This window comes from Mytilus trossulus, chromosome 9 (genome assembly GCF_036588685.1).
Source record: "Mytilus trossulus isolate FHL-02 chromosome 9, PNRI_Mtr1.1.1.hap1, whole genome shotgun sequence".
Lineage (NCBI taxonomy): Eukaryota > Metazoa > Mollusca > Bivalvia > Mytilida > Mytilidae > Mytilus > Mytilus trossulus.
This window is the reverse complement of record NC_086381.1, coordinates 61,552,667-61,624,755: the sequence shown is the minus strand read 5'-3', so window position 1 is coordinate 61,624,755 and position 72,089 is coordinate 61,552,667. Positions and strand designations below refer to the sequence as shown.

Sequence of the window (72,089 nt, the reverse complement as noted above, 5' to 3'; positions counted from 1 at the left end):
GAAACTGCTTATATGAATTTAACCAAACTTGTCCACAATCATCATTAGGGTATCTAGTTTAAAAAATGTGTTCAATTAACATGCCTGAGAACCAAGATGGCCGACATGGCTAAAAATAGTACATATGGTAAAATGCAGTTTTTGGCTTGAATATCAGAAACCAAAGCATTTAAAGCAAATCTGACGAAGATACAAATGTTCTATATGTCAAGGTCTATCTGCCCTGAAATTTTCAGACCAATCAGGCAACCTGTTGTTAGATTGCTGCCCCTGAATTGTTAATTTTAAGAAAATTGTGCAGCTTTTGGTTATTATCTTGAATATTGTTAGAGGTAGTGATACACTGTAAACAGCAATAATTTACAGCAAAGTAAGACCTACAAATAAGTCAACATGATCAAAATAGTCCATTGACCCCTTAAGGTGTTATTGCCCTTTATAATCAATTTTAACAATATTTATAATTTTTGAAATGTTGTAAATTTTTACACTACTGGGCCAAGTTCATTATATAGATAGAGATATCATCTGTGTCCTTTGTTTATGATATGCACATAGACCAAGGTGAGCGACAAAGGCTTTTAAGAGCCTCTAGTTTGTCTAATTTTCCAGTATTTGCCTTTTTATTTTAATTTTGACATACATGTGAGCGATACAGAATCTTAGGAGCCTCTTGTTTTGTTTTGCATAGCCTCTATAGAAAAATAGTCTGTGCTTTTGCAAAAAATGTCTGCACTTTACATTGCATTAATACAAAGTCCATTACAAAGGTTACTAGGGTAGGCATGGAAATTTATGTTAGGTAGGGAGGATAGAATCTTTAGGAAAACTTTATTTTCCCCCTAATAAAACATACTTCATATAATACTGTTAGGTAGGCATGAAAGTATAGAAATGCCAGATAGTGAGGTGAGAATCTTTAGGAAAGCATACTTTATATAATGCTTCAGGATTTAATTCAAACTGACACATGACTGAGGTATTAGTTTCTTAAAAGAGAAAAGATATTTAACATTGAGAAATAATTAAACAGACCGATATAAGATCTTTTAAGAGGGTTTTCATGGAAAAACCAGGCAGTGGATGGCACATAACATATTTTGTTTTCAAATTATTTTTTATCTATTTCATATCACAAATTCATTCTTTCTCAAACTTTTTTTTTTTTTTTTTTTTTATTAAAAGCAACAAATAAAGAGAAAAATAATACATAGAAAGCACTGAAAATTCATCGAAAAGGGGAGATAAGTTGAATAACTCTTCATTTTGTACAAAATTTTGTTGCATTGTTAGTGAACTTTACAATCTTTTTCTGAGCCATCCACTGTTGATTCAAAAATATATTTGACATTCATATCCTTTGTATGATATAAACATTGCATTGGTATCAAAAATTCAGTGGGGGGGAAAGTTATGTTGTGCCACCCATATCATAGGATTTGCCTGATATTTACTTGGACAGCCTCTTAAATATTTAATTTTGCATTTATTTTGTATTTATTGACTGCCTTTCCATAATGATTTAACACTTGATAGGCGAGTGACATTCAGACCTAAAAAATATTTTTAATGCACCTATCTAACACACAGCTATATTAATATATCATTCGAAAGGAAAACATGTGTAGATTCCATTTTTCCCCGTCGTAAAAGTGAAATATGGTGCATTTTTTTTTTTAAATTGGGGTCAAAGGTCATTCATTAAAATTTGAAAGAATAACACTTTCGTGGTATTATTGTCTTATTTGAAGCAGCTGGTAATATAATTAATTCAAATTTTACTTTACATGATACTATGATAACGTCTCTCTGATTCTTAGTTGCATATCGTTCATGGTTTGGCGATAATTGACGTTATTTTGACGTTTTTACTATACTAAAGGTAAACCGGTAATTTCTACAAAAACGACGTATAATAAAAAAATATATGACCTTTAAAGTGTTAATATTAACTATAATTGATGGTGTGCCATCCAAAATAAAAAAAATATGATGAAATATTTGTATGTTGGACGAGTAAAAGGGAGGGAAGACAGTAACAAGTAGACGTTTTTTGTCACAGCAACAGTGACAATAGTCTCCTGTTTGTTACCAGCCTAAAACAATGTCAAGATCGGAAATCACTATCTTACATGTTTAATACAACCACAAGCAAAGTTAAAGAGGATATATGAATCACATTTTTAAGTCTGTCCGTCCATCAGTCCCAAACTTGTTTGTGGCCCGTGTCGAATTAAATCAGGTCACTTATGAATGTAAACAGATATAGAGTTCATCCAAAAACCAATAATTTCAAATATAAAATGCATTGCTTTGAACTATAAAACTGATGTTAGATACACTTAGTTCAGAGATGTATTATGGGATGGCACGTGGTTCTTCATAAATTAATTTTGACATTGACATTGACATTTTAGCCGTCAAGTTTTCAAACAGTCTTTGATTCGTGCTTGTCTTGTTTGTGTCCGGTCCATATCTTTTGAACCGTTGAACCTGTTTTTTTCAAACTAAGTATGCATATACATCATATGATAGGGGATGGTCATAAACTAAAATCATGTCACTATGATATGGATGCAATTCGCGACATATATAGCTGCAAAACTAAGGTTTACCAAACTTTAGATACAGAAGTCGGTTTCACAAAAAAAACTTAAGAAAAGATTTATCTTAAGTAAACTGAACTTTTCATGACTGACGACCAACTGACCGTAGATGCAAAAGTAGAATGCGGTGATATACAAACTAAAGTGACCCTTATTTTGACATTTGGGATTATATACTTTACAAACACTTTAATTTCTTAACGTATTTTTTTTTATTACGACTGCATTTATTTTCACTCACATTTGTGCAGTCAAAAGGTTTGCAGTTAAAAATGCAAGCAATAATGTCTTACCAGTATTCAAAGCTTAGATATATATATATAGATATTTAACAACTAATATGAATTTGCGGGATATAGTTCGGCTAAACCTATATATAGTTTTTTTTTGTCATTCTGCAGGTGTTTCCGTGAATAATCGATTTCTTTTAAAATAAAAGAAATAAATCTAATCTATTACAAATAATGCAGTTTTTTGTTTGTGAATTTTAACAATATAAGACAGTCGAAATTCATATTTTAAAACTGAGCCTGTGAAGCTTTTTGCTTTACTGGAACAATTCCTGATACTTCGCTGTTACTGACATATATTAAATAAGAGAAACTATACATACACAATGAACATGGTGCATCGCCAACCATAATTACCACTGGTTATAGAACTCGTAAACAGCACACAGTTGTTACATGTCTAGAATACAACGAAGTGTCAGGTCATCGTTGACCCTCTGACATTACTCCTCTTTAATTGTTAATCCGTATTTAGAATAAGAAGCCTGATGATATCATATTATAAGCTCGGTACCTAGATAAGTATTATAAAAAGGACACTATGATCTCTGTATACCAGAGACTAAATGCTTTGAGATAAACAACTATTATAATAGCTTATCGTATGGCCTAAAGCAAGAAGCAATAGCCAACACTGTATAATAAGCCATAAACGTTCTAAAACAATTTTAATTATATACCCAAAAACTACATAAAACTCACCGGTGACGCTCAAACCAAGTAAACATTCGAAGAATATTTAAAAAACACGTAATCCTATTTAAAATACGGCTTAAGTAATATGTACGCCTGAGGTAGAACATTTATTGTATTTCAAATATCTACGAAGAATTCAAAATTTGTCAACTGAATGAATAGATATCCCTATATATTAAAGTATTTATAGCATGTGGACCGAATAGAGAGGCATTGTTGTCAAACGATGTCCGGTGAAAAATTAAAAATAAAATAAATGAAATAAAAAAAAAAAATCATTTAAAAACTTAATTCTACAGTAACTTATTTAATTTGTGACATGTTAAATATTTAGATTGTCTGATCACTCTATATATAAACATGTTCATAGAAAAGAAGTTGCGGAAATTGAAAAAGCGGGTTCGGAGTATAGAAGACATCTTTTAGGACAACCCGGTACAAAAGGAAAGCGTCTATAGTTACCAGCAGTAATTTAGAACCGATCTATTTCGCTTAACTTTTGAGAGTAGCTGTGCAAAGGATTATCAATTTCGGTTGCAATTCAAAAGGGTATGTTGATTAATTTACTTATCGATTTATCTAAACAGAAATATGCCGGTCCGTGCACTATTTTAGAATACACGGTACATGAAACTGAAAGTATTTTCACGATTTTAACTTGAAAAACTAAATACTTGCATGAATCCGTAAGAAAATCAAAATATACCATAAATAAATCGGTATGTTCACAAGAAATGTGCTTTCACGGCAATAATTTTGAACAGTTCGTAATATAAATATTGCGTGGGTGATGAAAATGAAAAAAAAACAATTTACGGAGTTTGAAAACTACTTGTTCTAGGAATTTTTGAGAGTCACTTTTCTATAATAAGTCTACCGTAAGCGATGGTTAAAACGGTAGGAAAAAAAGGTTGACATATCTCACGTTCAAGTTCATTGGGAAAATATCAGATTTGACACCTTTTTGCGTACTTTTAGTTGCAAAACTAAAATGTGCATTGATCCAATTGAAAAAGAAGCATTTTTCAATAGTTATTCATTAGCTCTGCCTTTTGTAAGTGCAAATTGACTAAGAACAATAAGATATTGGTTTTCTAACAAGAAAAAAACGTTGATATCTCAGCTTCTATGGTCCTTTTAATTTTGTTTATACTTTGCGTTATATTTGTACAAAAAAAAACGAAAAAAATGCCTTCATTGCTATTCATACTCTTTTTCGAAGCGTTTAGGTCCGTTAACTTGAGGGAAATTAACAGAGAAAGCGATTTCCGAAATTTGATTGAAAAGGGGGAGTGTGTATAAGTGTATAAAATCCATAATAATGCAGTGATAACGATATGTATTAAAAAAGTAATGAACTTTTGAATAATACGAAGATCATTAATTTGGGTTTCAAGTCGAAAATATATAAGAAATGAAAAAAAAATATGAAAATTGGCAACATTTTCATAAAAAAATCAAAAAATGTCACAAAAATCATTTTTTTTCTCGCAAAAAATACTTCTTTTATTTTTGAAAAGTATTTTTTTATACATTGACATGTCATGCATGTTAAAAGTACATAATTTTTGCATTGTGACCACTGAAAATAAAGCTACGTGTTATTTTTTCACGCTTCAACACTGTTTGTCATTTTTCAATTTGGAATTATTTCCCGATTTTAGGATGACATTTGAAAAAAATAGACAGGACAGGAGTTTTGAGTAATAAAAAAAAAGGCAGGATGAGACACTTGCAAAAAAAAATAAAATTAGGATGACAATTTATGTAAAAAAAGTCAAAAACTAAAAAAAAAAAAGCAGGACCGGATAGAGTGAAAACTGGATAAAAAAGCAGGACAGAGATTACAGCTAAAAAACAATGCAGGACAAAATTTGTCATCCTAGCCCCCCCCCCCTAAAAATCAAATGGTAGCTCCCTTACTATGACAGTTGTTATAGTTATTCAGTCGTTTGAAGAGGGCTCGGTGGTCGAGTGGTCCAAGTAGTTACTACTGTAATCAAAGCCAGTCAACACTGGCGGCCGAGTTCACTTGAAACTCTTCAATCGACTTCAGAGTTAATAGATTATCACGTGAACGCACTAGAGTTGATATTCGGAACAACCATAAGTAACTCTGGGGTAAGGCCCTGACCAAGCATAAAAAATAAAATATTCTCATTGGTTTGACGTCATTCAAGAGTTTCTTGAGTTTAACCCTGGCTCGGTGAGGATTGGAACCAGGGTACGAGGGGGTTAACTCGAGTGGTTCAAGTAAAGTCGTTTTGTTGAAACCCGAGTAAGTAAAGTTAACTCGAGAGTTTCAAGTGAACTCGACCATAGAGGTTGTTAGTTCGAACCCCGCTCGTGCAGGTGCACTCGACTCCAATCTTCATTGACTGTGATTGTCAGGTTTGCTATCGAAGGTCGATGGTTTTCTCCGGACACTCTGGTTAATTTTATTATGTTATTGAGTTATAATTGCTCTTTGACCAGAAATTAATTTCTGCTTTGTTTTCATGTATTAGTTTGTGATTTGGTCAGTTTATGGGGAACCACTAGTGGTAAGTTAATGATAATTGGCATGCAGTTGTATTAGCATTGGCATATCTCATTTCCATCGAGATTATTTGACCCCGCCACCTCAGTCATGGTTTATTTACCTTAAAATTTTTGCATAGTTTTCATGTTTGAATTTGTAATTAGGTCAGTTTATGGGGAACCACTAGAAGTAAGTTAATGATAATTGGTATGCAGTCGTATAAGCACTGGTATATCTTATTTACATGTAGATTATTTGACCCCATCCCCTGAGTCATGTGACGTACCATGATTTGGTGGTAGTACACTTAAAGAAGACATTTTTGTTTAATAAACTTGAATGTGACTTTTCCCCTATGTAATACAGGTTATTTTAAGCATTCCTGTCAAGTTTTGTCATTATCAACAAACCTATGATAAATATGAAAGACGACATCTACAGCGATTCGAGCAAAGTTCTTCGACAAATTCAAACCAAGCCGCATCATGATAGAATATAGTGTGGACCTATACATGATCAAATATTTATCTCATCTGCCTTTAAACAGTTAAATACATGTATGACACAAAATATGATTTTATAAAGATAAATACCACTAATGGACCTCTCTGCCTTCTTTTTTAGAGCTCTTTTTGTCAATTTATTCAATATACCTCTCATTTCCTCAAAATTTCATCTTTTCAGGCCAATATATAAAAAATAATTGGGTAACTTTTACTCATTTATGATAGAATTATTTAAGAAATCGGTAATTAAAGTATTCAAGCAGAATGAACAATCAATATAAAAGTTTACTGCCTTTAAGGAGGTTTCAATAAGTCCTTACGTAAAAATCAAATGTATACCGCGTTCTTGAGGGACATAAAAAGCTTCTCTTTTAGTAAATAATTTGTCGTAACAGCATTAAAAAAATCATTTACTTATAAATATATTTTTATTATAGTATTTCTTAGGAAAATGTTCTATCATAGCAGAATATAAGAAATAATGAGAAAAAACTCCCCAAAACACTAAATATGGCTTATTCTGTCAACTGAATATTCATGGTAGAGTCCTATTTCAAGGACATTTTCTAATAACATTTGTTTGGAGACTTAATCCACTCAGAATATTTCATTTTTGCAATATTTCACTCAAATAGCAAGATATTTTAACACATGAGAGTACTCACAAGGTCAAAGGTGCATGTACAGCTTTCCCTCTTAGTCTTTGTAAAATTTGAACTTTTCAAAAAATTATGCAGAATTCATATTTGTTTCAAATAAAGAAATACCTGGCATGAGTAAAGTTTTATCCTGTCCTGTACTATAGAAAAATATTCATATAACATTTCATTGCATATGCATGTTAGAAAATAACCATCACTGGAAGTTAACCAATTAAATTTCTCCTCTTATTTAACCTGTGTACAAGCTTCAGTAACCACGTAAGCTCAAGTTTCCAAAACATTATATAGATACCCCAGATAATAAAAAAGAATGGTGCCCTGAAATACATAAGACATATGTTTTTGACACAGATTTTTTTTTACTGCAATAAAATGTAGGATTAACTACCTACAACTGTCAAATTCATGGGAATATTTTTTCGAAATATTTTCTTATATACAACCGGATTTTTACCATGATTGAGTGGTATTACACCTACAACGATGTAAAGTAAACTTCTTACGATACGTTAATGGTTGTATTATCATTCATTTTGACACATCTCAATTGCATGGAGATTGTTTAGCCAAGTACCTTCAGTCATGGTTCATTGACTTTGAATATTTGCAAAACTTACATGTTAAATTGTTGCTAATTTTATTTCAACATTTGCATTATCGAAATTACAACTTAAATGCGAGACATATATCTATGATAACAATTTTTTTTTTTTTGTTGTTGTTGTTGTTGTTGTTTTTTTTTTTTTTTTTGGGGGGGGGGGGGGGGGGGGTGTGATTTGCTTTGAGTCTAATAAGGACCCGGGAACAGTATACCTAATATATATGTTCCTGTAAGGACACACTGTAACTTTGATAGTACATAAATAAAATGTTGAAACAGTTATTGTTGAGGTGGTTAAAATAAGATCTGTAAGGTGTCAAATTCTATTTTCTTTCAAACACATTCCAGCCTAATGCATATTGAAATGAAACAAAAATGTAAATGGCTAAGAGTCATTTGGAAAATAGCGAGTTATACCGACTCTTTTGGCCTCAGGTTGATACAAAATAAGGTAATATTAAAAAAAAATACTATAAATCTACTTTTTTTATGCATACTTTTTAGTGTTCAGTTGTTTCTAGCCATTTTTGCAGTGATTTATTTTCTTAATTATATAATCTTTTCATTAACATATATCTTGAAATATTTTTATTAGAAAGTTTTTATCAACACTTAACATAAGTTACGGCATTCTAAGACTTGAAACTATATTAAAAATTAAAAAAGATTAAGAGAGATATAAATCTGTTGGTTTTTTCAGATGGAAGGTCACCATTTAAGATGAAATGCCAAAAGGAATTATGCGGAGCAGAGATTCCAGCTGGAGTCAAATTCTGTACAGAGTGTGGTACTGAAGTGCAGATGACAGCTCCTGATATTAAGACAACACTATGTCCATCCTGTAAAAATATTGTAACGGAAGGATTTAAATACTGTTGCAGCTGTGGAGGGAGAATTGACCCTGCTCTTTTTGTAGACATAGTTTGCTCTGGTACTACTGATAATGGAGAAAAGTGCAACACAGTTTTGACTTCTGGTACCAGCTTCTGTCCTTCTTGTGGAATATCTCATAAATCTAATATCAGCAGTAAGTGCAGACTTTGACCAATACAATATACAATATTAACTGGTTTGATTTGTATTATTATTAGACAACCAAGAACTACATAATATACATTTTGCACCTGTCCTAAGTCAGGAATCTGATGTACAGTAGTTGTCGTTTGTTTATGTAATATATACGTGTTTCTCGTTTTGTTTATATAGATTAGACCGTTGGTTTTCCCGTTTGAATGGTTTTACACTAGTAATTTTGGGGCCCTTTATAGCTTGTTGTTCGGTGTGTGCCAAGGCTCCGTGTTGAAGGACGTACTTTAACCTATAATGGTTTACTTTTTAAATTGTTATTTGGATGGAGATTTGTCTCATTGGCACTCACACCCCATCTTCCTATATCTATGTAATACTATGTGAATAAAGATTTCAAAATTGTTACATTTATAATCTGTTATTATTGGTCAAACAACTGCCCTACTGTTTTGGATTGCCAGATGTTTTCTTTCGTTGGCTCTGTTTATTTTTCAGTGAGTAAACTCTCAAGCAAAATTAATTTACAAGTTAATTACAATAATCATAGACTGAGGTGCTTTTATTTAAATGAAGTCTTCCTCACTCTTAATGTCATTATGCTGTATTCTTTTTGTAGCATTATTTTAAATCATTTATTTCAGATAATTTAGCAGGAGATGCATCATTAAAGTTAGGTTTACACATTACTCATCAGAAGGGACACACCTTTGATGAAACTAAACCTCTTGTCAAGAAAGAACGTGACAGTTCAGAATATAGTAGATCAGATTTCTGGGAAGCTCTTACTATCAAACAAGAGCTTCATGATGATAAAACTGAACCAGAGCCTCATGATGATAACAATGAACAAGAGCCTCATGATGATAAAACTGAACAAGTGTTAGAGCCTAATGATGATAAAACTGAATCAGTAAAAGGTGAGCTATGCATACTGAATCTGAATATTAAAGAACTTGTCATTTAAGTTTTCCTGGTAAAGGTTGTGGTTCTCTCAGGGGACACCTGCGTCTGTTACCAATGAAGGAGGGACGAAAGATACCAAAGGGACAGAAATACGTCCTTGAGGATTTTGCAATTTTGGTCAAAGTAATTAAAAGCACAAATAATCAATCAATCAAAATTGCTAACAAAAAAATATTGATTACTTTGATGAACTGTTTTTTAATCACCTTAATGTATGGTTGTTATATTTCAACTTTACCTAAAATCTTGGTCTAAACAGTATTCACACCTGTTTGTCCGCCTTTTTAAGCCCCACCTTTAATTGACTAGTTGAGGGACAGTATATTTTTTGTCTGTTCGTGTTGGTACCGTCGCAACGTCTGTCCATTTTTCCATCCCTACCTCTTCAGGTTAATATTTTAATCATGATAGTTGTTGATGAAGTTGAAGTATAGTCAAATTGAAACTTAGTACATGATTTTCCTTATGAATTGATCTTCTAATTTTAAAGCCAAATGAATGGTTGTTACATTGTATAATGTTTATTTGAACATTTTGACAACACAACCATATATCTTGAAGTTTATGTATTTATTACAAAAATTGGAGTTTTTTGTTAATTATTTTGCTGTTTAAACCGGATGAGAGAGTGGTGAATTTGTGATTTTCTATAATCTCTTGTAAATAATGTAAGGGATATGTGGCTTTTAATTTAAGCCCCCGCCGTAACAGAGGGCATTAAGTTTTACCCTTGTTCGTCTTCCGTCTATCCGTCCGTACGTCCCACAATTGGTTTCCCTTATTTAGCTTTAGTTTGCCTCAACCAAATTTTATAACAACTATGCACAATGCTAATTACTACAAAACACAGGTCAAGTTCGAATTTTGTTGGTGTCAATCTAGAGTTATGCCCCTTTTCAAATGGACAGATTGCTGAATTTTTCGTTTCCGTTCTCTAACTTTAGATTTTCACAACCAAATGAAATGACACACAATACTCATTAACACATAAAACAGATCGAGTTCAAATTTTGGTGGCGTCACTTTTACTGTTAAAGAGTTATGCCCCTTTACAAATAAATAAATTGCTAAATATTTCGATTCTGTTCTTTAACTGTAATTTGCTTCAACCAAATGTTATGAAACTTATACACTTTGCTTATTACCATACAACACAGATCAAGTATGAATTTTGGTTGTGTTATATTTGGGTAAAGATTACATGAAATGCAATCAAAACCCTATGTTTCTGACTTGAAATCTAAATTACCATTCTAATAATCCTATCCATTAACATTTCCAGATATTCACGTTAACTTACATAATGATGGTATACTTTTCACGAATATTACATTATTAGTGCATGTAGTGAAAGGTGCAGGAATCTAATATTTGTTCTAAAATATGAATGATGTTAAAGTAATTTTTAAAATTGGAGTTATGCCAGTTATTGTATGATTTGACTGGTTTGGCCCTTATAATAAAAATATTATTTCATGTGATCCGGAAATTTATTTCTTAATTTCCCTTCATTTTGTCCCAGGGATCTTTCTTGATCAACAAAAGTAAGATTCCATTTTTTTTAAACAAGGAATTACAGAAGAACTTAACTTGCAACTATTATCTCACTGCATAATCACCATCCTTATCAAATGTCTAAATCAATTTTTGGAAATTATTTTTATTAAACCCCGAAAACTTCAGTCCGGAATGAATTTTGTTGATCACTTGCAGACACAGTGTGACGTGGTTTTAGGTCAGAGTTAATTGCTTTGCAAGCTGTGATGTGATGATGTTATGGAATTCCATCTGATAACAGTAAAAGATTCAGAAAAGACAATTAACCTTGTATGTTTAGAAAAGAATTTTTATTACAGTTACAATAATACAATTTCTGATATAATTTGTCAGAATCACAGGTCACAGTTACATTATTCCCATTGATGTCCAATATTTTGGATATCTTTAGGAATAGGGTATTTATATCTAGCTAAATCTAACACACAAGCTGGCATTATTTCCCGTCTCTGATACACAATCCATTCACCATCTCCTATATTTTCTTCCTGTCAAGATAATCTTATGAGTACCAAACACCCAAATTATCCATAATTTTCCAAAAACGTTTGTATATCTCCTGTCTTACTCCTGAACTTTCTACTGAAAGTGGAGACTTATTTTCATCCATGACTACAAATTATGTTATACTCTTTTCAATATTGTGCACGTTTTCAAACTGATTTGAAATAATAGGCCAACCAATCATAACCAACATTGTGGTCACATGACTGAACTTGTGATCAAGGATGACATTATTGCCACAGGACTTATACTAGCGATATTTGTATTGGAGTTCTTCAACCAATCTTCATTGGGATTATTATATTAAATACAAGATGTTCCATTCCTACATGTGCAGTGGAATTCTCAATATTCAATATGAGAGATTTTCCGATTTTTCGGAAATTGACATTTCAAGTAAGCGCTTTCGGATTCAAACTGCGGTAATATAAGGTGAATCCGTTAAATACTTTAGGGATTTATTAATTAGCGATGTTATATCTGAAGAAAAGTTGAAGACTGTCCAATTTATCAATGTGACAAATGCCGATGTCAATGACAGTTCAGTTAATATCATGACGGATGCACGGCATACATGCCGAAAGAACAGTTTCAATTCCGATATAACTGCCCTGGGTTAGCAAACACACAAAGTCTTAAGTTACCAATATGTGACAAAAAGACAAGAACGAAGTTCACGAAAGCATAAATTGTACGGAACGAAAAAACTCTATGAAGATTTAGGTACAAAAAATGTGACGGTGCGTTTTCACAGTCATCGTGCGTTTTCACAGTCATCACAAGAATTCCTCGATAAGTTCTTTTTATTGAAAAAGACAAACCCGGTGTAATTGACTGCCTTGATACATGACATGCTGGGAAGGAAGTTAGAAAAGCAATCGGAAAGGTAGCTAAAGGACCAAAGAAAATTCACGGAATAGCTTGGCACACAGAATTGGCTGACAAAACTGCTGGGGTGAAGACCTATACTTATTGGGCAATGAAGAACTGTAATGGATCTGTTCAGTGATTCATTGCTTCATTGGAAAATATAGTACAATTACAAGAACAGCCATGATCGATGCCATCCAACATCAAGGTGCAGAACTGAAATCTGAAATACTTTATCACGAACAATGATTCGAAGTGGTGTGGCAGCAGTTCTTCTTGATAACGCAATAACATCTTTATATATGTACAGAAGTATATTCATTGTTTGAACACACATTATATTGAAAGCTATCATAATACACTGTTGTTATATGTACACAAAAGGATAGACTATGGTGAACAAACATATGAAATCAGGACAGGTCTCGGAATTCTGGACTGGAACGAACACGTTGACCGCCCTGTTTCGTCTGAACAGCAGACACACAACCGAACACCTGAAAGGGTTCTTAAACCTAAAACACACCCGTTTGTTTTAACACATTGGGATATTTATTGTAACTTTCTATCAGGTAAGATAGGTATAGACATTATTTGTGATCGTGGTCAGGATGGTGGTCTTGACGATGATATCATTCAGGATTCTGACGAAAGTGATAATGAAGAATCAGACACCGAAAACTAACTGTGATAATAATGTATGTGTATGCATGTTTTCAATATATAAAGATATACAGTGATATGCATATTTATTCTTATTTGTATACACCGTTCATAGCTTCGTCAACTGATTTCCCCCATCCCAGTTATGTGATTGATACACACATTTCATTTTGATTCATGCAGATCACATATAACAATACACACATAGCTCTTGATAGCCTTTTACCAAATATAAGTACCAAATACATGACATTAAAACACTTATTCTTTTATTTGTTGTTACCTCTGCTGAATGTTTACATTGAATGGGAAACATATATACAACTACAACATATAATTGTTTATTTTTATTGCAGCTACTTATTTATATTGCTACTTCCAAGTTCCAATAAAAATATCACTAACACTAATCTATTTTCAGAATGCTCAAGTTGCATTACTTTACATAATGACCTCTTATCTTTCTGGCTGTCATTGTAGTGGTCATAAATTCATAGATAAAATTGAATCACACTGCGAGTTTCACTACTACATGACTTGTTCTGAAAGTGGCGCAATTCGAGGTTTAAAATCAACTAAGAACCAGTTATGACTTGAACAAAATTGAGGGTATTGAATTCCAAATTATTTTCAATTATCTTACTAGCTGTAAAGATGTTGACAAGAAATATTCACCAGTCTCAACTGAAATTGAAATGAATAACATGAATTTATTAATTCAAAATCAAAGTTGATATTATAGCCTGTTTTAAACATGTTAAATTAATGTCGTCTTTGCAGATAATGTTGAAGATCAAAATCATAAAGAGAATAAAGAGAATAAATCTAATAACATGGAACAAGAAGATACAGTTATACTTATATCTGATGATAAAGAGAATACAGAGAGGAACTATAATAAGATGGAACAAGAAGATACAGTTATTCTTATATCTGATTCTGATTCAGCTGAAGATGGAGATCCCAATAATAATGAAATGACTGCAAAAACATCTAAACGAAAAACTGAAGAGAAAGGTGGACTGATAAAAAAGATTAAGACAGAAAAAGACCAGAATGATGACATTGCAAAGGTAGTCGGTTTATTTGTATTTTGCTGTATGAATGTTTTTGATTTTTTTTTTAGCAATATAGAGATATTGTGTCAAATTTTTTAATGACATTTAAGCCCTTGCAAATAAGATCTATTAAAATTATAGAAGAGGAGTTAGTAATAGCAAAGATAAATACCCAAATACTTTTAGGTAAGAGCTTGCTGTTCATATACATGATATATGATGACTATTTTGGAAAAGCAATTTTATTCAAAGGCTTTCAATTGTCATGACTTTTTGTGCTAATGCGGCGTAAAGCAACCAACAATCAATCAATCAATCAATTGTCATGGACTTCATTTTGCCATATTGAGACATTGAACGCATATAAGAGCAGAACGTATCTACAGCATTTAAAGATACTGTTTTTAAAGATCACAAAACCAACCTTGTCAATATGAAATACGTCTGATTTTAGATTCATTATTCATAATTCAAGATTTATCCAATCATTGGTCATTTACAGAAAATACAAAAATTTGGCAATGATTAATTGTTGACACATATATTATCAAACGCACATGATGATCGTGTACAAATGTTTGAATTACAATTCAGCTTTTTTATTTAAGTCACATGGGATTGAAGTGGACCAATATGATATTCAAGAGTCTGGAACCGGTGAAGACCCTCCTTTAGAAAACACTTAATATATGAATCTTACAGCCATAACAGATAGTACGTCTGGCTTATGACATCAATGATATAGGTCATCTGTTAACTTTTACAGAATTATTCTCAAACAACAAGGCCAAATAAAACCAAACTTGATTAAAATCTTCCTTGTAATATTTAGTTTTCAAAATGGATCCAGCCTGTCAACAAAAATGGCCTACAAAGCAAATTAAAACAAAACGAGTTATTGCCCTTATTGACTTTTTTATAATTATTTTGAAGGCAATGAAGGGAAAGTATTTTTCAATTTTGTAAAATCTGTCTGAGGTATTTGTTCTATGTTTTATATTATTGTATTTTGAATGATTCATTTATGTTTATTTGAATTATTACACAATTTATCACTTAACATATATCCTAAAATGTAATATATTAACCATTTGTACATTCCCTTTGACTTCATAAAAAAACACCATCAATGACCTGTTATGTGACCTATATATAATCATATTCAGGTCAGGAATCTGAGAAGGTTTATTATCTTTCCCGAATGAATTCTCATAGAATGCATTGCCCTCCAAGTTTTAGGACCAAATGTCAAGCCTGCGACTTTTCTCATAATGGCAAGTCATAGTGATCCTACATGCCGTCATCGGTGTGGTTGTCCTCAAATATTTTCTTTGTTGTTAAAGTTTTTAAAATTTTAATCACTTTCTTAAACTTTTCTAGATTTTTACCAAACTTGGACAGAAATTAGTTTATTATCATAAGATAAGACCTAGATGCTTCATACTTTGTATATAGATCCCTGGTATTACGAAGTTTACGTCTGTCAGATGTTCACTGTCCATGACTTCATTTTAATGGTTCAGTGACTTCTTTAAAACAAGTTATTAGTTTTTTGTTATGTTAATTTCTCTCTTATTATGAGTAATAGAATAACTATATTTGGTTTAAGCCTACCTTGCAAGGTCCTAAATGCCCGTCAGACAGTTTTCACACGTCCTTGACTTCATTCCATGGATCAGTGAACAAGATTAAGTTTTGGTTGTCACGTCCATATCTCAGATACTATAAGCAATAGGTCTCTTTTATTTGTTGTATGGAAGGACTAAGCTGTAAGGTGTATTAGTTCAATTGACAGGTGTCATCTGAAACATGACCTCATTTTAATGGTTCAGTGGTTATAGTAAAGATTTTGCGTTTTGGTCTGTTTTTCTTATACTGAATGATATAGGTCTACTTTATTTAGTGTATTGAATGATTGTAAGGTGTAAATGTATTTCCTGTTTGGTTTATATGAATTTGATCTCAAGTTTTCCCCTGATTTTGATACAAATAGTAAGATGCTTTGTATAAAAGAAGCACACATAAAAGCAGATCTCAATGAAAATATTTTAGAAATTTGAAAGTGTAATATTATTTTAACTACTTAACAAGAAGTGAAGGCATCTGTTAAAAATCACCAGAAACATTTCGCTTTTAGCTCATCTGGTCCAATGGGCTAAGCGAGCTTTTCTCTTCACTTGACCTCCGTCGTTTGTCGTCCTTTGTCTGTTAACTTGTACAAAAATCTAAAAAAAGAAAATATTTGATAAGCTAGGAGACCTGGATGCTTCTTACTTTGCATAAAGATATCTTATGTAATGAAATTTCCGTCTGCCATATTCCATTGTCCTTGACCTCATTCTCATGTATGATTCCTTAAAATTAAAACTTATTTATTACACTAAATAAAAGAATTAAGAAAATCTTTATAAATTCATAATAATTTAATGTAATACAGACGACCTCATTAGAGATGAAAACATGCAACAGTATATCGCTGTTCAAAATTCATAAATCCATTAAGAAAAAACAAACAAATCAGGTTTACAAACTAAAACTGGGGGAAACACATCAAATATAAAAAGGGGAACTACGACATAACAGAAAAACAACATTTAAATGTAACACACACAGAAACGAACTATAATGTAACACTGGCCATTTCCCTGACTTGGTACAGGATATTTGAAAATCATCGCAAATATATTATTCAAATAGACGCTCAGTCCCAGTGTTTTGATAGATTTGAAAGTTGAATACGAGGATGTTTAAAGTTGCCGTTGTATTTATTTCATTTAACAGTCAACAGTATAAGTCCTTGGTTGTTTTGAGAATCACTATCTAATCACAATTTATCTCCCAAATAAGAATTTTGATAGCTTTTTGACCTCGCTAAATACTCAGTCGGCCGGTGAGTGTAGTGATTTTCAAAATTATTTGGCAAATACTATCATCATCTCGCCATCAAAATTGTGGCCTGCTTATATGGAGCAGAAATAATCAATGAACGGTTGCTTTTTCAAGGAGAAATTTGAAATTCCTAATGAATGAACTTCACCGAGAACAACAAGTATTGTATCATTGCAATGAGACTACTGTAAACCGAGAAATTTTCGCGCCGTCTTTATTTCGCGATTTGCCAAATCAATCTAGATTCGCGTCGTTTTAAATTCGCGTTTTTCCGATGACCTGAAAAAATATTTTAAATTTTAAAACTGCGCATTTGTTTATGTACTGTTAATTAGTGAACTATATTATACTTGTATGTCGGTAGTAACTTAATCTGATATCGATCAATAAATCGTTTGGACGAGTTAATAGTTTTCATTTGTAAATATAAATAAAATCTAAATGCATTAGTTGTTTCTTAAGCTATCGTAGTGGAAAGATGTATAAATTTCTGATTAAAACTTCATCACCGAGGCCTCCCTTACTTCCGAAAACAGACAATCCGGTATTTCAAAGTGCAAATACAGAAGTTGAAAATATCTTGGTAGATAATTCACCCGTTGCTAAAGGTGGTACAAAACGTAAACGGGGAAATTACAACAATTATTCACCTGAGGTTCGTGCTAAAATGGCAAAATATGCTATTGAAAATGGTGTTCAAAATACTGCAAGGAAATTTACAACTGATCTTGGTAGTCCTGTGAACGAATCAACTATTCGGAGCATAAAGTCTTCATACATGAGACGTGGTTTACATAAACAATTTGAAAATGCAGCCGAACTTCCTAAAAAAGATCGCGGTAGACCTCTTCTCCTTGGGAAGTACGATGCAGAATTGTTGGATTACATCAAAAGTATACGAGAATTCGGTGGAATAGTCAATAATCAAATAGTTATTTCGTCTGCTAAAGGAATACTCAAATATCATGATTCTGAACTTTTAGAAACCTTAGATTTAACCAAGACTTGGTCTGAATCTGTGTTAAATCGTTTGGGATACACAAAACGGAAGGGAACGAAGGCAGCAAGGTCCCAACCAGAAGACTTCGAAAAAACAAAACAGGATTACATTGATAGAATTGAAAAATGTGTCGAGGAAAATAATATTCCAGATGATTTAATTTTCAATTGGGACCAAACTGGTGTAAATCTTATTCCCGGTGGTGACTGGACAATGGACGCTAAAGGCAGTAAGCAGGTTAATATTGTTGGCATAAACGATAAACGTCAAATCACTGCGTTGTTAACAATATCTAAGTCTGGTGTTCTTCCTCCACAAATTATTTATGCCGGGACAACTGCACAATGTCATCCAAAATATGAGTTTCCTAAGTCATGGAATATTTACCATTCGGAAAATCATTGGAGCAATACTGACACTATGTTGCATTACACAGAACATTTGCTTGTGCCGTATGTAACGGATAAACGTGATGAACTTGATTTACCCTTAAAACAGCCCGCTTTAGCGATATTTGATGTGTTTAGTGCTCATAGACATGCATCCGTTTTAGATGCTCTACACAGAGCCAACATTAAAGTAGTGTATGTTCCAGCTGGATGTACAGACCAGTTACAGCCCCTTGATTTACGTGTCAATAAAGTTTATAAAGATATTTTAAGGACAAAGTTCCAAGATTGGTATGCAGACGAAGTGGCAAAATTTCTCAAAAAAAAGAAAAAAACTGGATAAATTTGAAATTGACATGAGATTAAGCGTTATTAAACCACTGCACGCCCGCTGGGTAGTAAAAACACAAAAACAATTAGAAACAAAGAATGACCTTATTCGTAGCGCTTTTTAAGCCGCAGGGATAAAAGTTAATCAATAAATCCTTTGATCTATGTGACAGCTACAGTGTGTTAATCGACATTTAAATGATTTACAGGTGTACTTTACCTAACTGTAATGTGTGTTGTTTTTATAACAATTTTATTAGTGTCGGAATTAGACTTCAGATAATTTTAATCCATTGTCATTATTATTAACAAATATTTTATTACAAAATGTTTTTGTATATAAACTTTTAGAATCGTAGGCAAAGAAGTGTCAATTAAAAAAATGTTGGTATACATTTGTCGTCGACATATACTTTTCCCGATCATGTGCTTTAAGTAGATTTTGTTCATAGATATAGGAAGAGGTGGTATGAGTGCCAATGACTATATTTCGATATAGGTAGGAAACACATCTTTTCCAGTTAAATATTCGCGGTAGTTTTATTTTCGCGTACCAACTGCTACCGCGAAAATAGCGAAAATTAAACTACCGCGAAAATTTCCCGGTTTACATTATTCACTTTGCAATTGGTCAAATAGCTAGGTTCATGCCTTCTGATTCAAGGGAAAAATATTATTTCTTAAACAAAGAAGATGCTTAGCAACTCAATAAGAAAGTATTCCTGACTTGGAACAGCACATGCAAAATGAGCGGGGTTAAAGTAGTTTAATACTAATTCTTTCCTAAAAATATACTGAAAATGAAAATGAAATAACATATTTAACATGTGTTTTTCACATTTATTCAAGCCGCAGTAACTCATAACTGTCTTCGTTTAATATGGTCTGTTTTAGTATTAATCAAAGGCGAATTAAGCTCTCAAATCTTTGCTTAACTTTAATTTTCATTTTTATTTTGTAGTTGTCACACAGTAAAGTCCGACAGAAACCCGGCATGGATGGTAAAGGCAAATGCAACAAATGTGAAATAGAAGGCCAATGGTATGTTTATAATTTACACATATGATAAGAATAAGGAGATCTGAAAAAAAATCCATTGAGATTGTCATCACCAGGGTTCAAATGATGTGTATATAAGCATTTAAAAGATCACCCTTTAGCCATTAGCAATGATAAAAAAGCATAACTTGTATTGGACATGTCATGAACAAAGTGTTATATTCAAATGTGAAAAAGCTGGCTTATTTATAACAATAAAATATACAAATGTATCAGTTTGTTCTCTCAGTTTTAAGGTTTTAATACTTTTAATTGAAAGTAAATATAAGTTGAATTCACATGCAAATAAGAGACAAGAAAAATGACACTTTGAACATAAAAGAAAATGTAAAATAATGTCAATTGAATAACAAATGTTTTTTTTGTTTACTCACAGGTTAGAAGATTATAACAAGGGTCTGTAAGTACATACATACAATGTACAGTCCATATATACAATGTACCGTCCATACATACAGTACATACATACAGCGTACAGTCCATACATACAATGTACAGTCCATACAGTGGAGATCACTTCTAACCTCTCATTAGAATATCTGTCATAGAACTGTTCTAACCTGTCCTAGAACAGTTCTACACTAGAACTGTTCGAAGTAGAACTGTCAGAATCAGCTCTAGGTAGAACTGACTAAATCAGTTCTAGGTAGAACTGACTAAATCAGTTCTAAGTAGAACTGTCAGGATCAGTTCTAGGGTAGAACTGTCTAAATCAGTTCTAGGTAGAACTGTACAAATCAGTTCTAACCGTAGAACTGTTTGCAGAACTGACTAAATCAGTCAGGACTGTAAAACAGTTCTAAATGACGTCTCTGCAGTAAGGACACTTTAGAATTTAGATGAAATAAAATCATTTCCAATTACTTTGCTATATGATAGCAGATTTTCTATATTTTTTACGGATCAAACGTTAAATGTACAAATATCGAAGTGAATAGGAGGTTATCCAACTCATCGGAGAACATTTTTATAAGATTGCATAGGAAACATCATTGTTTATGTTTCTTCGTTCCCCGTTTTTAACTGTCTCTTCATAATTATAACTATGCTTTTAACTTATGGAATTTTAATCGTTTTTTACCTTGTTTGCCTTGGAATAACATTCATTTAAGATTCTGTTTTGACAAATGTTCAAACGAAAATTGTACAGTAGATGAATTATGGCATATTAATGAAAAAAGTGTTGTATTATGAGGGTTTGGATGGGGTTAAATGATTAGAGAATAATGCCCTTAACAAATGAAGATTAGAGAATAATGGGCCAAAAAAATAGAGATGAGAGAAATGGGTGGTCTAAAAATATAATGAATATTGAATGATTAATAAAAGAAAACGCCTTTTGCTCGGACTTTTTTTTTTTTAAATGATTAATCAGACTAGACTTCGTGAATATGGTGACCTTTGCCATTTCCTGTGTACTACTATTTAATTTTTATACGACAATTCTGGACTTATAAGATATTTTTCGCTGGAATTTACTGATTATCAAAGTCATGTGATTCTATATGGTGGAGTTGACCTGCAGTGTGTCGAATTAAACGTCTCTCAGTCATTTTGAAATTCAAATTACAGTAACACATTGCGTAGGCTGAGGATCATGACACCTTCAAAGCGACACAGGATTTAGCAAGAACAGACCTTTATAATCGTCATGGATAAGTCTGGCTAAATTGACGAGATGTTGTCAAATGTTCAAACGAAAATTGAACAGTGGATGAATTATGATGTATTAATGAAAAAAGTGTTGTATTATATAAACGTAAAAAGACATATACGTTTGCACCATCTCGTCAATTTAGCCAGAATTATCCATAACGATTATAAATGATACATACAATGTACCGTCCATATATACAGTCCATACATTCAACGTACAGTCCATACATACAATGTACAGTCCGTACATACAATGTACAGTCCGTACATACAATGTTCAGTTCATACAGTGGAGATCACTTCTAACCTCTCATTAGAACTGTCAGAATATCTGTCATAGAACTGTTCTAACCTTTCCTAGAACAGTTCTACCCTAGAACTGTTCGAAGTTCGCCTTGTTTGCATTGGATAAACATTCATTTAAGATTCTGTTTTGACAAATGTTCAAACGAAAATTGTACAGTGGATGAATTATGGGATATTAATGAAAAAAGTGTTTTAGACGTAGAATCTATACATCAGTTCTAACCGTAGAACTGACCAAATATTTGGTCAGTTCTAGCTAGAACTGTCTATAACTGTTCTAGGGTAGAACTGTCAGGATCAGTTTTAGGTAGAACTGTCCAAATCAGACCAAATCAGTTCTATCTAGATTAGTTCTAACCTAGAACTGACTAAAAGGTGTCAGGCTGACAGTTCTACGTACTGTTCTAGAACAGTTCTCCTGACAGATTTAATGAGAGGTTAGAAATGATCTCCACTGTACATACAAAGTACAGTCCATACACACAATGTACAGTCCATACATTCAATGTACAGTCTTAGTGCACTGATATAGAAATGTTTAACTTTACTGAATTGAAGTACATCTGAAAAATAGATTGAGCAAAACTCATTATTGTGTTCAGCAGGGATAAAAAAGAAAGACATTTGTTTATTTATTCATCAATAAGATATTTTACATGTTAGATAAAATGTGGATTTATTTGTGACCTGGTGTGAATTTGTATGATATTTATATGTGTATTTAGTAGAAAAGGCAATAAAGTTAACATAAATGAAAGTTTCTAGTTATGATAACACACATAAAGTACAATCAAATCATAACAGCCGACATACTTTGAATTCATAAGAAATTGTATAAGAGTAGAAGAAAAAAGGACTAAAATTGAAATTGTAGTTCCAAAGAACATTAATAATTTGATGTGATTTATGAAAATGTAAACAGAAATATTGACAAGAAAAGACCATAAAATAATAAAAAAAAGTATCTTATAGCACATATTTTTACTTTTACTTTTTACTGTTTACTTTTTGCATACTCAATTTACGGAAATTTCAAGACACTACACACTTAAGCCACCATTTAAAACCACATGTATAATTCAAAAGTGTTTACAAAAGATTGAATTAAAGATTTGCTATTAATTGATTGCGTATATAGGATGTATAACGAAAGATCAAGACCTAAATACCTGCCTCCACCACCAATGGGAATACGGGTTTTTGATAGATACAGATTGAGAACATATCCAAATCCTTATGAAAGACGACCTCTGCCACCTGCAAGAGTTCCAAAGCATTCATTTATGAGAGAAAGAGTACCACACGTAAGACCCCCTCCAGAGTACTATTATGGAGCACCACTTATACATGATATGTTAGTATTTGAGATATAAAGATAGTATCATTCTGACATTGCTTTTCGTTAAAATAGTTAAATTTAGCCTTAAAATGCTTTTGTTCCAAAATACAGATGAGAACCGTTTTCTTACACATACCAATGCAAATGTCGACAAAAATGCATAAATAGAATCTATATATTCTTAGATATACAGACACTTTAATAAAAACAACTATAGTTATTGCACTGAAAACGACATTTAGAGACTAAATTCAATTTTTCATGTCCGGGTTTTTTCGAGAGCGGTCCGGGCTTTTTCGAATGAGTTCTTTTTTTTATCAAGTGATTTTACACATTTCTAATAGCTAAAAATATTATGTGTTTACGTTTAAAAACTATAAAATAAAGGGTCAAATTAAGTACTTTCAAGGCACATGGTGTATCAACACTTGCTTTTTATAAACATACCGTTCATTTGTGTATATTAGTTTTTTCACATCTTAAAAAATGCATGTAAAGTATATATCCGTGATGTCAACAATATAATGTGACTGTTCCAAACCATATAAGTATTTGGACCTCATGGGATAACTTTTACTGAATAGCAAAATGTCGACTTGGAAGATAACTTCCAAAAATGTCTTAATAAACTGCTAAACGAGAGTTCAACTGTTTTACTAACTAACAAAAACATGTAAATATAATAAAGAGTTTAAAATTAATACTAGCAACATACAAAAACAGATACACCCATATTAAGACAATTAATTGAAAGTCAATGTGTCTCAACTTGTAACTTGTGCTGTTTTGAGTAGCCTTTGAACTATAAAATTATTACATTTCATAAACTGTAGGCAACAATGATGTTCAGCAAATTAGTATCTACAAAAAATTGTGAATTGACCCTTTAAGGAGTTATTGCTCTTTAAAGACAATTTTACACATTTGTTTCATCATGTTTGCTAACGATGATTTAAAAATCTTCTCAGTTCTTCAAAGCCTCTTGTTTATATATATATCATAATGTTAGTTTTCCCGTTTGCATGGTTTTGAACTAGTAATTTTAGGGGCCCTTTATAGCTTGTTGTTCGTTATGAGCCAATGCCCCGTGTTGATGGCCGTACCTTTGCCTATTATGGTTTACTTTTATGAATTGTTAGTTGGATTGAGACTTGTTTCATTGGCAGTCATACCACATCTTCCTATATCTATCATATGGTCCGACCATACGTGTACAGTTTATACCATATGAGTATACGCATATGGTCATATTTCTCATATGGTCCGGAACACACGCATAGATAATTCGAATTGAAACGTAATATGAGATGAGTTATATGTTTGTTTTTAAAAGAGTATAATTTCATTTATTATTTTTCTTGTATCTTGTATTATTTATTTTTTTATTTACGAAATGGAAACTGAAAATTACTAAATGCTACAACTGTGAGGAGAAGTCTGATTATGCGTTAGCTGGTGATAGCATATAATATACACATTTTTTATTTGTCTATCATTGCTAAATTATCATATTTAGGCCAATGAACTATTCATTTCATTGTTGATTTGATTTAAATAGGATGAATTAGGTGTGTGTGGTGTTTTTTTTAGTTTTTTTTTGTTAATAGGTTTATTTTATTAATTTCCGGAGTTCATTCATTAATAGTTTCTTTATTAATTTCCGGAGGTCATTTATTAATAGGTGTTTTTTATTAATTACCGGAGTTTATTTATTAATAGGTTTCTTTTATTAATTTTCTAGAGTTCACCACAAGAAATATCACTAACTGTAAAATCTAAAGTAGCATGAAATGCAGTTAGAATGAATATGAGTGGCCTGCATTATTTTCTAGACACCGTTTTGTTAAGGATCATGTAATTTCTAAATGAACACTGGCAAGTTGTTGTATAACGCTTTCCAAACAGAAAATTTGCATCAAATTGAAAAGAAGATCCATTTGATATGCTTTTGATAACTTATTGGGAATATATGATATTGTCCTTCACTTAATTACAGTTAAAACTTAGAAAAAAGACATCTTTAAAAGTCTAGAATACCTTTTTTCTTATTTAAATTTTCTGTAAAAAAAACCCGGACCATTTGTCTAAAAACCCGGACGATTTCAAAGCTGTTCTCGAAAGAACCCGTACAATAACAAACAATGGTTGTTTTGATTAAATACCAGGAAATTGTGCTTCTTTGTTGCTCAAAACATATAAAGTATTCAATATAAGATGGGTAGTAATGTTAAAAACACTTATAATTACAAAATATCCGTTAATTGAACTTATCGCATGTCTTATCACCCGAAAAAGCCCGAACTACACTCGACAAAAAAGGACCAAATCACTCTGAAAAACAAGATCCTAGCCGGACACTTTACCTGTTGTGATAGTAGTTAGTCATTGAAAGGAGAATTGATAACATTTCTTTCAAAACCACTGTATGTGTTGTGACGTGATTTTCTTATATTGTTGTTGAAAACTGAACATGGTTGTCACTTGTTACGATGTTGTGATTATGGGTTGTCTTTGTTGTTTTCTTTATTGATAACACGATGTTGTTTTGCCTTCTCTCGTTTTCTGAGTTCTTCTAAGGTAGAAGGATGTTTGGACATTTGGGGACTACATGTCGTTGTTGTGGACTTGCTTGGCAGCGAGAGTGGGACTCGCGCCTTCTTACCCTTTTTAATGAAATAAATAAGACAACTCAATTTGCTGGTTGGAACAAGGATTGTAATGTAATGTAATGTAATGTTTCTTTTTCTTTTTGATCGTAAAATATTACAGTGCATAAATCATACAGATTAACAATAAGATTATCATTTGACAATAACAAATATATTTCTATTTCAAATATTGCTCGAATTAAACTTATTATATTTATTGAATTATTTCCTATAAATTTGCTATTAATTTATTTTATTAAATTACTTTAATTAACATTATATAACTTACCTTTTTAATGAAATAAATAAGACAACTCAATTTGCTGGTTGGAACAAGGATTATAATGTAATGTACGGGCAGTAGACTTATATTTGCTTTTATAGTCACTACTCATTACCCGACATTCCTGTTCCCCAGACAAGATTGAGCCTCTTTTGTAATGATGGAATGTGTTGCCAAAACATTTATTGCTTCATAATATGCAAAATGTATTTATTTGTTTTTGAAAAGCATTTGGACTTTTATTTCTTAAATTAAATAAAATAATATTTTTGGAAGAATTTCAATTTTTGATCTTCATTATAATTGATAATTAAAGATTTGTTAAATTTTAATTAATATCTTGTGTACGCCAATCTTCGTATCTAAACTTTTTGATTGGTTATTTATACAATCTTGTGTGCCTAAATGTATTACTGAATATTCATGATGCTGTAGTATCTACACATTCTGTGAGTATGGTTATAACCTTGGCTGTAAAATCAATTCGACATACATCTGTCCGTCGACCTATCAACTTCTAAAGGCTGTTACTTAACCTTTAATCAAGATTCTTGACTTCTATTTTAAGCATGATCTTGTATCTTATCTAATGTCTGTTACTCTTATGAATCATAAATTCTTTTGATTGTAGTTTCTTTTTGTTATATTTTCTTGTGCCAATGAATTATTTGACTTTATATTCTGTTTACTTTTAACTGACTTAATAAATTTGAAACATACAATTTTTATTTTAATTAGCTCTATTTTATTTCAAATTTTAATTATTTCTAAAAGTGTCCTAAATCCTTTCATAACATATGCATTGAAGTTTAAATTTGAGTGTTGTTTTAATCTTATTTAGAGCTATCTATGATTTCCCATTTGTTAATAAAACTTTTCCAAAAACAGTTGTAAAATGAATTGGTCTTTTTAATTAATAACCAATAATTATTATAATTAACCTTTTAGTAAAATTGAGAATGGAAATGGGGAATGTGTCAAAGAGACAACAACCCGACCAAATAAAAAAACACCAGCAGAAGGTCACCAACAGGTCTTCAATGTAGCGAGAAATTCTCGCACCCGGAGGCGTCCTTCAGCTGGCCCCTAAACAAATATATACTAGTTCAGTGATAATGAACGCCATATTAATTTTCAAATTGTACACAAGAAACTAATATAAAAATAATACAAGACTAACAAAGGCCAGATGCTCCTGACTTGGGACAGGCGCAAAAATGCGGCGGGGTTAAACATGTTTGTGAGTGCATGTTACTTTGTATACATTCTTTCGTCATGTTTTTTTTTCTTCTTGAGTTTGCTTTACAGCGGCTAATATTTTAAGGGAATGTCTATTAGTTAAGGTCACTACGTTCGAAAAAATGTTGGTGTATTAAGAGTAAGGGAAGACAATTGTTTGATAGCAGTACATTTGTATTCCTATACAAGGAAGTCCACATACACTAAAATACTTATCCATTCAATTTCAGTTATAACATGTAATTTATCAGTTTTGTGTGCTCTTACGAGTACCTCCAGTTGGATTTCTGCTAGAAAATATCCAAAATAGAATCATTCTATTCTTTTCAGAAAAAACTACTGAGTATGCTTTGATAAAATTGTATTTGATTTTGATAAGTCTTAGCTAGAATTGCAAGTTATTTTTTCTGGGTAAAAATTGATTGAAATTCAATCAAAACCCTATTGTCGCTGGTTTCAGAGCACTAACAACATAGTGCAGTGTCGGGGAACATTCGTCAAATTCAATCATTGCTTATTCCAAAAAAATAAAAATAATGATATATATCTAGATATTCAGGTTGCAAAATGATCTAATCTAGATATTTAAGTTGCAAAATTATATGATCTATATGTGTATATATGCCCATACTTCTCAAGAAAAGAAAACCATTTTGTAAAGATGTAAACGGTGTACAAATCAATTTTTAAAGTTATTTTGACTATGATAGCAATATAATTTAATTTTGGATGTAATACATCATTTGAATGGCTGAAAGTGTTTATCTATCATCTCATAAACATAAGTCTGCCATGTGACTGTAACGTCACCAACCTTTTCTCATGAATTACCGCGCCTTAAAATTATTTGTTTTTCCTGTCTATTCGAAAGAATATCAAATATGTGGTGCACACATTAAAAATAACCCGCTTCACTGGTAATTATGTGTGCACCACATTTGTTATGTTATATTTTCATACTAGACAGAGAAAAATATTACAGTTATTCCGTAAATGACGCCCAAAATGATCACTCCATTTCTAGATTTTGCCTTTTTTCGTTAAATTTACTAATAAATTAAAGGATTGTTTTCAAGTTCAAATTTTAAAAGAATAGTTACAAGTATTTTGACTTTTTTTCACTTTCTTCACAAAAAAATATATTTTATTTACAGGAATCCATGCTATGACAATTACTTTGAAAAAAGAGAGTAAGTTTATTGTTTTCCTATTTTAATGCCCCACCTACGATAATAGAGGGGCATTATGTTTTCTGGTCTGTGCCTCCGTTCGTTCGTCCGTCTGTGCGTCCGTCCGTCTGTCCCGCTTCAGGTTAAAGTTTTGGTCAAGGTAGTTTTTGATGAAGTTGAAGTCCAATCAACTTTAAACTTAGTATACATGTGCCTTATGATATGATCTTTCTAATTTAAATGCCAAATTAGAGTTTTGACCCCAATTTTACGGTTCACTGAACATAGAAAATGATAGTGCAAATTTCATGTTAAAGTTTTTGGTCAAGGTAGTTTTTGATAAAGTAGAAGTCCAATCAACTTGAAACTTAGTGTGCATGTTCCCTTTGATAACATAATTCTAATGTTAATGCCAAATTAAAAATTTATTCCAATTTCACGGTCCACTAAACATAGAAAATGATAGTGCGAGTGGGGCATCCGTGTACTGTGGACACATTCTTGTTAGATATATTTGTTTAAGTCATTGGTTTAGACCTTATATATTTGCTTAAGGTGAATCATCTAGGTCAGGTTCAATGGTAATTTTAGGTCATCTAAGAAAATACATGTATGTGATACAGGTATTTGCAATGATTCACATTGAAAGTATAGTATTATAAATATAGACATAATTCTCTAGTGATATCAAAGTCTTAATTCAGTCAAGACTATTTCACTGTCCGGAAATACTATATTTAGAAAATAATATTATTAAGTAAGTGATCATGTTATCACCAGCCCAGTAGTACATTGTAGTCAGCACTTCGGTGTTGACACGAATATCAATTATATAGTCGTTTTCATAAATTTCCTGTTAAAAAACTTTGTATTTTCGAAAAAAAACTAAGGATGTTCTTCTCCCAGGTATAAATTACATTAGCCATACAGTCATTTTAAGGAATTTTGGGTATCGATGCATTTCAATTTTGTACTTATTTGGCTTTATAACTATTTTGATCTGAGCGTCACTGATGAGTTTATGTAGACGAAACGCGAGTCTGGCGAATTCTAAAAATTATAATCCTGGTACCTTTGATAACTATTGTCCTTGTTCATGAACATGAGCTTTTGTTTGAAAACAAGAAGAACATTGCATTAGATTATGTACTACTTTTCATACAGACATGTCTTTAGTCATTTTTAAATTTTGCAATTTATATTGATTTTTAACATAATTTTATCGATTAAAGCTTTGTTAGATGGTTAGCAAATGCATTTTTATTTAATTTGACATGTTTTTCTATTTTTGAATCGTATAGGTACATGTATCCTATCCCACCAACACCGATGTAGCTACCTTGAAGTTGGATTCTGACTCCATATTGAATGTCGTAGCGGGAGATAATGCGCGAAGATATGTGATAGGAGAAAAACTTGATAGCGGATAATAGTTTACATGTACGTATGAATGAAAATGAAAAATGGATTAAAAGTCGCAATTATTGTAATATATCGCCTTTCGTGACATTAATTTAAATGCAATTATCTTGTTATCAGAACTTGTAAACATCTTTAAAATGAAGTGTACATAGGAGTCATTGATTACATTTTTGTGATTTCATATTGTCGCTATGTATCATCAGAATAAATTTGTCTCGAGATTCGCTCTTGTTTTTTTATGTAATTATTTCGCTTTATACATGTTATAAGCTGATTGTTATATGCTCTAAAACAGCAAAGTGTCAATATTGGTAGATGAATATTTTACCGCGCTGAAGTACGTCCATTATTCATAGTTCATTATTCAAAAATGAATAATGAAATAGTTCACTATTCATTATTCAATATCAAAATATGAATAATCAATAATGAAATAGTTTATCATGTTTATGTTTCATTATTCAAATTGAAGCGGTGAATAGTGAAATAAATATGAAAAAAAATGACCGTTGATACTAAAGCTATATTTTGATTCGCAATGACCATAAGAGGGTTTACGGAGGACCTAAATGCCACAGCATGCGTAAACATGAGGGAATATAAAAACGAAGATGTGGTATGATTGCCAATGAAACAAATACCCACAAAAGACCAAAATAACACAGACATTAACAACTATAGGTCACCGTTCGGCCTTCAACAATCAATAACTCCAATTGCTTTTATCCTGCTACTTGCGAACGTATTTAATGTATTAAACGTGTGTATATGATAATAACAGAAAACAAATAAATGTCTTATGTTTAATAATCAATAACACAAACACAAACACACGCATCCGATGTACATACATGTACCAACATCCACAAAAAAAAACAGAAAACCATAACCAAAACTTCATTTCAAAAACTTCAAACTTATATCAAATGATTTAGAGGGAATTATATTATCTCCCAATAATGATCAAATGTTGTGAAAATTAACCAGAATTATCTAACATTGAGCAAACAGATTACATCCCAGCTCCTTTGTTCTAACAGGGTTGATTTGAGCCGGATCACCCCTACCAGATTACCCCAGTTTAAGTTTCTTTTTTATGCATGCTTTCCTTTGTTCTGTAATATTTTGGCGGGAATGTCAAATCCACTATAAACCTTATAATTAATTATACGGAAAAGACTATCTATCAAAATTCATGAGGATAAAATCCAGTGTATATGCTGGAATTCGAACTCAAGACCTTTAGCATTTTAAGCCACGACACATACCATTACACCAGAATGACTGGATACGAACAAATGTGGCAAGTGGGGCCATTTGACATTGTTTGATCATCGTGTTTGGAGGTCATAAGGGGTATACATTATATAGTAATATATAAAGTATATTCTAATGGTTGTGTGTTGTTCTAAACTAGATTTTATGAAATGTAAATGGTTTCTCGTTTAATCTAAAACAGCTGGCCATTGGGGTGATCTTACACTGACACACTGCGTCCTTGGGGGATAACTATTACAGAACTTAGTTAACCAATTCTACTAGTTTAATTTGATATCATAAATTTTGAAAACAAAACATCAACATGCTATAAATAGACAAAAACATTTGCTTTCGACTTATTTACCATGCATATACTTTGACTTCTACAATGTGCAATATTTCTTTGTCTTTAATCATCAATTTCACATAACGTATATCGTCATGTAAGCATTTAAACTCGTCTTTTCATCGAAACATCAGTCGAAGAACATGCCTGTTTTCCAACTTAAAGTAGGTGAAAATGTAATCAATAGTGTCACATCGGTACGTAATCTTGGTGTTTATTTTGACAGCCGTCTTACCATGGAAAAACAAGTTGCGTCTATCGTAAAATCGTGTAAATACCATCTGTGCAACATTGGACGAATCCGACATTTCATCTCTACGGATGCTTTTAAAACTCTGGTTAATTCCCTTGTAACTTCCAGACTTGACTACGCAAATAGTTTACTCCTCGGCGTTAACAAGTGTCAAATTGAAAGGTTACAGAGAGTTCAGAACACTGGAGCCCGTCTTGTTACGAAAACTAGGAAAAGAGAACACATTACACCTATTCTCGCTGGACTGCACTGGCTCCCTGTTGAATTCCGGCCAAAGTTCAAAATCCTTGTCTATACGTACACGGCACTGCAAGGAACTGCCCCGGACTATATACAGGAACTATTACATATCCAAACAACAACTAAGGCACTACGATCAGAGGGCAGCCTTAGACTTAAACTGCCACATGTCCGAACAAAAACGTACGGTGAAAGACAATTTAATCGTGCTGCCGCTACCCTATGGAACAGTCTACCTGTACAAATTCGTCACTCTAAATCTGTTCAGTGTTTTAAAAAACAATTGAAGACATATTTTTACAGACTTGCGTTTAATAAGCTGTTATCTTAATTCTTATTCCTTTAATTTTATTTGAAAATGTGCTGTGATTTCTGTTTTTTGTTTTCTTCGTACAATTTTTATTCTAGCAAAAGTTTTCATGACCATTTCAATTATTTATTATAATCTTTCTGCTAAATTTTAAATATATTTTCGCTTTCTATGTTTTAATATCTTTTTTGGTACTTATTATTGATTTTAATTCTTTTATTTTTCTATCAATATAATAATTTATGTTCATATATCTTTCATATATACGTTTTTAGTTCTTTTAAACATAACATTTTTTATTTCATTTTGTTTTGTGGTTAACTTATTATATTTTTATCATGTATATATATATATGTAAAGCGCCTTAGAGTGATTTTATTGTTATATAGGGCGCTATAGAAATTGTTACTATTATTACTATTAAGAGTTTAGCCGGTCCTACGTAATGAGCACACACTTTCATTTCATTCTCTGTTGGTCCAACAGTTATGTTCAAGTCATGCAGACGTTTTCCTATGATAGACAAATATTTAAATATCACAATATTACAAGTTAAGTCTTATTTTATTTGGGAGCGTATCTGTAATCCAAAACATGAACATCAAAAGCATGCTTAAAATACATTCATTAAAAGTACCATGCTAATTGTTGGAATCTGAAATGACATATGCATGGCGTTCGAATGAGACCAATTCTAAATATTAATCAATTACAGAAAACCAAAAGTTTACCTTCTTTTCGACACCAGTTTTAAGTTCTACATTGTACAGGAGCTGAATATGTCTTTACATGGTGATGATATTTTTTATTAAGATAAATTTGTGGTAAATTTTCTAAATTAATGCGGATTGTGTGTTCTTTTTATCTGTCAATATTCAAAAGTTTACTTAAGAAACACCCACACACGCTATTTAGTGTGCTAGTTTTTCAACGGAGTTTACTTAAAAAGAAGAAAAAAAAAAGGAAATTGATGTTAAAATAATATACAAAAATCGATTTCAAAAATTGAAAGATAAACACAAGCATATTATAATTCTATGTGTGTTTCATTTTGTCTTTGACGTTTCCGGTATTTTGGTTGAAAACCATAGTCTGACTAAACACTACAAATTGAGCACCATTTTTATTTAGGCCGGCACACTGCCTGACATCACACTTTTTACATGGATAAGCCAGTTTGTGATGGTTTGTAAATTACGACATAAATCGAAATACATATTTTTTCAAAGTCAATGCAGTACATAAATTATATTTAATCTTAAATAAGAAGTAGCTATATGTTATTTGACTCTTGAATTGGATTCGTATGGGAACAGCTTCCAATATATTTCAAAATCCAAATAAAAACAAAAGTTGTTCTAGTGCAGACATGAAATAGTTATGAGATATAACATACTTTTGATTTATTTACTGTAACAGTAGAAAAAGACTTTTAAAGCAGAACAGTGTTGACTTTAGCAGTACACATACATGTTTTACAACTAAGTGCAAACTGTGCATTGTTGCTTGCTTCAAGTGGAATTCAGATATAAAACGTGTGTCGTTAGTTATCAAAGTTATTTCTTTACCCCAGGAAAGAAAAAAAAAATAAACCCACTAAGTCTGCCTTTGCTGTCACAAAACCTTAAAAAAAATATTTGAATGAAACAGATTATCCTATTGTCCATTGACAGTCGGACTCTATCACCACTTTCGAAAACCAAGATTTATCAGCAGGAATAAATACCTACAGTTAGGTACAGTCCTAACATGTACAAAGGTAAACACGAAGCAGACTTTCCAAGCTAACTTTAGAAATTTTAAGCAGACAAACGAGCAAATAAACGACAACAGGTGACAATTATGCTTAAACTCGTTTCAAATTGAATAACAAAAATTTTACTTATAAGATCTTTTAAAAGTTTTGGATTCTCATAAATTCTATGTATAACTTTTGGACTAGTTTGATTTCTGTAATTTATTCTTACATACTTTTGATTTTTTAACCCTGTCTGCGCTCATTGCCTATGTAAAATTTAAAATTGTTTATAATCCAGGTACTTTGGATAACTATTGTATGCACATTGAACGACAAATTTATGTGACGTATATAATTTTTCTGACGTCGGACACTCAAGTAGATCCATGTGTTCGTGGATAGGTTTTTGTGTCCTGTTAAATTGTTCCTTTTAAAAGTTTTGGATTCTCATAAATTCTATGTATATCTTTTGGACTAGTTTGATTTCTGTAATTTATTCTTACATACTTTTGATTTTTTAACCCTGTCTGCGCTCATATTTAAAATTGTTTATAATCCAGGTACTTTGGATAACTATTGTATGCACATTGAACGACAAATTTATGTGACGTATATAATTTTTCTGACGTCAGACACTCAAATCAATCCATGTGTTCGTAGATAGTAGATGTTGTTGTGTCCTGTTAAATTGTTATACGATGATGACTGATGTTCCCATATTTTGACTATTTTATTGATTGTGACTGTTTATTTAACGCATCATGTAAATGTAACGGAATTTGATGAGACTGTTATTAAAGTGAGAGGGTTAGCGCTATAGAACCAGGTTTAATCCACCATTTTCTACATTTGAAAATGCCTGTACCAAGTCAGGAATATGACAGTTCTTGTCCATTCGTTTTTGATGCGTTTTGTTTTTTGATTTTGCCATGTGATTATGGACTTTCCAAATTGATTTTCCTCTGAGTTCAGTATTTTTGTGATTTTACTTTTTACTGTAGTCTTAAATCAAATACACACAGTGACTTTAAAGTTAAGGCTAAATGATTTGACATGTGAATGTATGTGTTGAAGACATGTTCGCATGTTATGCATTTATTTTGTTCTACCTAATTTTAAGAAACAAAGTAGGTAATTTAACCACCATTATTTATAAATTTAAGAATAATCCCACAAACAAAAACAACACCAGATTTAGTTTAGAAAATATAAAACAGAAACTATGCATTTGCTTGCAAACATTTATCTTAAAAAAGTATATTTAATCTTAAATAAGAAGTAGCTATATGTTATTTGACTCTTGAATTGGATTCGTATGGGAACAGCTTCCAATTTATTTCAAAATCCAAATCAAAAACATTGTTCTAGTGCAGACATGACATAGTTATGAGGTATAACATACTTTTGATTTATTAACAGTAGAAAAAGACTCTTTAAGCAGAACTGTGTTGACTTTAGCAGTACACATAAATGTTTTACAGCTAAGTTCGAACTGTGCGTTGTTGCATGCTTCAAGTGGAATTCAGATATAAAACGTGTGTCGTTAGTTATCAAAGTTATTTCTTTACCCCAGAAAAAAAAAATGATTACGAAACCCACTAAGTCTGCCTTTGCTGTCACAAAACCTTAAACAAATTATTTGAATGAAACAGATTATCCTATTGTTCATTGACAGTCGGACTCTATCACCACTTTCGAAAACCAAGATTTATCAGCAGGAATAAATACCTACAGCTAGGTACAGCCCTAACATGTACAAAGGTAAACACGAAGCACACTTTCCAAGTTAACTTTAGAAATTTTAAGCAGTTAAACGAGCAAATAAACGACAACAGGTGACAACTATGCTTAAACTCGTATCAAATTGATTAACAAAATTTTACCAATAAGATCTTTTACTGTAGTCTTAAATCAAATACACACAGTGACTTTAAAGTTAAGGCTAAATGATATGACATGTGAATGTATGTGTTGAAGACATGTTCGCATGTTATGCAGTTATTTTGTTCTACCTAATTTTAAGAAACAACGTAAGTAATTTAACTACCATTATCTAAAAATTTAAGAATAATGCCACAAACAAAAACAACACCAGATTTGGTTTAGAAAATATAACACAGAAACTATGCATTTACTTGCAAACATTTATCTTAAAAACAGTTTATTTAATGTCATTCAACTGTCATTTGCAACTGTTTTCTATTCCGTCCGCAATTCATAGTGAAATCAAATCTAAATTAAGAATTATAGGTGAAACTGAAACTACATTTGTAGGACACACATACTAATTTCCAATGTTTATAGGATAGCGAAATTTGTTATTTTGTATTCCTCTAATGTGTATTAATCAGAAGCGGTGAATGTAAATTTTAGGTGACATTTAAATGAGGAATACTTGTGTATAGGGTATTTAATTCCAAATGTTTGCAAGACGATTGTGCTTACATATCTTCCGAATTGTTTAATTCAAGCGTAAGACTCATTCCACCTGAATCGATTTTTTCTATATCTGTTTGGAGTTTTAATTTAATTTCTGATACAATCAAATAAATGTGTCGTAGCGCACGTAGAATACTCACCAATGTAACATTCACATATAGGAGTCTTATCCACTTTTGTATTACCTTTACGAGATAACTGTATTGTATTTGAAGCTTTAAGGACGTTCATCGCTAGTTTTACTGTAGCAAATTTAGTTTACCTGGCGACGCGGGCCCTTATGTCGCTATTTACATGTGAGTTGCCCACCTACGGGTTAACTCCGTACAGACGGCTTCCATTGAGGTGGGCCACCCGTACAATTTCCCTTGGTGAGGTTGCCCTCACTGTTCCCACCACCTTTGCCACCTCATACAGGTAATGAGGGTGGCCATGCCGTGCATTTGGCGGGAAAAAGTAAGGGGCATCACTCTCCAAGAGGATCCTGTAGGGAGGTACCGACCTTAAGACATCCTTCTGCTTGGAGTTGAAGGACCTGACACCCATCCCAAACCCGAAGTACGCATTGCAGTACGAGTCCTGCCACTCCCGCATCTGAGTCATCCCCCCTGGAAGCAATGGAGATGGATCAACTGTAGGGGGGTCACTGCCACGCTCTTCAGGACTCCCAAAACATCACGATAGGCCCGGGCGTGAACCCTATCCAGTCTGTCATCTCGAATGTGCAGGACCACAGGCTGGTCAAAACGACAAGACTGGAGTGCCCATCGCAAGGTAGAGATTTGACGGGCGTGCAATTTATCCTCCACGATGAAGTCCACTCCCACCTCTTCAAGGGCGGACACACTCGGATGAGACACCAGTTGGTGGAACCGGTGCTGAGTGGCGTCCTCAAACTACCCAGCACTTGGGGTGGATCCCCCTCTGCCCCGACCCACCCCGGTTCCAGCCTCAAAGGTACCTGGGGCCAAGTATTCGGGTCACAGAAAACTGAAACCCCTCCAGCCAGCTTGACTGGGTCCAAAGGGGCAGGGTCCAACCGCACCCTAGGAAAATCACCCAAAGATGTCCGGGAAGGCAGCCCCATCTTGCTCAGCGACCTATCCAGATGCATGTGACTGTCGAATGCCTCTGGAAGGTCCCTGCACAATTGGGACTCCACTCCCCTACTCCCTGAGGGATTCCCCCGATGCTTTGATCCCTGTGCCCCCACAGACGAGGATGAGCCTCGTGACCCTAGACCCGGAAGTGACCTGCTTGGACTGGGACACGGGAGAGACATGAGGGAGGGTACAGGCCGGGTAGGGAGGGACATGAGGGAGGGACATGAGGGAGGGAATGGACCTTGGAGAGGGTCATGTGGAACTGAACACCCCAACCTGCCCCAAGGGCCTGTGAGTCCCTGTGTGCAAACCGGGGCCCCCAGCCTTCTGAAAACTCCTGCCTTGGCTGGTGGACTCCCCTGCTCAATAGAGGAGCTCGCCCGGGAAGGCTCACTGGAGCTGAGGTTGACTTTTCCCAGAAAGGCGTGACGTTGATGCCCCTGTAACAGAGCCATCAACTCCAACACGAGGACTGCAGGCGAGTTGATTGGCGACAGCGTGAAGGTTGGCGGAACCTCCCACTGCGCCAATTGGCACACTGTTGCCATGGCTCCCCACTCAGCGCTCAAGTCCTCTGGAGTCAATCCTAAAGTCTCCAGTTGGCTTATCACCCAATGGATGGGGTCCCCCACAGCAGCCCCCCCTAGGGCCCTGAAGAGTGTGCTCAACGACGTGAGGCGCACCCGGGCTAACCCTGGGTCGGAAACTCCCAGGTCCCGGAACACCTCGGCCACGTGCTCCGCTAGGATGTGCCCTTCCAGGCCTGGTCCCCGGGCTTCACAGCCAGACACTGGACAAGACAGTCCAGTGCCAACTGATCCACCCTGCACTCCATAGTGAGGTCTTGCCACCTCACAGGGAGCTGGGGAGCCAGACTGGTCCCGACACCTCTCCTGACCCTGAGCCATTCCCTGGACCCCCTGAGGTGAGGTTGTCTGGAGAGGTGAGGCCGCTGCCATGGCCTTCTTTTTGGCAGCTCTACTCCTTTTATTTGGCTTGGACTTCTTTCTCTTCTTCTTGCTCTTCACTTCCCCCTTCGCCTCATCCTCAGTGGCGCCCTCAAACCCCCCCTTCTGACACCTACCTACCTCTAACGAAGCCCCTGGGTTCCCCTGTACCTCAGGGTCTAGCTGCCTCAGCTCCTCCTCTGGTACACAAACCACCAGTTCCTCCACCATTTCCGTGACGGAGGACTGCATTGGAGAGGATGGCTGGTTTTCATCTCCTGGGGTCTTGTCCTGCTTGTTCTGTTTATTGTTCATCTGAATTTTTTTTACCTTAGAGTGCAGGGAGATCCTAGACACGTGCACTCCTGTGGAGACCGAACATCCCAGATACTGATAAGCGTCCATCATGTCAGCCTCCCTAGGAGTGATGTTCACACATCGTCCATGGAACCATTCCCTGCACTCGTCACATCTGATCATGAGACCCTCATCATCCCCGGCATGATAAAAAAAATGTATTTTCCCTTTTTTTCCCTTGGGTTCCAACTCCTCTTTTTCTTTCCAATTTTTACTTATTACTTGGGCTTGAAGGTTTTTTTGCACCAATTTGGGACTTCCCTATCCTTACAAAACTTAATCCGGTCATGATGGGTCACTACCATTGCTGTTTTCATTTTGACCCTGTAAAGGTATGGAGTGAGACTTTCCACCACCACCCTGGGGCCCTTCCAGGCTGGTGTCAATTTTCGACATTTTCCCTTGATGGGGGCCGTATCCAATTGATACACTAGATCCCCCACTTTAAACCTTTTGACTACCACCTTGAGATCGTAATGCCTTTTGATGCGTTCTTGTGCCGTTTGTAGATTGGCCCTGGCCAGCTCATGTGCCCCTTGGATGGCTTCATCTAGGTCCGATACATATTTTTCTTTATCCTGAATTCCCTCCCCCTGTGGCCCCCTGACCATCAACTCAGCAAGCTGATTGACATATCTGCCCAACATGTGATGATAAGGAGTAAACCCGGTGCTTTTACTGACTGACGCACGGAACGCACCAGCCAATTGCGGAAGGAAAAGATCCCAGGACTTTTGATTTTTTCCCAACAAAGCATCGCACTGAAGCCATCAGTGTTCGATAGCAACGCTCTAATTGACCATTGGAGGACTGGCGGTATGGGGTGGTTCTACTTTTGTGTATTTGAAGCAGGTCACACATGGCTTTAAACAGATGGGATACAAAGTTCCACCCCTGATCAGTGAATACTTGAAAGGGACTCTCGACATGGGAGAAAAATTCCTTCACTGCTGTACGGGCTGTTAATTCAGCGCCCTGGGCGGGGAAGAGGGATACATTCCACCCATTTGGTAAACTGATCGATCATCATGAGGATATGTTCATTTCCTCGTTCCGTTTTTGGAAGGGGCCCCACACAATCTAAATGAACCCTTTCCCTTGGTGCCCCGGCATGATGTTTTACCATAGGGTGGCGGTTTGGACGGGTAGCCTTTTTGTTTTGGCTACACAGAGCACAACTTGCTAATACTGTTCAATCTCTTTCTTCATCCCTCTCCAATAATACCTTGACTTGATCCTTTGATAGGTTCGGTCCCCCTGCAGGAATATCATGACACAACTCCATAAGCTTCTTTCGTGATACTTGGAGGATAACCACCCTGCCTACATCTTCGTTAGACCCTTTCTTGTACAGGATATTATCCCCATTAAGGACAAATAATTCCCGATTTAACCAATAGTTCCTGGTGGCGGGACCGCTAAGGAAGATTCCCTCCTCAGAGAGTTACCCTTTTGTTTTCCTCCATTGAACCACCCATTTTAATTCCAGGCCCTTACTTTGATTTTCTTTTAATTCCTCCAGACTGTATCCCCTCCTACTTCCTGCACCCAGATGTCACCCCCCCCCCTCTGACCATATGGCTAATTCGTCCCCCATCTTAGACACTGACACCCGGGATGTTTGCACCACTGGTTCTCGTGTGTCTCTGGTTTGTGGAATACCATAGGGTCTCTTTGCCAAGGGTATGATATTATTGACATTTTCTGTGAACTGTCCCCAATTTTGTTGAGCTGGGGCACAGTATGTTCATCCCCACAGGGCAAATCTGCTAGAACCTTACTTGAAACTCAGGACAGGGTCCATATTGAGGCAATCGAGATAAAGCGTCTGCATTAGGTTGTTTAGCCCCTGGCGCCGGTGTTTGATTTCCATATCTAACTGACTGATTTCTTCCAACCACCGGGCTAATTGTCCCTGGGGTTCTCTGAAATTGGTTAACCAATTGAGGTTACTATGATCTGTTCGAACCGTAAACCTCCGCCCAAGCAAGTAATGTCTGAATGGCCTAGTGAACCTGACAATGGCTAACAGCTCCTTTCGAATAGTACAATATTTCTGCTGTTCTGGGGTAAGGGTAAAGTTAGCATCGGACGTGGCCCGTTCCTGTCCCCCTGAACCTGCAATAATTCCGCCCCAATAGCCTTGTCGGAGGCATCCGTGTCTAAGATAAAATGATCAGTTGCATTGGGCAATGACAGGACAGGGGCTGGCACCATGGCTTCCCTGAGTCTGTCGAAAGACTGTTGTTGCTCGTTTCCCCAGGAATAGGGGCGTTTTCCGGTTGAGGCTTGAAGGGGTAAAGCTATATTAGTATAGTCTTTTATAAAGGCCCTGTGATAATTTGCGAACCCCAAAAACCGTTCAACTTCCTTTGAGTTCCGGGTTTTTTGCCAGATTTTTACATCTCTTACATATCTCGGGTCAATTTCCATCCCTTCGGGACCTACCACCCTCTCTAAAAATTCTACCTTCTTCCCAAAATAAATCGCACTTCCTTGGTTTTAGTTTGAGCCCGTACGTCCTAAACCTTTCAAATACCACCCTCAGGTTTGTCAAGTGGTCCCCAAAATCCCTTCGCAAGACTAATATGTCATCCAAGAAAGTCAACACTACCCGCCATGTTAACCCCGGAGTACAAGGCTTGTAACCCGGGCGTATGTAGCTGGGGCATTGTATAGCCCAAAATCCATGCGTGCAAACTCAAAAAGCCCATATTTGGTGATAAAGGCCGTTTTTGACCGGTCCTCCTCTTTTATTTTGACTTGCCAATACGCTGAATTGGCATCCAACTTGGAGTACCACACATTTCCTGCTAGGGCGTCTAGGCACTCTTATGCTAAGGGGAGTGCAGAGATTGTGCGGGAACAGGCCCCATTGACCCTCCTATAGTCAACACACCACCTAACTCTACTATCCCTCTTCCGTATGAGGATTGGGGCAGAAGCCCACTCCGATACGGATGGCTGAATTACCCCAGACTCTAACATTTTTTTCCAAATGGGCCTCCTCTTCTTGGGCAAAACCTAAGGGTGTACGCCGCATTCGCTGTTTAATAGGGGTGATTCCTGGTGTCAATGCCATGTTCCAAGGCTGTGAAATGGCCCAGGTCCAAGTCACTGCTAGCAAAGACATCCTGAAATTCCTGTAACAGGGAACACAAGGTCTCCTCCTCCCCTTTGGACAAATCCTCACAGGACCTAGTGAACATCTCTTGTAAGTGTTGGGGCAACGACTTTTCATTAACATCTCCAGCAACCCTCAATTTGCACACTTTAGGGCCCGGGGGTTCCCCCATGTCGACTTCCTGAGCTTAGGCAAGTAAGTCCCCCTTTGAGATAACCAGGGGACTGCCAGTGAGGTTTATCAGACACATCACCGGATCTTGACCCACATCACGTAAGGTTCTGGGTATGAGCAGACAGCCCTCAGCCTTTGCCTCAATGATGTATTCTCGGCCCATGGGTTTGGCCAACACCCCTATTACTCTTTGAACTGAATTTGCTGGGACTGGGTGATTTTTTTCCCTCCCGTACCTCAGTTGTTTGGGGCAATAAACTCGCCTGACCCAGTGACATTTGGATGACCTCTCCGTGAATGGACAATTGATTCCTATGTAAGTCAAGTGAGATGCCCTGCTTCCTTAAGAAGTCTATCCCCAATAGCATCTGATCCCCAATTGGTGCTACATATATGTCCCATGTGAATTCTTGTTTCCCCAACTTAATATAAAAAGGCCGAGCAACAAAACCATCATTTGTAGGCCCTTCCCTGCAGTGTTCATCACCACCTCTTTAAGAATAGGAGGTGGCTCTTTTAAACTTTTGTACGTTTCCTCTGATATTAGGTTAACCTGAGCTGCTGTGTCCACAACAGCATCGACCCTTTGACCCTGGACTACCACAGGCACCCGATACATAGTCCCCCCGTTACTGTCTAATGGTTATCATTTCTCTTTCCCCTTCTGTCACCAAGTCCCCTTAAGCTTCCCCATCACTGTTTGAGCTATCGCACAGTGTTTGTTCCCCTTCCTCCCCAGACTCTTCGTCTTGTGACCCCGACTCAGACATGTCCAGGACAATGATGGGTTCCCTCTTAGGCCCTTCTATTAGGTTTTCTGTTCGAGCTAAGTCTATATCTTTTGTGGACGTTTGGTCTAGTGGGACGGGAGAAAATGATTTAGTGACCCCTAGTTCTTTGGGATGGGACTGTTCCTATTGGCGTTCCTGCACACGTTGGAAAATTACTTCCTCTGAAATGACCCCCCGGTATTTCTATCTGACTGATGGTACCCTCCATATTCATGTAAGAGGGTTTTTGGCTTATCACGAGGTCCTTTATACTCCGTTGTTTAGGGGCTAGACTCAGACCTCTTGAGTCAACCCGTTGGAGTTTAACGGACCCTTGTTGTCCTGGAAGCTTACTTTTTCACCCCAGGTCTAGGATAATTAGACCTTTGGAACTTTGGGCATTCCCTTTTAAAGTGACCTGCCTCCCCACAATGGAAACAACCACCATTACCAGCCCGAGGGGAGGGGCTTCTGGATGGGGGCCTAGCATTATTTCGGACAGCAAAAGATAGCTTTTGTATTTCAGACATGATATTGCAAAGGGTTCCACTTACCCCCCCCCCCCCCCCCCCCCCATCCCCCCCTTTTGAAGGCATGAAATTGGTTCTTTAAATCCTGGACATATTTAGGGGGATGTTCTTTAGAGGGAATTTTGGGAGAAGCATTTTGGGAGACGGGACCTGAAGTGAAACATACAGTATAGTGGTCCCCTGTCCTGCCTCTGGTCTCCGGGCTTACACTTTTGACTTCCTTTCGAGCACTGCAGCCATATATGGCTTGGTGGTTATGTTGATGCCAACGAATTTTATCCACCGCCTCATCAATACTTTTAGGTTTGGCATTGGAGGCCAACATTCCCTCTCCTTATCTGAGGCCCCCTGACACAATCTCATGATGGCTTGTTGGTACATATGATCCTCATGAAGGTGACAGAAGGCTTTTGTGGCAAGGGATTGGACCCTGTCGGCCCAGTCCTCTAAGGTTTCGGCCCCACCCTGCCTGGCAATGTTAAATTGGACTTGGGCTGTTTCTGGCAACTCATTGAACCCAAACTGTTTGGCCAACTTACCCACCAAGTCCTCATAAGACAAGTCATGCCTTCTTTCCACGAGCAAGGCATAAAACTCACTCGGTTTCTCATCAAGGGACCTGCACTCCCCTGAAGACCACCCACTGACCTGGCATAATCGGGAAAATTTGGCATAGAAAGCCTGCCAATTAGTTTTCCCAACAGATATACCTGAGGCTCTTTTGTCGGATTGGAGGTCTAACCCCCGTAGACCCCCTTTGCCTTTGGTTATCTGACCCTCCCATGTTCCCCTGGTGGTCATATGCATCCCGATGAGAGCTTCTTTGGTACACATATACCCGTCTAGGTTCCCCTGACCCTGTGGGGTACCCCATGCTACTGGTGTGCTTCTATGCTGGAGCCGCACTCTCCATATGGGCATCTATAAGCCTTGGGCCCTCATTATCAGTATACCGGTTTTGAAAACCCCCTCTTTCCCTTCCTGTATCCCCGGCATTGTTATATCGAGATCGAGGTGTTCCCCTTCATACCTGTAATCTCTCGTACCCCCATAAGCACTCATGGGCCTGTCCCATTGGTCCTGGTGCGTCCCAATGTTTTCCCTGAACCCCCGGTTAAGTTCCCCACCCTCTTGAAAATTGAGATGCTGGGATGGAGATGTGGACACTGCCTCCCTGGCTCTGGGTGTTTCTACTGTTTGACTGGGATACTCATTCGCAGTTTGCCCCCTACCCCTTGCCTGTATGAGGCTATCAATCCGCTGCAACTTTTCCTGATGCCCTATCTCCTCCTTGCAAAATTTATTAGACCACCTGTTGGGTGACAAAGAGGTACTAAAATCCATAGATTCTAGAGCTGCCTCAGTGATTCTCATATAAGGGACCTCCTGTAGGTCCTCCAACTCTAGAATCCCATTATCCTCCCTCAATTTCCAGATTTTTGCTGCAATTTTAGCCCCCACCCCTGGAATTGATAACAACTCTTCAAAAGTGGCAGAGTTTATGTGGACTCTAGTCATGTTTACACTTGGAACACAATAAATAAACAATAAACAATTTAGGTTAAATTTAGGGCTTGGGCAGGGGTATCTACTGAAAAGGGGTATTTATAATATAGAACTGTTATAGAACAAGTCAGGAATATGACAGTTCTTGTCCATTCGTTTTTGATGCGTTTTGTTTTTTGATTTTGCCATGTGATTATGGACTTTCCAAATTGATTTTCCTCTGAGTTCAGTATTTTTGTGATTTTACTTTTTTTGTATGGTTTTATAATAACACTACTTTTTTTAATTGGGGATCAAGCTTATAAGTTGACCCCAGAGGAGTGTATATAAAATGGCAAGTGTATGTGTATGGGCTGTTTTTAATTTGACACTTAAAATTTCTTTTTTCTGTCTACAACTGGAAGATTTGCTAATTTTGGTTGCAAATGGAAGTTAAACTGCGTAGGTCAACTGAGTGCAATACGCGGCGGAAATTGGATTGGGGTTTACAATTCTCTACAAGGGTTTTGCAGAACAAGTAAGGGGTTCACACTTGTTCCTACAAGGGCACCGCAAACCGCTCGGAATGAAAAAATCCCTAAAAATAAAAAAAACGGTGACTTAAACTTAGCCACACAAGGTTCCCTTCCCGGTGCTTTAACTCTCCCTCCCAATTAAACTAACCTAGCTAAACTATGGTTAGCGAAAACTGAAAATAGGTGACCTGTCGGGGATCCATAAAAACAACATGAAGGTGCTGTTTTGGCCCCTTGAAAATTGCAATTTCGATGTAAAATTCAACTCCCTGAGTGAATTGGTTCGAAAACAAATGCTCGCAGCGCCAATGTAAGCTTTGTTAAACTTACCGTGACGATATCTGAAGGATATACTACTTTGGTACTACTATTTGGAATCGGCTAGAATCAGCGTTGATGCTTCTAGTTCTGGTTCTAGGTTACAACTGACAGATCCGAAGCGAGGCTCTTTCGTCTTCCGGATCTGTCTCCCCCATCAGTGGAGCACCACCGACGACCCCGCGGTACTACATAATTTTATTTTTCTATCATGTTTAATTGATGCTCATGTAGCGCAGTTACTGCGTCTGAATTTGTTTAATAAAGTTCTGAAGTTCGGAGTATTCAGGATTCCTCTTTCTTAGTATTGACGGAGTATATTTGACGTTATAGTATTATGTGGGTATCCAAACCGTGAAAAGTCGGTTTCAGTTCACTATATATAAAGATTTATAATCGATGCTATTAGGCAGAAAAATACTAAAGTTTGAATGGTTTGAATTAATTATGACATGTCACTAAAATAACAAACGTATGTCCAGGTGGTGTTGATTGCTATCTTTCAAGACAGATGCAAAATTGCTTAGGCCTTGTCAGTTCTTTTTTTCTTACTAATGACTTTGAATGTTCCTTCGATATTTTTCGCCTTTTATTTACAAGGTCATACAAGTAAAATATGATCAAAACAGTGTGATAAACTATGTCTTCCTTGTTTCACACTACATGTAGATAAAATCATGAAAATATAAGTACGCGTACTTGAAATAAGGAAAGAATACATGACATACTTGAGAATTGGCGCTCATAATTTAAGAATAACGACAATTCTACTTAATAAGTTTACACACAAGAAGAGGGGAAGTTGGTCTGTTTACTGCATCATAAGAGGCATTAGTATTCAAGTCGCCTTAAACATATCAAACTTTAATAGGTATCATGAAATTGAGTTCATTCACATATTATTGTTTTTTTAATTGTTATAATGAATTTTGATAGATGAATTACAGAAATTTTATTCAATATCCCTTACCATTTAACTAAATTAACAAAGAAATCAAAGTGTGTCTTATTAATTTAGTAGGGAATTATTTCTGGCTTAAGATATTTATTCAACTAAAAGAATTTGCATTATTTGTAAATACATTTCCAGCCTTATCTGATTGTTTCATTACGGTATGTATATATTTATTAAAAGTTACAACTGATTGGTTGCAAATACTCATTAATTTTGTGTTCATCACGATGATGAATGATTGTTTAACGTCCAGAGTCAAATTAAATGCATTTTAAAGTAGTTCAGGGACATAACAAAAATCATTAAAATAAAGGCATCTGTAATTTACCGCTGTTGAAAACTCATAAATTCATGGAGAAAAAACAAATCGGGGTAACAAACTAAAAGTGAGAGAAACGCATCAAATATAAGAGGAGAACAACGACAATTGCCAAAACTTGCTTAGATTATTTATGAAAAAAACATATATTGTTGTGCATAAAAAGTAAATTATGAGACAAAATCCTTAAATAAAATATGAGAAGATAGGTTTAATAATATATTATAAGTAAAAATGAAAATAGTCCAGCATAGATTGTGTACTAAAAGAATAACTTCCCTTAGATTGTTTGTTTGAAAAGATGACCATAAAAGCACAAATACTTGGTATTTACTAACAAAAACCGATAATGAAATAAATAATAAGTTTTCTTTATATAACATGTATAGTTAAATAGTTATCAAAGGTACCAGGATTATAATTTAGTACGCCAGACGCGCGTTTCGTTTACACAAGACTCATCAGTGACGCTCAAATCAAAAATATTTTTAAACCCAAACAAGTACAAAGTTGAAGAGCATTGAGGATCCAAAATTCCAAAGAGTGTAACCAATATATTGTATATCTGTCTCCAAAATTGCAGATTTGTGCAAAGAACTAGACAGATTATTTACTGTGATTGTACAATTCGTGATGGCGGTATACACATACATGTACACTTTCTAAAGGAAAAAATACACGTTAACGCAATATGAAAATTAACCCTGTTTTGTAACGAAACGACAAGTTGTTCCGGATTTCAAACGTGCTTGTCCACACGATAACCGTCAAGAAAAACAGTTGGTAACATGATATGAATATGTTTCTTTCATATTTTTATGATTGTAAAACTACTAACGGTAGGGGCTATACTTAATTTTCATATACTGATTACATGTGCATTTGTGTTTACTCAATTTGCACGCCCATACTGTTATGCTTAGCTTAGGACAAACAGTTATAGACACCACTAATTGTGTGTGGCCATGCCAAAGGTGTTGATTAATAATATATCATTTGAAGCCTTTGGCTGATGTAAATATGACTTTATTTTCACATTGAGAAGCATATCGGCCGTGGATTTTGTCAATATCCTTCTGTAGGTCGGTATGACTATAATGATATAATAGATAAAGAAAAAAAAACCAACAAATTAAAGATTTTGACAATATTTAATATGTTCCTAAATTATTTGTTGATCACACTTATATACACAAACAAATGGTTTTATATTCATAAGTATACAGCAATGTATAACATAATTTAAAATGAAAATTTATATGTTATGTTCAAAACAATTGCTTCTGCAGGGCAAATTTTTCTATTTACATCGTAAAACCTATAGCTGCCTGTCTCTAAATTGAAATTACAAATTATGTTTGGCTGAACAAAACCACATTTTTTTTTTAAATACATAAAAAAAAAATGCACCAATGTGTACATTATTGATATACAGGTCTAGCAATTAGTAAAATATATACATGATCAAACGATTGGATGCAGGAGTGGACATTGAACGAACCTGCAATCGATTCTTGTTTCCATAATTGATTTATAAATACTTTGTAAATCAGTGTAAGAAACCTGGTCAACACTTAAAGTGTCATGATATTGATTAAAAAAAAGTATTTTCACAAATGTTTCCTTCAATTACATGAAAATTATTTGAGAACTTAACTTTATATGATTTTTTTAGAGCTTAGTTTTTCATCCGAATGCAAACAAAATTTCGACAAACTTTATTTCCGATTGTCTTAACATCCATGAGGCTGCTTGTCAGATTTAAGTCTGGTAAAATCTATTATTTGTCCTTGTGATAATCTCCTCTGAGACTGAAAAAACATAATATTGTTGAGTTCTTTCAAAAGAATACACGCTTCATATATGTACATACCTCTATTACTTCAATTTTTTATAATGTCTGTGTCATTAAATAGCAAATTGCTTAATTGATCGCATAATTAGTTTAAACAACGGTTTAAACAACAATTTTCCTAATTGCAAGTGATAATGAAAATACCAAAGAAACATTGAAAGCATAAAAGTAAAAAATGTGTGGGGAACAATGTGACAAAAATTGACAAAAAGCGACAATATACATTCCCTTCAACAAAACATAGATGACAGTACAGGGAAAGACGATTGAGAAACAAGAGGCACAGCAAAATCTTTCGATGATCTAAAGTGAGTGTATAGTGTTAGCAGTGACATAATAATGTTTCGCAATCAATTTAATCGTGTAAAGTTAATACTATCGTTCGTAGATGTTCAAACGATTAAGGTGTAATGCCACCAAGTCATGGTACGTCACATCCGGTTGTATACAAAAACAGGTCATAACAAAATATTCCATTGAATTTGACAGTTGTTGGTAATTAATCCTACATTAAATTGCAGTAAAACATTTCTGTGTCATAAACATATTTCTTGGGTATTTCAAAACACCATTACTTTTGATTTGGGATTTCTATAGAATATTTCGGAATCTTGAGGTTACATGGTGACTAAACCTAGTACACAGATGAAATAATGGTATAAATGAGATTGGTTAACTTCCAATGATGGTTATTTTCTTATATGCAATGACTGGTTATGTGAAATTATTTCTATAGTACTGGACAGGATAAAGATAGTCATGCCAAGTAATTCTTTATTTGAAACAAAGATAAATTCTGCTTATTTTTTTTAAAAGTGCAAATTTAATAACGCCTAAAAGGTAGTCAAGATTATGGTTACAACTATGAAACCTATCAGTTGCTATAATCATGCTTGATTGCGAAATAGTTTCTATTCAGATGTGTTTGTATCGTTTGGTGTATGCTGTTTTTTACGTAACCGATAGTAAAGTAACAGACACGACGGTTGAACAATGAACCCCAAAATGACAACAATGAATACATAAGGCACAATCCCTGTATGGTTTGAACACGCGCCCCCAATCTTTATCGAAAGTAAAACCAAATCATCACTGTACCATAGATACAACATGCAAGCGTTTTCAAAATAAAATAAAATGTAGTAAAATGGAAAGAATATTCTCCCACAGTGTTCTTTCTTGTGGCACCGATAAATGCGAGAAACAGAAAAGCAAAATATGTTGCCAAATATTCCCAACAATAAGTCCAGAACATTGTTTCCTTTACTGCAGATGTACATCAGTCCATGTAGAAGACGATAAGCTATAAAAAATGAAACATAATAGCTATATTCAGCCATAATAAGCGCAATTAAGATGATACGTGGCACAATTTCAGCAAACCGTGATATCCAGTGAATGACTTTTATTAAAATGCCATCTTCTTGGTTCTGTTTCGTCTTTCGATATTGATGTTTGAAGGCATTCAAAGACCAAGCCAATCCTAAGGAAGATGCACTTATATTCATATAACGAAGTATCTCTGCAACAAAAATCAGAATGTTACTGGTGTTACTATATGTTAAAAGTTAACCATAATGATTTGGTATGCTACATGTATACATTGTGACTGAACTTAACAGTCATTTAAAGTGTACAGCCACAATATACTTTTCGGAAAACAATTGCATGTATTCTTATGCCAACTCAACAAATTTGCAGCAAGTCATATTGCATAGGGCTTGAAGAACTGATATTTTTAATTACGACTTAAAAAATACACAATAAATATTTATAATATTATAATTTCTGATGAACACCTTATTCATATAGTTGATGTTGATATTTTTTATCCAAAGTATTACCTTTTTATTTTCAAATATGCTAAAAAATGAAGTTCGTGTGTAGGTATATATCATGTTCCACAGAACATGCTACGAGGTGTTCTGAAAACATATATGAACGACTAAAATGGCATAGACCCCTATTTTTAATCGATCGGAAGATAACCAGCAAATTAGGTAATGCAACAAAACAAACAGAGGAGACTTATCATATGTTTTTTTTAAACAAAGGGCATATGTCATTGAACAATAATTTCTAAGACATTTGAATTAAATAGGACATCGATTCATTACATTAAAAAAAAACTATATTGAAATTTTTAGAATCTTCTCCAGGCTTTTCCAATAAAAAAATGTCAAATTACGTTGATAACAACCACATCGGATTCCATACAAAATGTTATGTGTGTTTGAATATGTGTATGTAAATGATCTTACAAAAATAAAAAAAAAATGAACAAAGTACACATATTGAAAGGCAAAACACAAATGCTCGTTTGGTAAATCATTAACACAAGTTATTTATTAGAAAATAAAATTTCATTAAATAGAAATACAAAACACTTTTAATAAGTTAAAGCGATATTTACTAATTCAATGAAGAGGTCTGATATTTGGGGGTGCTTTTAATTGCTTTTGACATGTCTTTTTTCTCGACTAATACTTTGCATTGTTGCGTCATATAGTGTTATCTTTATCTTTGCCTACGGGTAAAATGAAACTAATTGTCTTTCCCTCTTCGCTTTAGTTTAATTTCTACAGTTACTTACTTGTTTGAGTAGTGGCAGTGAGCGTATTCGTAATTGACAGGTATATTTGTATTGTTAGCTGTGGAGCTGACTCTACTGTAGCTTCGACGAGAGTAAGGTAAGCTAGAGTATATTCCAATTTTCTATCTGGTTGTTTCCCTTGTGCGAGTGCTTGAGCATGCCTGTTATTGTAAGTATTACAATAAATATTCAACTACGAAACCATGAAAAGATGGAACCATTGAACGTTTACACATTTGACATGCAACATTTGTTTTTCGTATTAATATGGAACTATTCTGCTACGCGTGTATATTTATCTGCGAAATTTCAGGGTTTTGAGAAGAACACCATACGTTGACTAAATTACACAAAAACAGTACATCTTACTAGTAGTTAATACCGCAACTCGCCATTCTACAAGGATATGTAAGTGATTGGTGGTATGATACCTCAATTTGCAATTAAGTATACCAACAAAGTCAATGCAATACATATTTTATTGACTATTTAATTGTAAGCCTATTGTACATGCTGTACTTGACACTTGAAATCGGAACATTTATGTTATAAACAATTCGAGCTGGTAGTGTACAGTATGAAGTGTCAAACGGTTTTTAATGCATTTCTCAGATCTAATTTGTGAACAGATCTTGCACCACATTTAAAAAAAAGAAGATATTAAAATGAAAAATCTGTTTTAGATATTTTAAGTCTGATCTTGACCCTTCGACCTCTTCTACATGTGTGACCCTTCTAGAAGATATTACTCTGAATGATCCCAGAGAGCCATACTTTTCATTGTCTTTGATCAATCATCTAATATTTTTTTCTTTTAGCTCATGTTTTGCTTTTGTTGAATTCCCCCAAAATTTATTAAATAGTACCAATTTTCATTCAAGATATATACTCAAAGACACTTTTAATAGACAATTGTTATTAACATAACAGTGTAACTGAGTCCTATCTTTCCTTGATTATGACATTTGAAATTTACAATTTTTTTCTTATTGATTATGTAAAACGTGTTTAAATACATATGATGTGTGTTTGTGTTTTCTTTACAATAAACATATGTTAACATTACATAACATACGTATATGTTGGCAAAAATACTGCATATAGACTCAACAGGAATCCTGATAGTATCTTGATTGCCACGCCGCAACATCGACATTTATTTACACATGTTGCACAACAATTTTCAAAATACGTCGTGATGACTTTTCCGGATACTTGCGTATAAAAATACGCCGCTATAAAGAGCACTGGCAAGACGGTGAAAACCAAAACTACGAAAAAAGATGATAATTCTCCAATCTTTGCGTAATGTATGAGCAGGAACACATCAGAAATAGTATCAAAAAGGTAAAAGAAATATGTCAACAAAGTAAGTGCAATATGGAGTGCGGCCTCCTTCAAAGACTCATGCTGAATGTACTTTTCCTTGGAGCACAGTCGATAACCAGCTGCATACAATATAACCAGCATGACCATAACAAATATCATAATAACCATTGTTTTTACTTCTGACGATTCATTTATCGATGACGATGTGTCTGTAAATATATTTTAGTGTAAATTAATAGTATAAGTTTATAGCATAATAATCCCCTTTTAAAACGGATGTGTTAATAATTATTTTTTTTATAAAATTTCTTTTTGTAACTAAGAACCTTGCGTATTGAACATTTAACACCATCTTAAAGAATTGCATGAAATGCCAATGAGATGTTAACACGTCTTTTTGTAATTAAACGCGTTAAACTATTCAAAAGTAGTACCTTTCAGTGCACAATACGAGTATGCCATTCAAAATCTGCAAACAGATATTATTGTTTGAGATCAACCGTAGTTCTTTTAGAACGTGTCGCATACTGGGGATATACATCACTTTTAAAATGAAAGGGCGAATTCTGTGGTTTGCCGTACCGGTGAAAATTGGATTGCAATCAATTTACTGATTTAAAAGAATTTAGGATTGGTATGTTCACCCATTTTTTTTTAAAGATCCATGTCTAAGATTATTCATGCAGAAACTCTTACACCCATGTCAATCAAAAAGTAAGATAACCATGAAGATATCTGATGATTTGTTTGGTTGTCTGGATTGCAAATTGTTTCGTGTGTAGTATTGTTAGGGTCAGAATAAATATGACTTATTACATGTATTTGATATCAACAATTAAAATGAAATATCTACTCACCTGATGTCGTTGTTTTGATACTCCAAAATGGTGTTGTGATGGTATTGTTCATGACCGTTGGCACAGTTTTAATACAGTGCATAAGGGTCAAGCTGTCTGTGGTATCTTGATGGCCACGCCACATGATATTGGAAATATTTACTCTCATGGTCAAACCTGAAATTAACAAAGATATCTGTATAAATTGCATATATGTTGCATTGTTTGCCAAATCATTAAAAATAATGAGTTTGTTTTTATCTTAATTTTCAGTCTGATTTGTATAGGAATATTCTTGTTTGAACAGAAGGGTCGCGATTTAAAATATATGACGCTTACACCAAATTGCCAATTAAATAGTTATTTATTATAATTTTAATAATGATTTGTCACGGTTATAACCTAATTGCATATATGATTGATGATAAAGTAGAAAATTATTATGAAAACCATGTACGCATGTCCCCTAATTCACGTACACATTACAATATAACAGTGAGTACGAGAACATGTCACCTTACATGGACACATTATTCTGACTCCTAACACAAAAGTGTTGCTATCTCTACTTTATTCAGTTCAATAAGCGTTTAATCAGAGCTTACAAACTCTATATGACTTCGTTTGGTCATGTTGTTGATGAACTTCACAGCCATTCGCACTCGTAGCGTGCATGATACAACTTCATAATCAAGACGGTTAATTATGAGTATCACAGAGTTGATGTCATGAACATTTATTTAAATGCTAAATTGTTATTCATTTCTGCTCATTGAATTCCAATTATCTTAACATTAAACACATCTAAATTTAGTTTAAAAGGAAAGGAAGGCAAGTAGGACTTAATATAAAAATTAAGAGTCGCATGTACATGTATGTTGTGTAGGAAACTGACCACAGTGGCTCTCTTTGTAGTTCTATCAATCATTTGACAATTTGTTGTTACGATGTTGGAATTGCTGTTTAATGTACTATGGTAATACAATGTATATAATAAACAAGCACATATAAATGCGTTATACAATTGAACCCTACTGTGTATTTAACACTATGAGCCGGACTAAAAATAAGCTAGAAAAACACGTATTACACTTCATAGAACCTGATATGACTTCGAGACAACCAGTAGTTGCTCTTACTCTTAAGAGACCTGCGTGGTGAAGAAGTAACAACTACCAATAGAACGTCTATTGCCAGTCATGCACCCTGTTTACACAACTTTTCGCGGCGGTTTTGAACTTATTTTTAATATACTTACCCCAAAAAGTAATCCTCAGTTATAAAGATGGTTTTTTTTTCTTTCTTTCTTTTTATAATTAACAACTGGACCTTCACATGCAAACGATTTATATTAGTGGTTTATATATCATTTAGCTATTTATAGGCGTACAAGTGGTTTCAAAGAAAAGCATTTGATTGGGGCAAAGATACATAAACTGTAAGCATCTTCCTCTTTTGTATGTAGAAACATCTAGTTATAATGGGAATGTTTTAAGATTGCTATCTATTTCCTACCATGTTTCCGTAGATGTCTGCAGTGATTTGCTTTCAAATAACACAACACTTGACTTGGTAATTGATGAAATGATATTAATGACTTCTTTATGTAATTAATAGGCATGGGAAATATTGTAATACATACTGATCATATTCTTGATGACTGAACATTGGGCATTTCCAAAAAATCTAAATATCACCTTAAAAATATAGAATACAAAATAGATTGCAAGGTCCCCAGTACAGTTAAAGTCATATAAAACTTCAATTTATAGAACAAGGTGAAAATGTTCAAGATACTTAGATGGTTAAGGTTTACTGAAATAGACCTGTAGAAGTAAACGTCATTTTTCTCTTATAATCGAAATAGTAAAAAATGTACAGATATTGAATTATAAATATCCCATACACTAAATCGTATATATTTTTCAATTAGTATTGACCTTAGCTACATAACGTCGGCAAACTACACAAATGTACAAGAGGAAAACTGTGATTGTAAACACACGTATTCTAGCTTGAAGGTGAATAGAAATGACTGATACTTAGACATATTAAAGAACACATTCAATACAACATAGTTACCAACTTTCACGTAAACAAATGGGAACGCATGGAAAATCAAGTAATATATGTATTATAATTCCTGGCAGCCGTAGATTTGTTTTCAGTAACCATGGGTTGGACTATTTCATCATGAGCGTTAGCGAGGGGTAAAATACTTATATAACTGCCCCATCCATGACTGAATAAAAACAAATCTACGGCTGACATGAAATATTTCGATTTTAATGGGTCGATTCGATAATTGGGTTTACCTTACATTATTCACAATACTGTTCAGGTTGTTCCGCTTTACCCCCAAAAAGCATGATAAGGTTAATAACAATAGATTGTCATATAAGAATAAAAACAAATGTTGTGGATCTGTCATGTCGCTTATCTGTAACGCTTTCAACGTGCTCTGTTCTATTGTTTATCAAAGTCACTATGAGGAAAATTTTGTAACAAGTTAGAAAGTTTATAAGCTTGTAATCAAAAACCACTAAAGACATAGTTGTTGTTGATAGTACGATATAGATATGTAATAGTAAACATAAAAAAAAACACGTGCAAACAAGGCGTTTAATTTTGTCTATTTTCATGGAAATTTCCTCTTTTTTATTAGCATTGGAGTTCAATATGTAATTAATGTTATACGTTTTTATGTTCTTTTAATTTATTGTTCAAACTTTAATGTACCGTCCAGTACTACAGAAAACAGACACAGCGTTTTTTGTCTCATTTAAAGACTTGCATGTATACCTCAAATTTGACTTTAGCGTTAATATCAGGGGCGGATCAAGCCATTTTAAAAAGGGGGGTCCTAGCCCGGACAAAAGGGGAGGGAGTTCCAACTACATGTCCCCATCCAAATGCACTGATCTTCCAAAAAGAATGGGGTCCATCCCCAGGAACCCCCGCCCCCTGGATCCGCCACTGCGCGAGTACGGTATATAGCTCAATACATTTTTTTATAGTTTCATCCATCAATAATATCCGTTTATTGTTAATTTTATCACAAACAATACATCAGAGGTTTTTTTTATCGTTCGGCTGCAGTCCTGTTGACATATGTAAAATATCTCCAATATTAAAAGTCTCTGGATCATAGTGGGTGCCATATTACCTTTTTTTTCTTTCTAAAACGTGTTTTGTATATAGAAATAAGAAGATGAGGTATAAGTGCCAAATGAGACATCTTTCCAACAAAGACATAATTTAGTAAAGTAAGCAGTCATAGGTGCAATGATGAAAAGTAAGCTATTAATGACCCAAAAATTATTTGTGTAAAACAATCCAGACAAAAAAATAACAACAGAAAAAAACCGGCCCAATTAAATATTAAAGGACAAGAAATCTATCCCATGAAACAAAAGATATATTGTATAGGAGCATGTGTTTCAGTGGTTGTCGTTTGTTTATGTGTTACATATTTGTTTTTCGTACGTTTATTTTATATGATTAAGGTCGTAAGTTTTCTCGTTTTAATTGTTTTACATTGTCATATCGGGGCCTTTTATAGCTGACTATGCGGTATGGGCTTTGTTCAATGTTGAAAGCCGTACGGTGATCTATAAAAGTTAATTTCTGTGTCATTTTGGTCTCTTCTAGACAGCTGGTCCATTGGCAATCATACCACATCTTCTTTTTTTATTATAGATCCAGCGCTGCAATTTTCACAAAACATATAAAATTGTCCACCTTGTCGCATATACATATGGATAAAATTATTACAGCTTATTTCATAATGCATGTCGAGCAAGACTTTGCTTAGCTTGATTGATTTGTTTGTATATTGTACAAAATATAAAATATACAAGTTTAACTATGCCTATATATATATATATATATATATATATATATATTGTTTAACGATGTCAATCTTTTTTTCGAAGCTTGTATTAACAATTATACAAGCAAAGCAACTAAGTTTTACTTTGCAGGTATAATAAATCAGCTGTAATGATTTTATTCAGTTTGGCAAATGTCCGAGCCCGTTAAAAAACAAACAAACTGAAACTACAGTGGCTGACTTCACTACCTTCAAATCAAAGGAACAGTTTGGAAGTCCCATATACTGAAATGTAACAACAAAATAGATTTTGTTAACACTGCCATGTATGTAAATATTTCTTCGCAATTTTTACGAACACAAATTTCCAGGATCCCACATTTGCCTTTAGTTATCTATACGAACATTGTTGTACTCGTGAATGTCAGCACCGGCTGTTATCGACGGCTTATTTTACACTAGTAAGTTTGTATCATGGGTAGTTGTATTTTTTCGCTGTTGTTTTGTTGCTGTCTGGTGGACAAATACATGAAATCTCTGTGCCATCATCAAACATGTTAATGGTTATATTTCGGGTTATTCAAACACATTTTTCTCCGCATAGAAACAACTCGTCGTTAATCTGAGCATGGAAGTAATACTTTATATCACGAACTAAAAATGAGGATACACAAAATGAAAAACTAAGTGAAATTATGCATCTAGCATTGCACGAAAAAATGTGTAGTAATTCATCAAATAACACGTGTTCTTCGTTGATTGTAAACACGTAGTAGTCCATCATGCATTGTTACTCATTAAGTGGATTGGTCAAAAACAAAGGTAAACAATTACATGTGCGAGAACGTAAGAATGCTTATTTATGCATTTCCATATTATGTAGTGGTCCCGACCTGTTTAAACCAGGTGTAATACACCATTGTTATTTTTTGTTAAAAAGTCAGGAAAATGACAGATGTTATCTACTTGTTATTCATTTGATAAATCTAATCTTTTGATGTTTTCATTTGATGGCAAAGTTTGGTTTTTAAATTTGAGTTTTGTCATAAGTAGCTGAAGGCAATGCTCGATAGTAATTATTATTTGTTGTTGTATGTGCTTTACAGAACGTTATTTTCTAAGAAAAAATAAAAGTCGGTACGAAAATTCCTGAGACGTACTGAATACCGCAATCTTTAAAATTGTATCAAATTTTAAAGATGCAAATGAGTGTTTCTTGACAATGCAATAGACACTTCGTTGCTAATTTCAATCAAATGGATGCTCAGGAACAGTTAAAATAGAAATTGATAAACATAAAAGTTGTATTCTGTGTTTACATTGTTTCACATTTAGTTATGCTTGGTCTTTTTCTTTAAGACTGGATTTGTTTTGTTCAGTTTTGAAAGCCATGCTGTGATAACAAGATGCTAACGTCTTTGTCATGTATTCTGTGATATAATTACGGAGGGCGAATGGTTTTTTTTCTGGAATCAACGCTTATCCATTGTATCTATAACTTAAACTATTGTGTTAGTGTCTTTGAAAAATAACGCCTATTCTTCAATATAAGGTATTGTAAGTGAGTTAAAATAACCATGTAATCGTGTCAAATTAATGGTTAAAACAAAAAATACAAATATCTTCTAACATAACACGTCTGTCCTTAAAGATCTTCATACTATCAGGCATCTGAATATTGTCTGTTTTTACAAAACAAGATATCTTCGAACTTTTTTCTATTAAAAATGAAAATGGAAATGGAGAATGTGTCAAAGTGAACACAACCCGTCAAAGAACATGTATATAGTGCATATAATAAGCATGTTTCCGAAATTTCTAACAGATAGCATAATTCTAGACACATCACGATTTTCTAGCAAAGGAATTTACGAATTAACAGTTGTAAAATTATGTAGTAAACCAGATGAAATCATATTATATTAATTTACAAAACAAAAATGGACAAATCATGAAAATGTAATTTGCTTTGTTAAATAACCAACTTTAATCCAAAAATAAACGACCAAACTCGCTTATATTACAAAAATTATCCACAATTACATACAAAACAAGAACAACAACTGCCAAAGGAGAGAATAGGGACAACAAAGAGAATTCAGTTCAGGGATTCGAACCTAAAAATCCGTACCTTGAACTCATGTATCTTAACCATGAAACCTCGGAGCTACCAATTCATACCATTTGTTTGCTTATTATGTATATATAAAGGTAGAAGCCATGTGTGTCTGTTGTACTGATGTATATCATATACTCATTTATATGTACACATGGAAAAAAGTATTGCAACACCAAAATGAAATTGAAAAAAAAAATACTCTTTATTTTTTTGTGATATAATTTGGTAACATAGAACTAGTTAAACATTATTTAAGTATCACCTGAATTTAATCAATAAATATTGACTCGATAAGTTTTCATCTGCACATGCAGCTACTGTATCCGTAAACAGCAAAACAGATGTTTTTTATCCTCATTGTTTTCAACACTTTAAATAACCAAGTGTTGAAAGTTATGTGATTGACACCGTGTAATGGGTCCTCGACAACTCTTAACTGCACCAAGTTGGCTGATTATTTGCATGAGAGAAGCAGATATGTCGCTGTAACAACTGCACGTATTGTTGGTCATACCCGTTTCACTATAAGCTGTTTTGAGAATAAAAACCAGGCAATGAACGATGTTACAGACCTTCCGAGATGAAGAAGACCTCTTTACCATTTGCTAGGGAAAATTAAGCATTACTAGTATTAAGGTTGGACAGAAGGAAACCTATTGAATACAATACAATTCTAAAAAGAGAGTGATGGGCAAACAGGAGCCTTTTAACATGTTTAACAAGAACTGTTCGAGATCGACTCATCACTACTGGTTATCGTGTGATAAGACTATTTTATAGACCTTTGCATACGAACAGATACACAGTTTTCCGTATCCAATGTAGTGCAGAGCTCGCCAAAGTTAGAAATTAGCATCGTGGAGGAAGATCCATTGTTACAATGGAATTCGGATCATCTTCCTTAGACCGATTGTAGGCCGGATTTGAACCATATCGAGCATATATGGGACACTAGTGGACGGAAAGTGCGCGAAAGGAAACCCCGTGCAAACACATCATGAAATAAACAATGCCCTTCATCACAAATTAGTCGATTTATGGCAGAAATAAGAAGACGTTTAGATGCGGTTATCCGTTTGAATAGAGGCTGCGCTCAAAATTCTAATTCTTTGGCGTATAACGATCAACCATGATGTGAACAGTCATCGGAAAATTAATTTTGAAATGTCTGACATTGCAAAGTTCGACTACAGTAAAAGTTGTAAAATGCATTTTTTTGTACAAAAAAACACTTCATTTTGTGATTTAAATTGTGGTTATATTAATAATTTTTTGTTTCAACATTTTTTGTTCGTTTTAATGCCAATGTTATCATAAACTATGTTTCGATAACATTATACAAATATTGTAATATATTTCATCCAAAAAAAGAGGCTGATTTTTCAAGTTTTTAAAAATCAAGGTGTTGCAATACTTTTTTCCATGTGTATATATAAAACAGATTTTTAAATCGTAACCGATTGTTAGTCAAGAGGTTTTGTCGATACTCATAGACGGGTTCGAATCCCAGTGAGCATGGAGAAGGCACATAGAAATCACAAAAATTTAAAGTAAGTTTTTAAATCAATGTCATTAGTGAACAGAACTAAGTTAATCAGTCAATTCAAACTTAATGAAATAAGGCACACAGAGGAAACAAAAAAATCTAATATGGTGAGCCCATTTCAGCGACAGATTTCGGAAGCTTTGATTCTAGAAAAAGAATCCACGGTAAATGAACACAGCACCATAATGTTTTAAATGGTCGATAGTTGTCTTGTAACTTCAAATATGCATATTTATCTTACCTCCTATACATTTATAGGAATATGATTGGTTAATAGCGACCTCGTGGAGATCGTGTATATTCAATATTAGGTTATTAGGGAGGCGGGGCTTATTTCAATACACGGTTAGTAATGGATTTACACTTTATACATTGTTTGATTATTAAAAAAGTATTGAAAGATCTGTTTAGTATTGTTATATCAAGGTTGTAGATAATAGATATTTGTCGTTTACATTAGTTTTTATAGTGCAGACCAATTGAAGAAGGTTCTTAAAATTGAGCACTTGAACACTTTTGATACAGAAAAAAGAAGATGTGCTAGGATAGCAAATAAGACAACTTTAGTCTAAATTCGACAAATAAAGATAGTCGGTAAGATAAATTCGTTACATAGTGTGCTAGTGACCTAATATGATATATACAAGGTAAGTAAGTTCCATATGGGGTTCGACCTTCGCTCTCACCCAAATTTACTGACCCTGTCTATACTATATTAGGTCACTAACACATTGTGTAACTAATAGTGTCTTTAAATATTAAGTGAATGTGTACGAGGCTACGAAACAGGTGTGATGCGAGGTTTAGTGGGTTATTTCTCCTGTTTCGAGCTGAGTTCAAATACAGCTGGTATTTCAGACACTTAACAGTTATTGTCTTTATCCTGCAATTTATTTTGTATGGTTTTTGCCTTCAAAGATCCACAAAACACACATTTATTTTCGATTCAAAATCCCTTGAGACCCACGTGTGATATTAAAACACATTCAGGTTAAGACGGGTTCGCCAAAACATAAAATCGAATGGTCAACAATAATACATCGCTTATGATAAATAACTATCTATTTTAACATGACAGATAATTTCTACTGTAAACACAAATAAAAAAAAGTCATTGTCCAGTTGGAAACAGAAGTGTACGAGTTGTCCTACGCTTCAGAATTTTGAACTGGATTTGACATTCACTTAACATGAAATTGACATGGTTGATTTTGTTACACATGAATACGTTTTGAAATGGATGATTGTTGCCGTAAAAAATACTGCTGTTCATGTTTGACTGTTTAGAAAATTGGTTCTATTCTTATTGCTCTAAAAGAAATGTTTGAAAACAAACAGAAAGTATAAAAGTAATCGTTAGTTCGCGAAAGGTCAAACAATACGTCATTGGAATACGCCTGTAATACACATTATGAGGTGGCACAATGTTATACAACACTCCTCAACAGCAATACATAAACGTAGGTCGGCAGTGGGCAAAGATTTAAAGCGATATCTGTATAGTATACAGGATACAGCATGTCGATATATGTATCTGTAGTAAAAAGACACCCAATTTGCAGGATACATGTTTTTATTTTCTATTGTATGATTACAAAAACGGTATAATTCACAAGGTTACAAATATTTCAAATAATGTTATGGAAAGACTTATTATAATATTTTTTCAAGCAAAAGTTCGGAAAAAAATCATCGCAAAGGAAATCGGAGGACTGGATATATATTTTAATGAATATGTGTATCCATTTTTCATTTTTCATTTCCTTGCATACCATTTTTATTTCTTGTAAGCGTAAACTATTAAACAGTATGCACGTATGTGCTTCTATTATTCATATTAATATCCACTAAACCTGTATTCTCCTTGACTGTTATATTGTGTACCAGTAAACACGGCGCCTTGAGTCATCGATTGCATGGATGATTGATACGAGGAACTAACGTTTCCTACAAATGTCTGATTGTGAAATGAAGAAGCAAAATGTGTTTGCCGATTGCTCATGTTGCTTTCATAACATCCTCTTTGGGAATGGTAATCATTCCACTGTTGCAATGGATTCATATTGTATTGTTGAATTTGCTGAGACTGTTGGGATATATTTTGATACGGTTCACTATTCCATCTGTTATTGACATCCGACTCATATGACTGAGTAACGTGTAGCTCTTCCCTTGGATATCGATATACAGGTTGATTATTTCTCTCATATCCACAATATGGCTGCATTTGTGAGTCATTTGCATATTGACTATCAATATCATAAGGACTGGCCACTTGGCCATCGTGAAAATTGTATGTTTTCAGTCCATCTTGAAAGCCATGGTTATCGAATTGTCCATGATTAGTGAAAGAGTCCGAATTAAGGGGATCAGATTGGTGGCATTTTTCCGCCGACATGTTTTGAGAATTTACTTGGGGTTGTTTCCCACGTAAACGATAATATAGATACAAAAATAACAGTTGTACAACGCATAGGATACTGACAAAAACTATAACACCTGGTGCCCACCATGCATGGTTTGAACATGCCCCTCCAATCTTCAATTGAAGTAAAGCCGGATCATCGCTATACCAAAAGAACAACATAATGCCATTTTCTATGTAATATATAATGTAATAACCTACGAAGAATTTCCCTCCACATTGTTCTTTCTTTTGGCATTGATAAATTTTTGATACAGAATAGCAAAATATGTTGCCTACTATTCCCAATATCAAATCGGGCTCCTCTAAGAATCTGAACTTTTCATCAATAGCCCATCTTTCACAAAGGCTGTACATGCATCCACATAAAAAGCGATACATTACGAAAAATAAAACATATACGCTATATTCAGCAGTACAGAGTGCAATTAAGATAATGCGCGGCACAATCTCAGCAAATCGTGATATCCAGTGAATAAGTTTTACACAAAAGCCGTCCTCTTTGTTCTGCATCTTCTTTCGATTTTGATGTTTAAATGCATTCAACGACCAAGCAAGTCCAAGGGAAGATGCAATTATGCTTAGATAACGAATTATTCCTGTAACAAAAGTGTGTATTATTTACTTCAGTAATGCAGAAACACAACGTGTTGATATATCATAACGTATGCATTTGTCTTAGTTTATTACTTCATATCAGTATGAATCAATGAATTTATATGTTTCGTTAATTATAAGTGTATTTAGTGTATAAGTCAGCAATATGTCATCTTGAAAATAATGTTTAGGCAGATAAATTTGCTATGATACCCTTTGTTTGTTTTCATTGAATATTTGCTTTGCACTATTAAAAATATTCCAAGGAAGCAATAGTTCTTCATAACAAGCCTTTTTTTCAGCTACGATATTTCACATGTTGATCTACTCAGGACAATTAAGATGTTAGTCTTCAACATATTAAATAGAATAAAAATGCTATACAGACATGCATACAGATACATCAATAAATAAGTACCTGTGTAAGTAGTGTCAGTATGGCTGTCAATAATCAGCAGGTAAATCTGTACTGTTAATTGTGGAGCTGACTCTAGTGTAGCTTCAACCAGCGTAATATAAGACGTTAGATATTCAAATTTAAAATTTGTTTTACCACGTGCAAGTACCTGGGCATACCTTTAAATATACATAAATAAAAATAAAACATTATTTCGTTATCCGTTTAAAACATATGTTTCCCAACTTATGTTTGGTATGACTTGCAGAAGGACGGTATGTATATTACGATATCCCCAAATTACATACCTAAAAGGGAATAGTCACGATCTCCGTGTGATTGCTTTTAACGAATTGTACCACTATAAAATGTAAAAGAAGGTCTTATAAACATTCAGATCCAGATTGCACATTCTTATGGTCCTTGACACGTTTTAGGTGGACGTTTTTTCAAATGGCAATGTCATGTTTGAAAAAAAAATGCACATATTCTGTCAAATAATTAGATTTTCTAAATCTTAATTCATTTATGCTGTAAAATACTCGTTGCTAGAACCAATATTGCTTAATACGTTCGCTGCTATTATTCGACAAATGCTGCAGATTAAGTTTCGTAAAAGTTTGTTTTTTCACCCTGAAATGATAATTATCACGGAAATATTACCAGACCATCCTCTTTACTTTGGAATGGTTTCAGAACGTGTATGAAATAAATAAGATTTCGTTATAGTAATCATACGTTTTTTGATTGAGTTAAGTCTGCTAATTGATATTTTATCGTATGTTTTTATATGTTGTGATGTTATGCTATTGTTTCAGGAAAAAGGGAGAAGGTTTGGGCCCATTAAAACGTTTAATCCCGCTGCAAATGTTTGCACCTGTCCTAAGTCAGGAATCTGATGTACAGTAGTTGTCGTTTGTTTATGTAATATATACGTGTTTCTCGTTTCTCGTTTTGTTTATATAGATTAGACCGTTGGTTTTCCCGTTTGAATGGTTTTACACTAGTAATTTTGGGGCCCTTTATAGCTTGTTGTTCGGTGTAACCCAAGGCTCCGTGTTGAAGGCCGTACTTTAACCTATAATGGTTTAATTTTTAAAAGTGTTATTTGGATGGAGAGTTGTCTCATTGGCACTCACACCACATCTTCCTATATCTATATATTCATTAAAATACGTACGTGTATGTTGGCAACAGTGCAGCAAATGGACTGCAAACGAGAACTAACACCAAGCCAAACATCTGGAAACACAGTTGCTCTCTACATGATAGCTTATGATAGTCGCATTCTAACTTTTTGTGATGTTTTGCAAAGAAAATAAACGCCAGAAAGAGAACTGGTGCGAAGGTAAAGGCCATCACCAATGCAAACTTCGAAGTTTGTCCAATCGCAATGTAGTGTAGGAACAGGAACACATCCGACAGAGTATCAAACAGGTACAGGACATATGTTAATAAAGTCAGTACGATATGAATAGTTGCCTTTATGCAAGAATCATGATAAGGTTGGTTTCCAGAGCAGCACATTCGGTAACAACCCGCATACAAAATTATTAACATAACCATACCAAAAATAGCACAAACCATACTGATTATTTTGATTGTTTCACTCGACGTTGACAATGCATCTGAAAAAAATAATTTTACCCTTCATTAATGGTTGTACCCGTACCTTATGAATTTGGCAGGTCCTGTGTTTTTGTCGTATTACAAATATACAAGGAAACAACCATTTGATTATATTTGGGATGACAGGGGTTCTGACTTCATTCAAATACATTGTTTTAACCAAGAAGAGAAGGAAGAACAATACGTATGGCATACATGGCATAGTGAACCCAATTTAATTAGGTATTACAAATATACAAGGAAACAACAATTTTATTATATTTGGGATGACAGGGGTTCTGACGTCAATCAAATACATTGTTTAAACCAAGAGGAGAAGGAAGAACAATACGTATGGCATAGTGAACACAATTTAATTAGGTTTTCAGACATATTGAAAATATTTTGTACCTGAGGTGCACATCAACTGTATCTCAAGTACAGTCCAATTCAATCTACATACACCTCAATTTGATGAATATTGATGTGTATTACCATCAAAACTTTCGAAAGTTCTGTGTTCTTGAAGTACAAATCAACTGTCCCTCATAGGTGTAGGACACATTATATACTGTAAATATCCTGATAGATGTATCAAATGTGTATGACACATTATATACTGAAGGTACCCTGGTAGATGTATCATAGGTGTACGACACTTTATTTACTGTAGGTACCCTGATGGGTGTATCAAAGGTGTATTACACATTATATACTGAAGGTACCCTGATAGATGTATCATAGGTGTAGGACACTTTATCTACTGTAGGTACCCTAGTAGATGTTTCATAGGTGTAGGACACATTATATACTATAGTCACCCTGGTAGATGTATCATAGGTGTAGGACACATTATATACTGTAGGTACCCTAGTAGATTTTTCAAAGGTTTAGGACACATTATATACTGTAGGTACCCTAGTAGATGTTTCATAGGTGTAGGACACATTATATACTGTAGGTACCCTGATGGGTGTATCAAAGGTGTATGACACATTATATACTGAAGGTACCCTGGTAGATGTATCATAGGTGTAGGACACTTTATCTACTGTAGGTACCCTGATGGGTGTATCATAGGTGTATGACACATTATATACTGTAGGTACCCTGGTAGATGTATCATAGGTGTAGGACACATTATATACTTTATGTACCCTGATGAATGTATCATAGGTGTAGGACACATTAAATACTGTTGGTACCCTGATAGATGTATCATAGTAGGGTGTAGGACACATTATATACTGTAGTCATCCTGGAAGGTGTCTCATAGGTGTAGGACATCTTATATACTGTAGGTACCCTGATGGATGTATTCATTACATGTAGCCATGTTAATAAAGCAACCACTCATATACAAGTTTCATAATAATTATGTCCATAGGTAAACTGTTGTTTTTTCCATACATATTTTGCATCAGGACTTTAAAAGCAACTCTGTGTTTAATTTAGTGCAGATTTTCTTTGATCCACAGATTTTTTGTGCGATTGTTTTGTTTATTTCACAACTAAACATTTAACAACAAAATACTTTGCGTTAGGAGAAGAAATCCTATCAAAATATCTTATATTTGATATCAACCGTTTCCCTAAATCCTCATTATGACATAATTACAGGAGGACTTGAATTGAAGAACTATAAGTATTGACAGTTGCGTACCCGAATAAAAATTTATGAGCAAAGTATTTCTTTATATTCTTCCACTTTTCATTCCCGTTTATTTGTGGATGCAGTTTGTGTTTCTCGATCTCAAGTTTTCTATGTATTATTATTATGTATTTGTCTTTTCGTCGTGTAACGGCATTCGTCATTTGGTTTAAAGTTTTCTTGTTTTTTTTAGTTAAATGTTTTCATAGTACCTTAGTCTTTTCTTGTACTGAAAATATAATTTTGTTCAGCTCATTGTATTTCTTATTTTTCAACTACAAACTTTAATATAAACTTCTCTATGCTACAAAGTAGCAGAATAGAAATACGCATGAATCATTGCTTTCAAGTGTGTCATCCTGAACTGTTTTTTTTTTTAGTTTTAAGATATGTATTAATTTATGATAACATACCATATGTCGTAGTTTCAAAACTCTCAAATGGTGTTGTGATAGTGTTGTTTATGAGTGATGTCCCAGTTTTAGTACAGTTCAAATAGTAAGGAGTTGTGGTGAAGTCCCAATTGGATGCAGTTGTCATAAACTCCATATCTGTAAGATTCATATTTGTATTTAGTAACAACATTAAATTTAATATTACATTTATCACTCATTTTCCTTTATATTGTGTTCATCATGACTTTCTCTTTTTACAAGTCATTTTCTTTAGGTTATAAAAGTTAGGATGGAAATGGGGAATGTACCAAAAAGACAACAACCCGACCATAGAGCAGACACCAGTCAAAAGACACCAATGGGTCTCCAATACAGCGAGAAACTCCCACACCCGGAGGCATCCTTCAGCTGTCCCCAACACAGATATGTATACTAGTTCAGTGATAATGGACGTCATACTAAACTCAAAAATATACACAAGAAACTAACATTAACAAGCATACAAGACTGCCTAAAGCCAGAATGTCTTAAATTATGACAGGTGCCAAAATGCGGCGAGGTTTGGTTTTCTCTTCAATGTTTCAGCTTTACTTTCTTTTTTAATTTGATTATTATTGAAATGAACTTAAAGAGGTAAATAAATAGAAGATAACGCCTTTCTATCTCTTGAAAATTATTGATTGAAAGATTTTTGTTAAGCATCTATGTAATATTGCAAAACGTAAACAATTGATACGAAAGTAAGATTTTACGAAAAAAAAACGACGTCTCTTACATCTGAAACGTGTAAAAATTGTGCAAATTTGATATTTCAGCTTGCCAATAACATATAAGAGTTTTTACCTCTCCGGGGAACATGAGACCAACAACGGGTTTGATAGAGCTAATGTTGCCCAGTCTTTACTTTTCTATGGTGTGTTTTGTATTCTGATGCTTCAGTATATGTTTCTTTTCGTTTTTAGCAATGACAATGTCATTACTTTTTCATGTTTAAGACTGATGAAAATGAATTATAATGCTTTTTAACTATTTCCACTGTTCCTTACTCTCCTCACATGCTACACGCTAATCTTCAGTCCATGGGCACATTTTTTACATTATGCATAGTACAACAGTTGCAAAGGGAGTTTTAATTTGGGGGAGACTTGAAAAGTTTTGGTGATTACACGATAACTTAAGTTAAGTATCAGACGGTAGTTATTTCGTGAGAATCAATTGAGCATGCATCTATACTACACATTTCACACGAAAAACAAATATATTTAAAAATAAAAGTATGTGAACAATGACTTTCTTTTAAACGATATATGTTGTAGATAAACGAAAAAAGCATATTTGAAATTGCTAGTTTGAATACTTAATAAATAATTTGAAAAGACAATTAAAAAAATAAGTTTTAAAAAGATTTTTACAAACTCACTGATTATTAAAACCTGTTGTCGACAGAATCCGTAGGAATAGTATTATTTGAACTTCAAATCTTTAGCAGATAGATAACATAATCTGTCAAGATATCAGTTGATCGTGTACTTGTCCTACTTTGAGAGCATGTGCACTGCATATCAAGAAGATAAATCTTTTTTGTTATTGTTGATCAAATCAATAAATATTTGGTTTAACATGACTACTCTGCAATGTATGATACAATTCGATTTATGGTTACAATACCAGAAAAATACATTCTTTTCCGTGACATATACTGTCAATAGGTTTGATTGTAGTATATGTAAAATGCAAAGAGACAGCAAAGATCTGTTTTCTCATACTATGTTTATATACACGCAAATTATGCAAAGAAACAGAAAGGATCTGTTTTCTTTTACTATGTTTATATCCACGCAAATTAGAAAAAAATGAAGTAATAGCAATCATGCAATTGAGAGTCAGAATCCGACGAATTAACATACGCAAATTATAATACGTAACGTTTGTTACAAGGACTACGCAATCCACCCTGTCAATATTTGAACAGACGTTTAATTCAATATGTCAAAAATTAATATAAAAACAATCAGTCACAATCCAATTGCCTTAGTGCCAGTATAGGATATCTTCCAGGATTAGCGTGTACTTGGATGATTCCTTGACAATCTCTGTATGAATGTTGCAGTTTGAATTTTGAAAACAACAGAAACAAATTGTTCATGATTACGAACATCATACAGGTACATGTAACTATCGTAGCATTAAAACTTCATACTATTTATAATTGAAAAAAAAGTGCATTACCGTAATGCATACCTAACCAATACCAATACTGTTAAATAAAACTCTTACTAAATATATTAGATAAATGTTATTCTACTTTCTCTGAATAAACTTTAAAAACTTATAATAATAATATAACTGTTTGGAATATAATAATATTCAAATTTATTAGAAAAAATAAAAATAATCTTTTAATCTGGCAAGATATCAGTTCAGGTTTGTGTATTACTTTGTTTATAGGTCATCTGCATATCAAGAAGATGCATCATAACTTTTGATACAATCGATACACCACATGTTTAATATCAACGATTTGTTATGTATTTATCAATCATGGACTTAAGTAATATATATGGACCTGTTCAGATTATATTGACCGAGTAAGAAGTAAGAGTGTCAATATAATCTTACTGGTCCATATACAACGTATGGATTGAGGTAAAGTCCTTTATTTCTATATTAAATGTGTACATAATGAAGTAGGAAAACGGCGTTTAATGTTCTTTCAGTGTATGTTTAAATTGTATTTTTCAAGTATTATAATCTATAATACTATTTTGGTCTGAGAGTTACTGATGAGTCTAGATCTTATGTAGACAAAACCCGTGCCTGGCGTATTGAATTATAATCCTGGTACCTGTGATAAATATATATAATATGTTTTTGAAAATATCAATGTTTTAACAACTTCATAGATTGTTACATCATGTACATTAGTCTCCTTGTAGTCTTAGCTTCTGCCTTTAACATAACATTCTTGAAATATCCCGTGAAAAACTTGAAAATTTTAATTTTGGCTGCAGCGGCGCTTCCTTTCTAATTTTTATGCGTGACATAATGAGACCATAAATCTGTTGACCCCAAGTATACATATAAATATAAACATAGCGTCGATATACATAAAAATAGAAACAAGGCTATACGTTAAATGATTTTGAAACACGTAATCGTAATATCCAATGAAAATAGTAGAATGCTACATGTACACCATATGTTAGATAGTGCAATATTGACTTTTAAACAATAATGTTGTGAGTTCGTATCCCGCATTACGATTGGTAGTTTTCAAACGTTTGTAGTTTTCTCCGTGCACGCTGACTTCCTCCACTAATAACAATTACTGCCATGAAATAGAACATAGTGTTAGAGTCGTATCAAACATCTATAAACCAATCTGTCAATTCTACCTTTTGTATTCCCCTGGCATGTTTCATATTCGTAACACAACCATATATGAAT

The 72,089-nt window shown here is 34.1% G+C and overlaps 4 protein-coding genes across 11 annotated transcripts in view; 2 read left to right on the top strand and 2 right to left on the bottom strand.

Annotated features, from left to right (window-relative positions):
* The window catches only part of LOC134683197 (myb-like protein X), a 21,423-nt gene extending 6,179 nt beyond the window's left edge, over positions 1 to 15,244 (top strand). For 2 of the 4 annotated variants that reach the window (XM_063542344.1, XM_063542346.1), the window contains exons 2-5: positions 8,583 to 8,909; positions 9,553 to 9,828; positions 14,249 to 14,541; positions 15,135 to 15,244. In XM_063542344.1, the coding sequence (XP_063398414.1) occupies positions 8,583 to 8,909; positions 9,553 to 9,828; positions 14,249 to 14,541; positions 15,135 to 15,212 (974 nt within the window). In that variant the 3' untranslated portion in view covers positions 15,213 to 15,244. Of the gene's footprint in view, positions 1 to 4,039; positions 4,142 to 8,582; positions 8,910 to 9,552; positions 9,829 to 14,248; positions 14,542 to 15,134 lie in introns of those variants that run through there. The other 2 variants (XM_063542348.1, XM_063542345.1) reach the window with 2 other exon arrangements.
* A 2,622-nt stretch (positions 15,245 to 17,866) lies between these two features.
* LOC134683195 (uncharacterized) lies at positions 17,867 to 30,474 on the top strand. 5 transcript variants are annotated; one of them, XM_063542340.1, is made up of 6 exons: positions 17,867 to 17,998; positions 20,096 to 20,175; positions 20,570 to 20,593; positions 23,294 to 23,509; positions 28,819 to 28,854; positions 30,135 to 30,474. In XM_063542340.1, exons 1-6 carry the CDS (start codon positions 17,894 to 17,896, stop codon positions 30,166 to 30,168), a joined length of 495 nt encoding a protein of 164 aa, XP_063398410.1. In that variant the 5' UTR covers positions 17,867 to 17,893; the 3' UTR covers positions 30,169 to 30,474. The 5 variants fall into 5 exon arrangements, with proteins under 5 accessions (XP_063398410.1, XP_063398413.1, XP_063398409.1 ...); XM_063542343.1 differs by having other exon boundaries at positions 23,294 to 23,459; positions 30,135 to 30,226; XM_063542339.1 differs by lacking the exon at positions 28,819 to 28,854 and having other exon boundaries at positions 23,294 to 23,459.
* A 19,034-nt stretch (positions 30,475 to 49,508) lies between these two features.
* Positions 49,509 to 55,435, bottom strand: LOC134683194 (uncharacterized). Its single transcript, XM_063542338.1, has 5 exons — positions 55,331 to 55,435; positions 54,094 to 54,249; positions 52,983 to 53,445; positions 51,908 to 52,068; positions 49,509 to 50,836 (listed from the first exon to the last, which is right to left on the bottom strand). Exons 2-5 carry the CDS (start codon positions 54,239 to 54,241, stop codon positions 50,226 to 50,228), a joined length of 1,383 nt encoding a protein of 460 aa, XP_063398408.1. The 5' UTR covers positions 54,242 to 54,249; positions 55,331 to 55,435; the 3' UTR covers positions 49,509 to 50,225.
* Positions 55,436 to 63,337: 7,902 nt separating this feature from the next.
* Positions 63,338 to 66,595, bottom strand: LOC134684091 (uncharacterized). The gene is made up of 3 exons (XM_063543372.1): positions 66,169 to 66,595; positions 65,010 to 65,167; positions 63,338 to 64,593 (listed from the first exon to the last, which is right to left on the bottom strand). Exons 1-3 carry the CDS (start codon positions 66,573 to 66,575, stop codon positions 63,407 to 63,409), a joined length of 1,752 nt encoding a protein of 583 aa, XP_063399442.1. The 5' UTR covers positions 66,576 to 66,595; the 3' UTR covers positions 63,338 to 63,406.
* Between the last annotated feature and the right edge of the window lie 5,494 nt (positions 66,596 to 72,089).

Coding starts and splice junctions, on each gene's coding strand:
- LOC134683195 (XM_063542339.1), top strand. CDS start 17,894: ATGTATAAATTTCTGATTAAAACTTCATCACCGAGGCCTCCCTTACTT. Junction 17,999..20,095: donor CAGAAGTTGAAAATATCTTG/GTAGATAATTCA, acceptor TTTATTTTGTAG/TTGTCACACAGTAAAGTCCG. Junction 23,460..30,134: donor TGAGAGAAAGAGTACCACAC/GTAAGACCCCCT, acceptor TGAATCGTATAG/GTACATGTATCCTATCCCAC.
- LOC134683194 (XM_063542338.1), bottom strand. CDS start 54,241: ATGAGAGTAAATATTTCCAATATCATGTGGCGTGGCCATCAAGATACC. Junction 52,069..52,982: donor GTATTTTTGCCAACATATAC/GTATGTTATGTA, acceptor TTACAATAACAG/GCATGCTCAAGCACTCGCAC. Junction 50,837..51,907: donor CACTGCCACTACTCAAACAA/GTAAGTAACTGT, acceptor TTTTTGTTGCAG/AGATACTTCGTTATATGAAT.
- LOC134684091 (XM_063543372.1), bottom strand. CDS start 66,575: ATGGTTTGTGCTATTTTTGGTATGGTTATGTTAATAATTTTGTATGCG. Junction 65,168..66,168: donor GCACTGTTGCCAACATACAC/GTACGTATTTTA, acceptor GTATATTTAAAG/GTATGCCCAGGTACTTGCAC. Junction 64,594..65,009: donor TACTGACACTACTTACACAG/GTACTTATTTAT, acceptor CTTTTGTTACAG/GAATAATTCGTTATCTAAGC.